At 36.6% G+C, this 63,649-nt stretch overlaps 1 long non-coding RNA gene and 2 pseudogenes across 1 annotated transcript; all 3 read right to left on the bottom strand.

The window, feature by feature from the left end:
• Positions 1 to 2,920: 2,920 nt before the first annotated feature.
• Positions 2,921 to 3,321, bottom strand: LOC115231850. Its single transcript, XR_003883555.1, has 3 exons — positions 3,251 to 3,321; positions 3,002 to 3,061; positions 2,921 to 2,971 (listed from the first exon to the last, which is right to left on the bottom strand). It is a non-coding gene; the product is annotated as an uncharacterized LOC115231850 (long non-coding RNA).
• Positions 3,322 to 7,531: 4,210 nt separating this feature from the next.
• Positions 7,532 to 18,896, bottom strand: LOC115231861 (annotated as a pseudogene).
• Positions 18,897 to 27,711: 8,815 nt separating this feature from the next.
• On the bottom strand, positions 27,712 to 28,475 carry LOC115231860 (annotated as a pseudogene).
• Positions 28,476 to 63,649: the final 35,174 nt, after the last annotated feature.

Genomic DNA, 63,649 nt, shown 5'->3' with positions numbered 1-63,649 from the left:
TACTATCTAAAAACTGATTGCAAAAAAATTATCAAAAAGATAAATTATGAATCATTTAAGGCTCCAATGGATGGATAGACCGGTTCAAGAAAAGCCACGAGTCTGCTATTTAAAACTATAGTGGAGAATAGAAAAGAAGTCATCTGACCTTTATACGGTTTCCAATTTTTTTGCTGATTATGACAACTGTTTGGAAACTGTAGGAAGTGAAATATTTTTAACTGTGATGAAACAGCTTTAACATAAAGCGAACGCCGTCGAAAATCTTTGTTCAATTTAATGACAAATGCAATGGAATTAAAATGAGCAAAGAGAAAGTTACCCTTCTCCTTTGTTGTAATGCACTTGGTGAAAAGTTAAAACCTCTATTAATTGGAAAATTCAAATCTCCTAGGTGTTTAAAAAATTTTAACGCTGAGGATCACGGAGTACTATATGCTGCATCAAAAAATTCGTGGATGACTAGTGATATTTTTGGGAAATGGTTATGGAAAGTAAATCAAGATATGATCAATGAAAAGAGAAAAATTGTCTAATACTGGATAATGCGAGCGCTGTCACAGAAATACAGAATATTCCAATGTTTATTTACTTTTTCTTCCCAAAATACGACCGCTTTAATTCAACCCCTAGATATGGGAATAATAAAATCCTTCAAGTCCCTCTATTTCAATAAACTGATTGATTTTACTCTTATATTTGAAAAAGAACAGCTTTCTGATTTGAATTTGAATAATGTCAATCTTAGACAAGTCATTACAGTTGTCGGGAGGCATGGAAAATGATGTCAGAGACAACGATAATTAATTGCTGGCAGAAAATAAATGAAAACAGATCAAAAATTTCGGATAATGTACAGTTGGACGAAGAATTAATAGATGACGTGATTTCAGATGTTATTTCAATGGATTCGACAGATATTATTGAGGACAAAATTACTTATGATGGATATGAATCTAAAAAATCATCAATTAAAGAAATCATAAACATCGTGAATTCTCTAGAAGATAATATTTTCAGTACATGTCCACCAATTTTGAAATCTACTACGAATTTAGAAAAAACCTATCAGGAGAACTGAAAAAACCAAATTCGGTGAGAAAATTACTGATTACTTTTAATAGTATTTTTTGTTGGATTTATTATAAATTTTTAAATTTATTAAGAAAGACTATGTTAGAATTTTTATTAATATTAAATAATTTAATTTATAGTCTAAAAGCATAAAAAATCTATTGAGGAGAAAATAAAAGCAAAAATCTTTACCCTCGCATTTTGGGGCACCCCCGCTTTTTGGGGCACTATGATAAAAATGCTGCCCCAAACCGGGGTCGTACTGTACTGAACTTGTATGAAATTAATTTTTTGTTCCAAGTAAAATGTACGATGTGAACATTAAAAAAAATTTATCCAACTATCGATGCACATAATCAGAGAGTTGTTTTAGTGAGAAAGTTTAAAGAATAAACTTGTAGAACAACTTTCGAGATTTATTGTTTATTCGATGAATTTTCTTTTGAAAATAAAATTTAGTTCAAAAGAGATATTTTTAGGCGACATTAACTGGACATGTAACTTTGACGTTAAAATCAAAAAGGAAATGCTTCAATTGATTTATTTTTTGTAGATAAACTATCTTTGTTATGCATTGAACTGAAATCGTTGTTTGGGGTCTATTTCGGTAAGTTTAGTCAAGTTAATGATTTCTTAGTTAAGTTTATTGGGGAAGAAAATCTCAAATATTGTTACAAGGGACTATAGGATAGTGGATGGGACTGCTATGTTAATAGAGACGGTTAATAATTGAGTTTATTTTAGACTTCTGGAAGATTTTCGACTCGCGTCGATTCTATCAGTTATCTTTATACAAGTTGCCTCCATAAGAACGAAAATATTATCATGTATAAAAAAATTCAGTAGAGCATGTTTGGACGATAATGAAGAGTAAATTATTTCAAAATCCATTCAAAAATTAAAAAAATTATTTATTCGCAATCTGGAAATCAATACGTAAAAATTATCAGAAAATCTTGTTATGTCCATGAAAAAAAGTTTTGAAGTTTTTGAGGCTCTTGGGTGGATATCAACTTATAAATTTCAATTAATTATGTTTAGGAAAATTAAAATTTTCAAGTAAAATTCAATTTTAAAAATAAAAAAACAATTTTTTTAAGAAATAAGTAGATTTATAACAAATCTTTTTTTTGTCGGGAACTGTAGATAATATAAAAATCGAAAAAGTCGAGACTGTAAATAATTCCTTAAAAATCAACATAGAAATATAGGCTTTATTGGTATCATACACTTTTGAATCATTAAAAAACCGCATAGAAACAAAAACGTAGGGGCACTACTCACCTTATCTAAATTACAAAAAGTATGTTTGACAACCTAAACCCAAGTAAAAAACCAGTGCCTCAATATCGTACAAAAGCAAAACAGAATATATCAAGTGCTCACTAGTCAACGTAATGAACAATAAAAATGGAGATGTCTTAATTACTTTGTATTGATTAAATTGTGATGATAAAACAAATTAAACAAAAGTGGAAACAAAAAGTCCAAAGTGATAAATCAAATTACTCCATAAGTGGCTTCTCTTGGGGAATAACAAACCGGTGGACTTGTGGCATGACCCCTCCCCGGAAATAGTAGCCTTGATGAGAATATCCAACTCCTCGTCCCCCCGAATGGCCAAAAGAAGATGTCTCGGAGTCACCCGTCTGGCCTTCATCTCCTTCGTCGCATTTCCCGCCAACTCCAGTACTTCAGCAGCCAAATACTCGAGCACAGCACACGCATACACAGCGGCAGTGACTCCCACACGAGTTTTCCAGGACATTGTGCCTTCATCATGTTGTGGATCTTCCCAACGGGAACTAAATAGTGGACTAATGGAGGAGTACAATCAGCCGGCTCTCACTGACCGAGAAATTGGCTTGGATTTGGATTTCCCAGACTTTCCGATGCCCTACAAAACAGTCAAACGAGGTGGTATAACCATACAACAAGAATAACGTAATAGTATGCTCAATCAGTTAGTTTTAAATGGTAGACCGACCTGGAATATATTAAAATAATAATATATATATTTAAATAAAGCAAATTCAAATTTGTGGATATTTGACTGTTTATTCATCAAGATGTATAATTACAACATTAAATATTGTTGAAATTAACAAATAATAATTAAATAAAAAACTAAATAATGACTAGAATAAATATAAAATATATTTGTAATTATTCATACCTCTAATCTCCATTAAATTGCATCTCCCTTTGATTTTTTAACAACACCCAACAAGCACACAAGAGTGACCCACAACCAATAATGTATTTAATTATTACTCATTATTTTAAAAAGAACAACTCGTTTAACCCCATCAATTTAACATTTAATATTTCAAACCCCAAAAAACATCAAAAAGTGCATTAAATAGTCAAGGGAGTAAGGAGAAGAATCCGGAGACAGGCTTAGTCTTGTGAAGAAAGTCTTGACTGAAGGTGTCTCTGAGGACATCCCTGACAGCAGCCTTTCTAAAGTCATCTCGAATGCGACAATGGACACGACCTGTTTCGGGGTGATCTGGTCGTACTTGTCAATAAACTCCTACAACATAAGACAGGACACAACTGTGATCTCAATGAACATCATCGACCTGTCCTCCTGCTTTAACAGTCTGAGCATGTCATCCAAAAAGTGGAAAGAAGGGGGAGGGAGGGGACTGTCGGCCAGCCGCCCAAACAACGTCTCCAACTTGTGGACATGGACTACTGCCCTCTTCCAATTGAGTTTGCTGAGGGATGTGAGTGTGTGTGTACAGTGCGTCCACATAGGCCAACAGGAGGTGGTCTCTGAGTCTGTGGAGGAGGGGAGTGGGGTGACAGAGTTTGGAGTAGTGCTGCCAGTAGTCCTCGATGGTGACACAAATGATGTCGGTCACACTGTGGGTGGCCAACTGGCGACATAGTTTGGCCAAATCGAGGACCACTTCGTCGAAGAGTGCCTGTAGACTGTCCATTAGCACAGTGCCTACCACAGACTGGACAGACACTGACAGGCACTCTCAAACACCTGCACGTCCACTCCAGTAATGAGCCTGGTGAGGGCAGAGGACATGTAGAGGAGGTTATTGGAGTTGGCAATCATGTAGTGGGTGAAGAGGGGAGGCACACTCCTGTCCTGCCCGTGTTGTTGGATTACACACGTCAGCTCGTCTACTATATATAGGAGGAGTACGTCTGTAGTGGGGGAGGAAGGAGATGAGGGAGTGGAGGGACACTTCCATTGCCCTTCCCAGGAGAGGATACCCCTCCACTTGCCTTATCACTCTCAATCGTTGTTCGTGCATCCCCACCACTGACATGTACAGACAAGTCAAATATTTATCACTCGAATTGGTCTCGGGCTCTGTCCTCGAATGCCAGTCCGCCCTGTCCTGTTCCAGTCCCTTCCTCATACACCACCCCAATTCCTCCGAGTAGTGGGCCAGGAATCTGCTCATCAGTCCCTCCATCACCTCCTCACTCACCAATGGCCCACACACTCCAAAGTCATACCCCACCTTTATATCCACGAAGAAACACCCACATCTGCTATATATACTCACTCACTCACACTGCCTTGTCCAACCAATTAATCAAGGACAGCATCTGATTGCCCTCTGCCTCACTCACCAAGTACTCCAACTACTCCTCATTCTCAACACATACTCGCTCACTCACCACCCTGTGGTAGCACTCACTGTATTCACTCAACATGTTGTACTCACGGGGAAAACATTCCTCACTGTACGCCTGGTTATCCACTATATATACTCCTATCACAGACAGGTCCGCCTTCGTCACCTCCACCACACTCTCCAGGTATTTTAGGATCCACGTCTCCTCCCCTCTGTCCTCCACTTGACACCCTTCCACTCGTTCCACAATGTTTTCACCAATCAGTGAGAAAAAACGTTTTCTCAGGCATTTTGGGCGTCCTTTTGGTCTAAAGTTTGTCCTTTCGAACAGTTCCTCAAAACTGGCATCAATTCTGCTATTAATATAAACACATACTTGCACTCTCGTTCGATTATGCGGATTGCTGTCACCACAGAAGAGGGAGACCTCCTCAGGTGGAGGACCAGTCTTCGAATCACTACTGTCAGACTTCCAAACAGTTCCTCCACAATATTGTCCAGGTCTTCAAAGAACGTGAGGATCCTCCCATCAAGCTCCCCCTCAGACACCAGATTGAGCCCACATTGCTCCAATTCCATCAATCTAAATAACCACAATAACATTCCAGAACATTCTAGAATGTTCCAGAACGTTCCAGAAAGAATGGAATAATTACATTGCGTGTGCGCTCAGAAAGTTCTCTGCTTTAATAAATTGGCGGGCATTTTCAAACATGGAGGAGGCCTTGTTGATGATTTCTGCATTGGACAGTGCTGACTTTAACTAGGAGGTCGTTGTGGCGAAAAGTGACCTTTTCATACTCAATGTTCTCCTGGGCAAGTTTATCAAAGGCGGGGGATGTGAGGACAGAATCCTTGACTTGTTCCCCAATGGAGTTCATGCTGGTCTTTAGGGAAGGGAGGACAACCAGTCGAGGACTTGGTTATAACTGGACTTTGATGTCTCTAACAAATCAATGGCAGTTCGAATATCACTGACATAACATTCAATAAACTTTCTTAGGTTTGATTCCGCATTTTTCTGCATTATTTATATAAATACAAGATTTTGTGAATTTCTTAGTTTTATTTGGTCCAGTCGGTCTAATTGTTTGGGGTCCTGTGACATGACTCACTAGTTGTACTTGAAACAGGTTTTTGATGGATGCTAGTGCGTTCTGCTGGCCTGTTCACCAATAGTAAAAGACTCGTCTAACATCACCAGAATATTTAATTATTTTATTATATTAAAACCAATTAAAATATTCCTGATTTAAATTAAATTAATCTTATTTAAGTTTAGCCATACACCTGACTCCCTGCTCTCTATACTCCTGTTGGGTGACCCAGGCGGAGTCATTGTTCTGAATGACCCCGGCCAGGACTGCGGCCCCCTGGAAGACCAAGTTCTTCCTATAAGGGGGGTCCTTAATGTTAATGGGGGTCTTCTGCCAATGACAAGACAACTCAACATTGGCAGTGCCCACTTTCTCAGAGTGGAGACGTTTAATTTCCCTTTCTAGGCGAGAGGGGAATCCGGGGAGCATGGTAGTGCCTCCGGATAGGTTGATTTCCTTAAGAAGACTGGTCCTGACGTCGATGTCACATTTCTAGAACATTCGAGAACATTCTGTACATTGATGGACTGGAAGCATAAGGAATGGACTCCGCCCTGTTCAATATCGACGAGTTGAGGATGGAAGAGGATCTCAGGAGCCATAAAGCGTTCCTCCTCGATGGAGATAGTCCTTCCATCAGGCAACTGTGAGTGAGGAGAGAGGCCAACCGTGTAGCTATCTCTGACAAAAGTAGTGTCGGTGGCCAGTTTCTGTTCTTTGGCAATGTCATAGGCGACGTAGCACAACTGTTCCTTCATTTCTCCAACAGTCTGCAAGTCGGCATGACTGTTGAGGTTGTATCCTCTGAGTTGGACGAGCTAGAGTGAGGGGACCCCCCAACCTTGAGGAGACGAGAACTGACATCCCTCCCAGCCAGGTTGAGTCTCATAATGGCACTGGGAATAGAACACCCTTCATAGACAGGACAGACGTGACTCACTCCATCACCTGCGTCCAACACAATCCCAGTAAACAGTCCTGCAATCACACACCTCCTTACCCTGCGCGTACAAAGTGAGCACTGCCTGAATGGCCACATATATACTGTGGAAGTTGTACTTGTCGAACATGAGCTGGGGTGGTCAGCGGGGAGTACCTCCGCCATCTTCTCTCTGTTCTTCAGGGGGTTGCTGGGGGGTTCCGTCAGCATTATCCGTGTGTCCTTGCACTCCAGGTTGAGGCAGTCCACTCCGAATGTGTAGTCATACAGGTGGGTCATGCACTCCCAGTCACGGATTATCCCGTTCTCCATTGGGTACTTCAGAGACAGGTATGCACGGTTGTCCGCTGCCTCCCACCCCACCATCACGTCCTTCACTCACACACACTCTTACTTTTATTCGCACTCTACTGTCCTGCTTCACGTCTGCTCGGATTACTGGGAATCCTACTACTGCTGGGAATACGTGTCGAGGGATGTTCTCCGTGTTGTACCCACATTTTACATACTTTTATATATATCATTCTATACCCCAGTTCCATTGTCACACACCACTGAAACACTCATTTTATTATAATCTTATTTGGAAATTCATATCTATTCCTTAATTGCTTTACCAATTAAGTATTTATTTTATAATTAATTTATAATTTTATTAAATTAAATTTAATCTGCTCTAATATTCGGAAAATTAAGGGCTTCCTCATAAAGCATTCTTTTCAGTTCGTGCCTATCCATAATGTCAGGGTCAGTATCAAAAGTGAAGGGACTGTCAGCCACAGGCTAAATTGACCAGAATATACAACCTCCAACGTCTCGTCGTGATAAAATGACAGATAGGGAAGAGACAGAGCCTCCCCGACCTTAATTCGTTCATCTGGGTTAAAGAGGAGGAGATTACGCAACATTTCAACCCCTCCAGTAAACATTAAGAAATACCCTCCTCGTCCTCCAACATGAAATATTCTCCAAACACAACACGTGGGTATGGCGGGAGATTTAGTACAAATTTTTTAGCCTATTATCATTAATTAAATAAATATGTTTTATTATAATTAATTTAAATAAATAAACCATTTTATTTCCAATATAGCTCAGTTCGTCGACAGTAGGAGTCCCAATGACTTTAAAAATGAGACTCAGCTGGTCGAGATCTACAATGACACAACCAGCAGTACAGTCACGACCAGGGAAGAGTGCCCGGCCTATCAACATCTCTGCAAATATACACCCGACGGACCACAAGTCGACTTTAATAGTATATAATAGTATATACTTGATTTGGAATATGTCCGGGAGTTTAGCATGATTTCAGGGGCTCTGTACCAACGGGTGGCCACATATTCAGTGAGAGACCCCGAATAGTCCTTATCCGGACTGGCCACTCGAGAAAGTCCAAAATCACATATCTATTAAATTAATAACACATATTTAATAATAATTTAAATGTAAATAAAATATTTAATTTACAAAGACGATGTGGTGTAGTACCTTGAGTTCACAATCTGAGTTAATAATAATGTTTGATGGCTTTAAATCCCTGTGGATGACATTTGCGAATGAATATATTTCAATCCACACAAAATTTGATAAAGAAAGTATTTAATATGATCAGGATTAAGTTTGTTTGACTTAATCAGCTTACTTAAGTCAATTTCCATCAATTCCTGAACAATATATCTAAAGAAATGAGAAATGTGAATGACATGCTAAAGTGGTGGCTGTTGTGGGGTCTGATAATGTCCAACATTCGAATAATCTAGCAATATAACAACCCACACACGTTTCTGTGCCTCAGTCGTTTGAGGATCTTGATTTCCCTCAATGTCCGTTGACAGAACACTCTGTGTTGGAAAGGACTGATCTTCTTTATTGCCACCTGCTCGTTTGTGAGGGTGTCCAGGGCAGAACTGGGATTACTCACTATTCTACCAACACCACCACTCCGTAGGCTCCTCGCCCTATTAGCCTCACGTCCACGTAGCGTGGCCCAACTGAGAACTTGTTGAGGGCACTGTCCGCGTCGTCCTTCATTGTGGGTTGTGTTCACTATTTGTGGTTATATTTATTATTTATTTATTATTAATTAATAATTTTAATAATTTGTAGAGATTAGTTTAATTAACACAGAATGATATATTTCTTTTCATTTATGGGGAAATAATTTAGTTCTAAAATTGTTTTAAGTTTGTTTGCATATTCCCACATGAAAGCTAAGAAATGTTTCCTTATAACAGGCGTGGACGAATCGCCTTATGTCTTTTCAACTGATGGAATATGTAATCATTGCCACTGCAATTCTCCTGTTACCAAAATAACTATTATTTAATAAATAAATCACTATAGTGTGACTGTCTCATGTCTCAGGTTGAAAAAACTAGAACTATACAGAAGAAATAACAATCAGTTGATTCCTGTTCTTTTACTTGTTGAAAATGTGCATTCATTGGTTTATGTATTATTATTAATTGCAACTGCCGTAGAACATACTACAGTCCGACCCCAAAATGGGGCAGACCCCAGGGGTGGGGCACCCTCGGATTTTGGGGCACCCCCGCAATTTGGGGCACTTTATTCCAAAAGTACATTTTGGCAGAAAAAAAATAAAAATCGATAAAAAAATTATGGAATTTTTGGGGCACCATAAAATCATTTATAAGGAATTAAAAATAAAATAAAATTATAATAAATTAATTATTTTTTGTTTTATTTTCAATTTATATTTTTATTGTTGTGGTTATGGATTACGAAACTAAATTGAAGATTGCTAAAGAAATTTTGAAGAAAAATTTATCTGAGAGGCAACTAATGAAAAAGTACAACACAAGTAAAGGAACAATATCAAGAATAAAACGAAATATTGTACCTTTCTTGCAACACGGCAATACTATTTCTGAGGAATATGACACATTTAAAGCCGATAAAGATAAATTTGATGATCAAGTCTTTGAAATATTTCAAAGACTACGCGTAGATAAAATTCCGATTTCAGGCCCTATTTTGAAAAAAATTGCCTTAGTTACAGCTTCAAAAATTGGATTTACTTCTTTTAAAGCTTCCAATGGGTGGCTTGATAGATTTAAATTGCGGCATGAACTTCAATTCAAGTCAATATGTGGTGAAAAAGCTTCATGTGATTTATCTTATGTGAAAAATTATTTTGAAAAATATGACCAGAAAGTATTAAAATATGGACCTGAGAATATATTTAATTGTGATGAAACTGCGCTTTTTATAAAAAGAACTCCTCAAAAATCATTTGTTGAACAAGGCGAACCGTGTTTTGGTTATAAACAAGGGAAAGAAAGACTCACTGTTCTTCTATGCTGCAGTTTAATCGGGGAAAAACTTAATCCATTGATTATTGGAAAATATAAAAAACCTCGGTGTCTAAAAAATTTTGATGTTCAAGATTTTGGGTTATTGTATTCATCTTCTCAAAATGCATGGATGACTGGAAAGACTTTTATGAGTTGGCTTACACTTATAAATGAATCGTTTTGCAAAAACAACAGAAAAATATTATTAATACTTGACAATGCGGGATGCCATAAAACTGCCGAATGTTCGAACATCGAATTTTTATTTTTGCCGAAAAATACAACGCCCTATTTACAACCTTTGGATATGGGAATAATCAAGATTTTTAAAGATTATTATTCCTCTTTCTTAATGGAATTTTTATGTTTTCAAGATTTCGAAAACGATTTTACACATTCTATTGGTAAATTAAATTTGCGTCAGGTTATGATGCTAATTTCAAAAGGATGGGAGAAAATAGATGCTAAAAGTATTGTTAATTGTTGGAAGAAAATCGACAGGAACCGTGATTCTTATGCAACAAAAAACTGTCTAACAGATGAACATTTAGATCAAGTTGTTAACGAAACAATTGATGGAGAATGCGAAGACATGAACAATAATGTTTATGATACATATTCAGAAACCGAAAATAGTGAAAATGTCGTAGCAAAAACAAAAGATCTGCTTAACAATTTAGAAGAAAAAATTTCTAATGTTGCACCAAGTATGCTCCGAGATTTTTTTGATTTTCGGCTGAAATTGACGAACAATATCAGACAAAACTCTACAAATAAAAAGAAAATAACTGAATATTTTAGTAAAAATGTTTTTTGATGTTTATTAATGGTTTAATTTTTAAAAAAATAACAAACCCCTGTTTTTGGGGCACCCCCGCATTTTGGGGCACTTGGTGCCCCATTTGGGGGTCGGACTGTAGTTATGTTTCCACACGTGCGGCACTTAAACGATTTTTTCATAATCCTTGTCCACCCTTCCCTGTTGCATGCTAAACTCTTCATTATGTTCAGATTGTCCCCATTTTTGAGCTTGCAGTTGATTGAGTTGAGGTCTGCGTTCAACATCTCTAGTACGCGAACGCCCCCGAAATTTCTTTCCACTTGCAGTAAAGTATTCTTCCATACTCAGATTTGCGGGTGACGTCGGGTTTATACATAGGACATGCTCAAACAGTCTCCAACGGGCCTCCAATGTGCACTGAATATTCTCAGTAAAGTATACCATTGTTGATCCGTGTGGGCCATTGTACCCCACATAGTATACGCAGTTGCTTTTGGTGAAAGGATTTAAGTTTTTTAGTTTTTGAAGGGGAAATCCCCCAACAGAACGAGTTGTATAGTAAGACAGGTTTCACAAATAAATGCATTGTAGAGGCGCACAAAGTGCAATATTTAATTGAGCGATTATTCTCTTCACATTCTATTAAACATTATCTACATGCAATAGAGACAGAATATGATCAAAAAGATAAAAATCAACAGAAATGGCAAATATATTTACTGCTGATTATAAAAGGTATGATGGTCTTATTGCATCATATGATATTGCTTTACTCATCGATAATTCTGGTAAACCCCATACAATTGGGGAAGAATAATTGCTATTTCTTTCACCAATCTGACAAAACTAGAACGTTGTTTTATTTAGCTGACGTTTAATATCTACAAATAGATCCAACTTTATCCCAGTGAATACGATTGTCACGTAAAAAGCCAGAAAAATCAAAAATATCACTAGCCGTTGATCTCGCAGTTAATTCCTAACAAAATAAAGAGTCGTCATGAATAGATTCTATGTCGAAAAAACGAAAATTGCAAAAAAATTGCAAAGTTTTTCGATTGAAAAGTTCCTTGATTCAATTTCACTAAAAACATATGAAAAGAACATCCAGGAAACTGCAAGAGAAGATGAGATCTGCAGAAAATGCCACACGATGAACAAAAGAAAGAGGATGATCAATTGCACGGCCTGCTCGTGTGGCTTGCACATGTCCAGTGCCGGAATGACTAAAAGAGCTCGATATAATAGAATGTTAGATTAGCGAATTGACATGAGAATCTTTTCAAACATATAAATAAAATTCATATTTATTAAAATTATTACACTATGGTTAATCTATTTTTAAAGGTAAGGCCAATAAATTATAACACACTGATACGCATGGTTGGCATAGTTTGTTGGTATTTTATGTGTACTTTGCTACATACTTATTTAATTTGATTGGTAAGGAATAAATCATTATAAACTTTCACTTCCTGATTTCAGAATTTGAAATTTTATCATTTGTATCATTTATTTTGATTTTATTCCTTCAAAGTCAATCTTTTTTATTTTTTTTTTTATTTTTTTTTTTTATTTTTTTTTTCAATCAATTATTTTTTTTTTTTTGGAAAATTAACACCGAAAATAGTTAAGTTCCAGCGGCGAGGACGCAGTGTGCGTTGCCCCGAACAATGGCCAGGCCGATGCGCTGGCGGAACCAGAGGCTCTCTCTCGAGTCCTTGAGCCTTCTCCCGATGGACTGCCCGACCTCTTTGAGGAACGAGTCAGTCTCCTTTCCTGCAACTCCAGCGGTCTCCAGAGCGATTGCCGTAACGCGGTAGCGGTCCGCGAGCGAAGAATATTTATGTATTTTGATCTTTTCGGCGTGGTTTGCAGCCGAACAAGGGTTTGCCGCAGAAGAATGGATCCTCGATTTCGAAAAGGTATCCACAACGGTGACATCCCATACAAGGGCCTTCTCCGACGAGTACGGGAATATTGTCATCCCGTCAGGCCTTTTGCCATCTCCCCGATCGAGTCCGACCGGTTCGAGGAGGCACGAATGGCCCGCCATTTCGAGACCGGCCTTCACGATTTCATTGAGGGCCTTGTGTCTGTGTTCCCTGCCTGCGCTCCTCTTGCAGGAAAGTGGGTGCAGTCCCTTTTCGTCAACGACCTCACCGCATCTGCAGCGGTGTTTTGCACAAACATCCAGCCCGAGACGGTGAGCCACTCCGATGCGTATGGCAGCATCGTCTAGCCACGTCCCGATGCTGGAGAGAGGAAGAGCATTCAGCCAGCTACCAGAGTGAGGGGCGGATGCCGCACGAAGGCATGCCAGGCGGTGTTGATCAAGGGTTGCCGAGAGCACAGACACACGCGCTCGGCATGCGATAGAGTCCCAGGCACGTTGGGAGGAGAAATCTTCGGGCCTCTCAGAAAAGGAGCGATCCCAGGTAGTGAGCCCATCCGAAAAAGCACCATCCAGGCATGATCCGAAAGAGTTGAGTAGGATCTCAGAGGCCAGGTTGTTGCACATCGAAAGGGAGGATAGATATGCCGGAAGTGCCACATCGGATGCAGTGCGGATTCCCGCACCTCCGAATCTCAATGGGAGCGAGCATTGGGCCCATCCAGGACCATCGAGGTGTACATTGAGGACGGATTCGGCAGTCTTTTTCAGGATTACGTCGTATGCGGCGAGTAGGTCCATATGCAGGAAGCAGGGATTGCTCCTGAGGGTGAAAATGAGTTTCGGCATGTGAATGCTGTTCTTCAAGAGGAAAAAGGCAGTGTGCGAGGACAAGATAGAGAGATTTGTAGAAAGTCTTTGGAAGTGTTCAGCTTTGGCGGAAAGCATGGATTGGAGCTTCGTGTAGGACAGGGATCCACCGAGAAAGGTGACATCATCGATTGGGGTAACGTTCGCACAAGGCAGGGTTGCTCTGATCTTTTTTATTATTTTGACATTTTCATATTCGTTTTTGTATACCTTTTGTATTTTTTAAACCATCTTAATTTTGATTCATCTACGATTGGTGCATCTGCAACTGATTTTTGAAGGCCAGACCCTCTAACGAGGCTAGCATCGTCAGAAGTTCACGTTTACGGGTGAACCCAGCATTCGATCGACGCCAGGCAGAGATAATCTCCCCGTCAACGTCTAATGGACCCATTCGTTTTATGAAAAGATCACGGTTGTAAATATGTGTCCTCCCGAGGGTATGATTTGTTTATCCATGGGCTGAACATCATGAAAATGAAATTTTTTTTTATTCCGGCTGTTTTGTAATTAATGAATTCATGGGCTGCTTTTGTAAATGTGTGTCCTCCCGAGGGTATGATTTGTTTATCCATGGGCTGAACATCATGAAAATGAAATTTTTTTTTTATTCCGGCTGTTTTATAATTAATGAATTCATGGGCTCCTTTTGTAAATGTGTGTCCTCCCGAGGGTATGATTTGTTTATCCATGGGCTGAACATCATGAAAATGAAAATTTTTTTTTATTCCGGCTGTTTTATAATTAATGAATTCATGGGCTGCTTTTGTAAATGTGTGTCCTCCCGAGGGTATGATTTGTTTATTCATGGGCTGAACATCATGAAAATGAAATTTTTTTTTTATTCCGGCTGTTTTATAATTAATGAATTCATGGGCTGCTTTTGTAAATGTGTGTCCTCCCGAGGGTATGATTTGTTTATCCATGGGCTGAACATCATGAAAATGGAATTTTTTTTTATTCCGGCTGTTTTATAATTAATGAATTCATGGGCTCCTTTTGTAAATGTGTGTCCTCCCGAGGGTATGATTTGTTTATCCATGGGCTGAACATCATGAAAATGAAAATTTTTTTTTATTCCGGCTGTTTTATAATTAATGAATTCATGGGCTGCTTTTGTAAATGTGTGTCCTCCCGAGGGTATGATTTGTTTATCCATGGGCTGAACATCATGAAAATGAAAATTTTTTTTATTCCGGCTGTTTTATAATTAATGAATTCATGGGCTCCTTTTGTAAATGTGTGTCCTCCCGAGGGTATGATTTGTTTATCCATGGGCTGAACATCATGAAAATGAAAATCTTTTTTATTCCGGCTGTTTTATAATTAATGAATTCATGGGCTCCTTTTGTAAATGTGTGTCCTCCCGAGGGTATGATTTGTTTATCCATGGGCTGAACATCATGAAAATGAAAATTTTTTTTTATTCCGGCTGTTTTATAATTAATGAATTCATGGGTTCCTTTTGTAAATGTGTGTCCTCCCGAGGGTATGATTTGTTTATCCATGGGCTGAACATCATGAAAATGAAAATTTTTTTTATTCCGGCTGTTTTATAATTAATGAATTCATGGGCTCCTTTTGTAAATGTGTGTCCTCCCGAGGGTATGATTTGTTTATCCATGGGCTGAACATCATGAAAATGAAAATTTTTTTTATTCCGGCTGTTTTATAATTAATGAATTCATGGTCTCCTTTTGTAAATGTGTGTCCTCCCGAGGGTATGATTTGTTTATCTTGGGCTGAACATCATGAAAATGAAAATTTTTTTTATTCCGGCTGTTTTATAATTAATGAATTCATGGGCTCCTTTTGTAAATGTGTGTCCTCCCGAGGGTATGATTTGTTTATCCATGGGCTGAACATCATGAAAATGAAAATTTTTTTTTATTCCGGCTGTTTTATAATTAATGAATTCATGGGCTCCTTTTGTAAATGTGTGTCCTCCCGAGGGTATGATTTGTTTATCCATGGGCTGAACATCATGAAAATGAAATTTTTTTTATTCCGGCTGTTTTATAATTAATGAATTCATGGGCTCCTTTTGTAAATGTGTGTCCTCCCGAGGGTATGATTTGTTTATCCATGGGCTGAACATCATGAAAATGAAAATTTTTTTTATTCCGGCTGTTTTATAATTAATGAATTCATGGGCTCCTTTTGTAAATGTGTGTCCTCCCGAGGGTATGATTTGTTTATCCATGGGCTGAACATCATGAAAATGAAAATTTTTTTATTCCGGCTGTTTTATAATTAATGAATTCATGGTCTCCTTTTGTAAATGTGTGTCCTCCCGAGGGTATGATTTGATTATCCATGGGCTGAACATCATGAAAATGAAAATTTTTTTTTATTCCGGCTGTTTTATAATTAATGAATTCATGGGCTGCTTTTGTAAATGTGTGTCCTCCCGAGGGTATGATTTGTTTATCCATGGGCTGAACATCATGAAAATGAAAATTTTTTTTTATTCCGGCTGTTTTATAATTAATGAATTCATGGGCTCCTTTTGTAAATGTGTGTCCTCCCGAGGGTATGATTTGTTTATCTTGGGCTGAACATCATGAAAATGAAAATCTTTTTTATTCCGGCTGTTTTATAATTAATGAATTCATGGGCTCCTTTTGTAAATGTGTGTCCTCCCGAGGGTATGATTTGTTTATCCATGGGCTGAACATCATGAAAATGAAATTTTTTTTTTATTCCGGCTGTTTTATAATTAATGAATTCATGGGCTCCTTTTGTAAATGTGTGTCCTCCCGAGGGTATGATTTGTTTATCCATGGGCTGAACATCATGAAAATGAAAATTTTTTTATTCCGGCTGTTTTATAATTAATGAATTCATGGGCTCCTTTTGTAAATGTGTGTCCTCCCGAGGGTATGATTTGTTTATCCATGGGCTGAACATCATGAAAATGAAAATTTTTTTTTATTCCGGCTGTTTTATAATTAATGAATTCATGGGCTCCTTTTGTAAATGTGTGTCCTCCCGAGGGTATGATTTGTTTATCCATGGGCTGAACATCATGAAAATGAAATTTTTTTTTATTCCGGCTGTTTTATAATTAATGAATTCATGGGCTCCTTTTGTAAATGTGTGTCCTCCCGAGGGTATGATTTGTTTATCCATGGGCTGAACATCATGAAAATGAAAATTTTTTTTATTCCGGCTGTTTTATAATTAATGAATTCATGGGCTCCTTTTGTAAATGTGTGTCCTCCCGAGGGTATGATTTGTTTATCCATGGGCTGAACATCATGAAAATGAAAATTTTTTTTATTCCGGCTGTTTTATAATTAATGAATTCATGGTCTCCTTTTGTAAATGTGTGTCCTCCCGAGGGTATGATTTGATTATCCATGGGCTGAACATCATGAAAATGAAAATTTTTTTTTATTCCGGCTGTTTTATAATTAATGAATTCATGGGCTGCTTTTGTAAATGTGTGTCCTCCCGAGGGTATGATTTGTTTATCCATGGGCTGAACATCATGAAAATGAAAATTTTTTTTTATTCCGGCTGTTTATAATTAATGAATTCATGGGCTCCTTTTGTAAATGTGTGTCCTCCCGAGGGTATGATTTGTTTATCTTGGGCTGAACATCATGAAAATGAAAATCTTTTTTATTCCGGCTGTTTTATAATTAATGAATTCATGGGCTCCTTTTGTAAATGTGTGTCCTCCCGAGGGTATGATTTGTTTATCCATGGGCTGAACATCATGAAAATGAAAATTTTTTTTATTCCGGCTGTTTTATAATTAATGAATTCATGGGCTCCTTTTGTAAATGTGTGTCCTCCCGAGGGTATGATTTGTTTATCCATGGGCTGAACATCATGAAAATGAAATTTTTTTTATTCCGGCTGTTTTATAATTAATGAATTCATGGTCTCCTTTTGTAAATGTGTGTCCTCCCGAGGGTATGATTTGTTTATCCATGGGCTGAACATTCCTTCATATTTCCCTTCACATATGAACTGACAAAATAAATCCTCCTCGAGTAAATATATTAATGTAGAGACTAATTTCTAATTTCCACTTTTATAATTGGTTTTTCTCTATTTATGGCAATATTTACAATGTTCATAATTAGCGTGAAACTGATTTGATGACCTTCATAGAAATAAACTTTGCTCATATTTTTTTCTTGTGTTTAAATCAATAAATGGATTTTTAGTTTTTCTTTTTTGGTTAAATATTTATACAGCCAAATATGAACAGTTAATTTCTTTTAATTGCGGAAAGGAAATAGGAAAAGTACTATTGTTCTAAAAGGGTATGCATTAAACCAAATGAATCAACGTGGATTCCCAGGTGAATTTAAAAATATCCATTAATACATGACGTAATGAAAAATCACACTTTTGGGAATATAACTGTTATACCAACCTAAGGGTTTTTATTCTTTCTTTCAACTAGAGGTGCTGGAAGCCTAGTATGTGGCCTGTTACCTGAAAAGTCCCAGAAGGCTGAAATCTCCATTTTTGGAAAATGTTTTGAAAAATTTTGTTCCCAAATTGGGCGAATACGTACAACCGGAAGGAACCTCCAGTCCCAACCAGGAGAATTCCAAGACAACTGTTGAAAAAGGACATTTTAAATGGAATCAACGCATCAATCAAACAATATATTGGTCCCTGCCAAATCTGAATATCAACGATATTAATGATATTATCAATGCAGAACAGTGCACATTTGAAAGCCTTACCAACAAGACAAGGCCAAATAGTAACTGAGAAGAATCAATGAAAGGGAAAATCGCCAAATTTAACCTACAGCTTGAGCAAGTCCTAACTGCTAACGAAATGATAATGAAGAAGAATCTCACTGACGAACATTGTGCCACCTTGTGCTCATATGGCTTTAAAAAATCAAAAAAAAAGATATCGAGAGGATTCCTTCTTTAGTTTTTCGCAATCGGGTTTCCGTAAATCAAATTGGTCAATTTTTTAACTAATAAAATTATATTATTAAAACAAGGAATTAAAAGTTAGATTAATTAAAATTTTCAATTTACTGTTCCTGGGCCTTCCTGAACAGGGTCACCTTTTGTGATCCTCTTGCTATTATTTTCCTCTTCCTCAGAGTATTCGTTTTCTGTCACCTCATCATGTCTCCTCTTCATCGAGTTAGCTCCACTTTTGAAAAAATTATTATTAAGAAATAAAAATTCAAATTTTCGGCTCCCATATCATTTTTTCTGCATCCAACAAACAATTCAACACAGAAACAACGAAAGACCCAAACGAACTTACCAAGGAGACATCAAGTCAATTTTCAATGCTAAATAAGGTGTCTCATCGCACATTTCAATGAACAGCAACTTGATTGATATTAACAATATTCACATTTTTTCTTTCCTCACTAAAAAGGTGTCAAATTTAACTCATACTACTCCAATGTTCAGTTGTGAAACTCTATTTTAACTTCATTGCTTGTTCTAAGATCTTCTTTGAGTTCATGGTTATCTGACATAATTTTCAGATTACACGAAAATGGACTCCAAATTCTAAAAACTTTGAATCTTCTCACTAGCTTGAAATTGATAACTGCCCTTTGATCTATGAACTATTAAACAAACTGGTTGACCTGGGGATTTCCCAAACCACCGACCCAGGCATCTGGCCTAGGGGGCCATTTTAATGAGTTATTGGTTCAGTATTAGGGGGTTGATTAACTATTGATCTCATTCTTTCGTTGTTTGCACTTAGCATATTTGCGGAATTTATAGGAATTAAACTTCAAAGTGTGAAAAGGTCGCTAATGCTTGGATTTCTTTTCACGTGGTTTGTGTTTGCATTCTTGGAAGATTTTGAGTAGTTTTAAAAAGACTGACGAATAGTCGATGGTCATCTTGCCTGATTTTGACTTTTCAGTGTAGTGATGGTATTTTATTTCAACTTGATTTGGTTTTTAACCATATGATCCAAAATTAACAAAAATCAAGTTTTTCCACTATTGTATAAAGACAAGTAGAACTAGTTCAAAACTTAATAAATGCTCCTGTTTCATTACAACATTATGTAACATAGATCTATTCATCTTTATTTTAGTGCAAAAAAAGTGTTTCCAAACTCTTAGCAGATTGTTTGTCGATATGATTGTTTTCATTTCTCCAGATAAAAATATAAAAAAGTTAACCAAACAATTAACAAAAGTTAGCGATTTAATCTTGTTTGATGTAGGATAATTTACAAAACAACAGCTCTTGCTAATAGACATGTTTTCATAAATCATCTTATTGGCAATAATTAATTATAAGTCATATTACTGTATTTCATTGTGAGACCATATATTTTCAGTTCTCGAGTTGTGCTTGAAAGTCATACCAAACTAAACCAAACATCGATCAATTTTCATGAAATGATTACCGCCTTAACTGGACCTCCTCACTTAAGGGGGTCTAAAAATCATCCAAGTAGAATAATCAAATAAAGATCAGAATCTTATTTAAGGATCCTAACCGATTATCGCTAAGTTATGTATATGAATATATTGGAAATACATCTTATTGGTATCAAATCATAATGATATTTCATTATTTGGGATAAAATAGGTCACGTCAAATTTTCTTGCAGAAGCAGTTGTAAATTGAGGTAAATTTTTTAATGGGAAGTTATTAGGTCCTGGAGACCTTTTTAATCATATCTAGAAAGATTTATCAAAGCCATGCAATAGACTTTAGCCATTAGTGAGTCCAGTAATGTGTTCATCATAATCTTAGTCCTATTGAGTTCATAATCTACTGAGAATAGCCATTAATGAGCTTACGATGAAAATACAAATGTAAAATAAGTATTCAATTAAGATAGCTGGAATAAATGCAATTGCAGGGAGTAGTGTTTTATCTCATTTTCATGACCAATAGTCTTTGGAAGCAAGGACAACTCTCGATATACCCACATAGCTCCTTTAACCTCAACCTGACAATCAGGTCTTTTTGCAAATACAATTAAAACATTATCATATCTAAGCAATATATTGGCATTACAGAGAGTCTTCATTTTCATTCCATAGCAGAACCCTCCTATCAGACAATTTTTCGCAATTCTAGCGATCGCCCGACTCAAAATCTGATAGGCAAGCATTACTAACTAATTTTCACAAAAGTAAGCCAAATACCTCGACAAATATAGATTTTATTGAACGCAGTGGCATAAACTGAGAATTATTAATTACCCAGAAACAGCAATTTAAATTAATCAGGTGATCCTTACCATCCTTGAAAGGAAGGAGTCAAAGGATTATCGTTCTAGGAGATGTTCTGTTTAAATAGTCCTCGCTGTTGTATCAGTAAGCACGAATTTGTGGTATTCGTGGCCGATTTTTCTAATCGATTTAATAATTAGAATTACTTTGATTTAATTTTAAGTACAATATTCAAAAACCGACAAGTGGCTTCAACTCAGTGTTGTGGTTAATCCAGACTATAAAAGAATCTCATTAGTTGATCAATTAACGATTTTAATAGATTACACAGATAAAAAATTAATCTAAATTGATCATTACATTTAAATGCCCAATTGAATTTAAAAAACATCCATCAATACATGACGTAATAAAAATCACACTTTTGGTAATATAACTGTTCTACCTAACCCAATGAAAGAACTAAGAAAATAAATATTCCCGAATATCCCTATAAACTAATTCAATTTCTCACGATTAGAATCAACCAATGCTGATATCTGTGAACATATATAATTGACTACATAGCCTCAAAATGAGTAGATATTTAAATAAAAAACAAAATTAAAAACCATGTAATACTACGACAGTATACGGCAGATTAATAGGTTAAATAATGCATGTTCGCTGACGTAGTCATTCTTCAATATGCCAATTGATGAACTAAAGAAGTTGTACTCCTCATTCGTCCAGAAGACTCAGGAATGGTTCGACAAAGAAGTAATGATTGAGTGCACTTATACTTATTCCCACATTCTAATAATACTTAGCTTAAAGGCTACGACAAACAACTGTGGGAACACACTGTAGAGAAGAGAATTAACGATGTAGTATCATTACTTGTTATACTTAGAAAATAAACAATTTAAACTCAAAGAGAATAGTCGATGATATTATTAAGAATTCAATTCAGAGACAGATGATAGACATTGACTTGATCACAGGTTTGGTTCCCCATTGAAGGCAGGCTCGACTCTCAGTAAAATGAAAACGAGAGTGTCTTTGGTCGGGTCCTTCAGACAAGGCATCTCCAAGTCCTTCCTTCCATTCCTCAACCACAAATGGTGGATTACTCAGATAGGACTGTGTCCCTTCATTGTAGTCCTCATTTTTTATGTCATCAACTGGCTCATAGTCTTCACAACTACTTTCCAGGAGGACGAATTTATTGAGGTTGGCATTTTTATGAACTCAGAATTGGAAATTTGAAACAATTATTCTACTTTTCTCAATTTTTACTATTTTCTCGACAATTCTCTCGCAGATCTTTGACCAAAAGTGACTGGTGGTACTCAACGTTGCAGGGCATTGAAGAAAGACAAGCCCAGGAATTCAGAAGAGACCAAACCAACTGGCAGTACTCGAATAACTCCAAATCGAACTAAAAATAGAAATCAGTCATTTTTAAGAATGTTTGATAAAAATTCATTCGAGTTTTAATTTTATGAGTTTTTTAGGCTAACTGACGATGAGCTTGAATCCCCCAAGGTCAGGGATAATCTAACTCCTGATATCCATGCAAGGAATTCCCTTTCTGTCCCCAAAAAAGTGAGAAACTAAGTTGACTTGTATCATTAGACCAAATCAGGGACCTTAACCAACGAATTGATGGTCTCGGAGATAGAAACAGGGGAATCCGAGTCAGGAAGTCCCTCAGAGGAGTCAGTCCAGGAAGACAGAACTCCTCCTCCAAAGAAGGAAGACTTGGTTGAGTAGTATAACTAATCTATTTATAGCCCGTATTAGAGAGAGGTGATAGTTGTGTGTTATTATAGTCGGATGTATCATCAAGGAGAATGGTATTAGTACTAAGGAATATTTGACTGCCAATGAGATTGGGAGTATCATCGTCCTCAGGGCCAACAGTAGTCCCGAGGACATGACCTACTTTTTCATTGCTTTGATCTCCTCTCTTATCCTGGCCACAATGTGCCCAATCTACTCAGTCATCGGCGAGTCTGTCGGCTCCTTTCATGTCACTTTGATGTGATATCTTTATTTTACTCGTAGGGATAAGTTGTGTTTGCTATATTTTGTGCTACAAAAGTTTTTGCTGAGTCTCTGTGTTACCTTCCTGCTGACAATTGCTGAGAGATCAGGCAGAAAGGTCTCCTGTCTCCATATATTAGCAGAGACTGAAATACTACAAATACTTTGATATGGTCACATCCCTAAGGAGATCTCAGAAGAACGGAGTGCCCTACTTCCGACTGAACTCTCTAAGGAAAGTCAAGTTGTGGCTGTCCCTGAGGTCGTATGTGAAGGTTGTGTGTGGAGTGGGAGTGTGTAGAAGTGTGGACCGGTGAGATCAATCCAGATAATCATAAGTTTTTCATTCTACACGTTTTTGGGACTTTTTTGTGCATTAGGACTACAAGTATGTAATATGTAATCAGGTGTAGATCTACCGACTGAAAGATGACTTTTTCTACTCGAAATATAGCTGGGAAGTGTGTTGTTGGATATTCGTCCTGGGCATATATTTGCTGAGGTTCATCACTGACCAGACACACTACAACAACTCTGCCAAGAATGGGAGTGCTCTGTTAACGGAAAAGGTCCTCAGTTGATATAACATGACAGTTCAACCTCTACCAATCCATCGAACAGAAACCTAACAAGAAGGAAATGTATTTGCTCACAGTTAAGCTCTTGACATTGCATTCCAGATTATTAAAGTAGTGGAGGCATTATGAGGTAGAATGTGGAAAAGTCCTTCAAAATATCTGCAGTGTTTGGCAATCCCATTCTCTTTAGTGTCCTCCACGTCCTCATATTCTCCACTCTCACTGCTCTCCTTAATGAAATGTTGGGATTTAAACTCAAATTCTTTAAAATAAAAATTTAAACGCCCATATTAGTAAATAATATATTGATGATTATCGAGAACAAATTTGTCGATAGCAATATTGAAATGCCCCTCCATTGTTCAACATTGCTATTTCAAAATCAGTTCTGCATTCAAGTGTGACATAACACTCCATTTCACAGTCCACCTAAAATGAATAGGCCACCCATTACTTTCAATCGAACCATACAATTAGGCTCAACCACAAAGGGAAAGTCAATCTCATACAACTCATTCCCAACCAACCCCAGAGTGTCAGATGTGGTTCCTGCAGCAAAGCACAGGGGCACAATCCCAGTACTAATCAAATCAAACCTCACCCATTCGGACATGGAACAGCAATGACACATTTAATCCCCTACACTTGTACTCACTCTATACCATCACTCCTAGTCCTCTGGCTGTCCAATCCCTCGGTGGGCCACTCCCGAAATTATGCCCAGCAATGAGTATGAGTGGCACTCCCTCCTGGCTATACCGGGCACAGGCAGACCAGAGTGGAAGGCACTCGAGGGAGGGGTAGTGCACTACTTGACACCCACAGTAGTCCGCAGTGCTAATAAACTGGCATTTCCCTTTCAATAATCTCTCCAGCTTTGGATTGCAGAACATCCCTCTCACCATAACTTGGTGGGACCCTCGATGTGACCCATACGACCCAAAATCACGGGGGACAAGCCTGAATACACAACAATAACCCAACCCAGTAGAAAGTAAAAAGTGTGAGACAGGACTATTCCTCGGAATACTCCCAGCAGGTGCAATATAACCAGACGTGACATCATCACCAACAATCAATATTGCCCGAGAATTGAATAATGACTTAATTCTATTATTACTGGTGTAGTCCTAATAGTGAGGATTATATATAAGCACAATATAGGATGGAAGGACTGAGGGGGAGCTGGGATTCCACTGGAAGAGGGCATGTCCCACTGAGTCTATTTTATTCCACTCGACTGAGCCAGTCTACCAATCAGCAATGAGATTACTTGTATCTTCTTTTTAGTCTGTTGATATAGAGTGGGGTTGATATCATTAATAATACTCGTCTAATTGGCAATCAACACTAATTAATTAACTTGTATCTGTTGTCTGGTAGGCCATATATCTGATAGAAATAATTGTCTACCACTCTTCCAATGTCGACCTTGCATAATACTAAACACTAACCAATTGACTGTGAGGAAAAGTCAAACGAGACATCCCCCACGAGAGCATATGCAACCACAAACAAAGGAGACACCAGCAAAATATCCTGATGCTTCAAATACTCACAACTCTTTGATGTGACCGCCAATGTTAGCAGACCCTTCTAGAATGTTCTAGAAACTACCACACATTATCAGTCGAGTTGAGTGACTCATAATTACTCACACAATCACTACATCCGTACCCCACCAGCACAAACCTGCATATATCACCATAAACAAACCCGAGAGAGCAAAGGTAGTGATATGTGCCACTCAGAAGTAAGTAGGACACACTCATTGAGTTCCCTGGTAGGAGACTGCACTTCACATTGGGTTTTACAGCAAGACCAGCTTCGACTGCATTTCTGGCCATAATCCCTATACAAATTATTTATAGGACAAAACCAGCAGCCAGGATGACCGAAGAAACAGTATGATTGGTGTAGTGGATTATGGAGGCAGATGATATGTCTGTACTCGTTATTTTCTGCTTAATAAATGAGGGCAGTTCAGGGACAAGACACCTCTCCCCTCTGAAAGTACAAATTGGTTCAATTAAACCAAGATTAATATTTATAATCTACATATGTATATTAAAATTACCTTAGAATATTCCAATCTTTCATCTCCACAACACTCACTTCTAAATAACCCTGCTGATTGGAAGTACTGCTTTATTTTATTACCCACATGACCTCCCTCTGCAAATTAAATAAATAATTAACTAATTGATTCCACGTGTTTAATTAGTATGTCATCTGGCGGGAAAAAGGCAGCAATGGCGGCAAATTCATTGCTCATGTTGGCAATAGTCATTCGTTCATTAACAGAGAGAAGACAAACCCCAGGACCAAAGAACTCGACAAAATTGTCCGATTTGAGTTCATCTTTGAGAGCCTGTGAATGAATGAGTGATTAATGACTCGAATTATTCCCAACACAATGTCAGTGGAGGTGACGTGGGGGCTGAGTCGTCCGTAAACACGACAACCCACCACTTGGAGGAGACTCATGTGGATTGCCAGCCCTAATATAGCACACTCCGACTGGGCAGAGCAAGTGGCTGAGTTAGTGAGACTACCACCAACCAATACTCAGTATTCCCAGTCCATTGAGAATGGAGATGTTACTATCAGTCCCAATCACACTGTCGGGGTACACCTGGCTGTCCTTCTCCATTATAAAACGGGCCATTAACTCGACATTAAAGTGGTGGGGCACTCCCAGACCAGGAGGGACCACAGCAATGTCATCAAACGTCTCACCCGCCCACTAATCAATGACCCACAAAGAGCAATATTAATTAACTAATTGATTACTTTGAGAATTCTATATTGCTCGTAGTGCTTTCTGAATTCGTTCTCTTGGCTGGCATGGTTTGACCTGGGGTTATAAATACTCTCAAACAATAAGCATTCCTTCTTGTGGAATGGACACGTCTCTCCAAACAGTTTGAGGTGGCTCCCTCCACTACTTAATTATATTAATTAATACACTTCTGATTGGATTGAATGGTCAATAAACATGTCTAATTGGCATTGTGGTTTAACATGTGTGACAAGTGGAGTGTGGAGTGACTCACGAATAGTGGCCATGTCACACACTATAGGAATGGCTCTACACTCATTAGATAATTCATTACGTGAAGCCCTTCAGCATTACTCGGGCAGGCTTAAACAAAATGGTAGGACAAGACTGGAGAGTTTGCTTCCAATTTATTATTTTTAATATTTCATTTCTTTTAATCTGTTTTGAATCGTAGTTTCGACAGCACGACTCCAGTACTACTCTTAGTATATAAGGCAGTGACTCTACGATTGGGAATAAGGGAATCACACCATATTTTTGTATATCTCCATCATCGAGGAATGACCTGATGAATGCAACACCCATCAAGCCCACAGACAATTATTTATTTTATTAAATATGCTATATTTAACCATATATAAATTAACTAATAAATAATCTTAATTTATTCATTTAATGACTATTAGTGCGTTAGTTGACCAACTAGTACAACTTCTTATCAAATCTAAAGGGGATTAGAGAGGGGAGCATACGAGTAGAGACCGTGGACAGAGCCCTCACATTGAGCAGACATTGTCCTCACTTCAAACAGTAAATCCCCACTGGCGAGTGCATTACTTGGAATATAAAGACATCACAAACTGTATAACTGGAATGGACAGTCCTCCCATGTCTTGAAGACTCTGCTTTAAACTCTGTGAAAGATATTTGAGGAAGATATGGGCGGATCCCTTGTCGACGACTGTGCCGGACACCCCCTGAGCCACTTGAATGGAGGACCCGTGGCTACGATGAGTAATACCCCAACCATAAATATCGAGCCTGGACATCCTTGGTCAACTCCATGGCATCGAGTGACCCCATTCCGCGATAAGGCCTCACTTTGACGTCGTTGATGAGGGAGGACTCCACGGGGGATTCGGAGGTGGCAGCAAACATGGATCCCATCATGACTAGTGGATGTGGCTGAATGGGTACCTGTGGAGGCTCCCAGGGCAATTGCCTTGGCGATGTGTCCCGGGGACTGGACTCCCCCATCGGCAATGACTGGCACTCCGAATTGTCTGGCCAACTGACTGACGTGGTACACAGCACTGGCCTGTCCTCGACCAACAGCCATGACTGGGGGATTAGTGGGTGACTGACCTTCCTGGGTGATACAAATAGATCCCGACCCCATTCCTACTCGCAGACCATCCACGCCTGCATTGATGAGGTTGATGGCCTGGGAGGCAGTCACCACTGTTCTATTGCCACAATGTTTTACCATTTCCTCCAATTACCTCCACTTGCGGGTAGTTCTGCTTAATGAACTTGACCATTTCTAATTGAAAGACCGAGTTGCCTTGGGAGGAGTCCTTCATTGGTCAAGTAGTCCCACATACCACCACAATTACATCCACTTGTGCCTCCACTAGCAGACCCACTCTTTCACGGTCACACTCACGAGTGCTCACGGCGGCTCCACACATCAATTGATTTCTATTAGTCATATTCAGACTACCTTTGGTCCACCACTGAGTTGGGGAATTCACAGTTTTTTATTATGTCTTTTCTGGTGACCAGTGCAACCAGACAGTCCTCTTTGTCCACGATTGGCAGTTTTCCTTTCTTTACATTTCGGAGAGTCTTGTAGGCGTCTTGGAGGTTGATCCCGTCGTTAGAAGTGACCAATGACTCTCTGGGGGTCATCACCTGCAGTGACAAGTCGAGGGCAACCACTTCCATCCTCGTCTGGTCGGACACACAGCACAAGTCAATGTCCCGTTGAGTCACCAGGCCCAACAACCGTCCATTAGTGTCACCGGGAAGCCAGAAAAGCCATGTTTATTGACCAGGATTTTGTATTCTGCCACAGTAGTGCTGGGGGAGACGACAACTGGGTTCATAATGAAGCCCTGTTTGGAGGATTTGACTAGTCGGACATGACTGGCTTGTTCCTCGGGAGACAGTTGTTGTGGATTATGCCTATGCCCCCCTCCAACTACCAATGTCGGTCAGTCAATACCGCCATGGCGATTGCCATTCGGAACTCTGTCACCGTGTCCATGGGGGATGATACGAATGGGCAATTCAGGACTATTTTTTTGGTTAAATTGGTTTTCAAGTTCTGAAATGACACTTTAGACATACCACTTGGTCTGCCGCAAAGTCGATGTAGCCGGGGAGGATGATCAAGTCACTACTCATTAGGTTAGTTCTCTACTTGTAGGACAGGCTGTACACTGATGAAAATATTTTATCCGCTGTGGACCCATCATCAATAGCGTGCATTTATTGACTGTTAATTGCTTTATTATTCATTTAGAATCAAGCTTTTACTTTATTAGTTTATGATTAAAGTTATTGCTAATATTTTTTAATGTTAAATATTACTTTAAATGTAGATCTGTTGTATCAATTTTATGGCACTGTCAATCATTCGGACAACGAGGACAGTTCTCAGAGGTCCTGGGTTCGAATCCACAAAGGCACATTTTTTTGATTTAGAAAACCTTAATATAAATAATGTTTAATAACATATTGAATATAAAAATAAAGTGTATTGTTGTGATAGTCAAACAGATGACAATATCTGCTATTTATATTCTGGACAACTCAGCAGAAGTAATAAACAACCTAACCTATTATAGCCATTAATATGTCGTCAATACATGCCCAACATATCTGGACAGTGCATCAAATCATTCCCCCTTTTAGTGGAGGAAGGACACAATTCTCCCATCTTGATAGACGAGGACACATATTACTTATATATAAAAAACAATAATTATTACTGTATTGTGCCAATATAACCCTAGTCGTCGTTCTCACCCACACCAACACAAATACAGCAATGTGCTTTGAATTCCTACATCAACTAATATGTGTATTCCAACACTATTTCCGTGATTTTACCGACATTGCGGAAATTGATAACTGCCCTTTGATCTATGAACTATTAGACGAACTGGTCGACTGGGGGATCCCCCAAACCACCGACCCAGGCATCCTTCGAGAGTACTCCCCTCCAACACCCACAGATATATAAAACCAATCTCCAAGTCCTTCATTGTCCGCAAACCTCGCATCACCAAACCACCCACTTCCGTGACGGATTCTGTGTCTTGGAGGACACCAGGCCTACAGTACTCCAACAACACGTGCTATTTGGACGTGGTGGAGAAGAGTAATGTCCTTATCCACTCAAATGGGAATGTTGTCCATAACTACGTCACAGGACTGCTTAAACTCAAAACCAGACTTAGTGGAATGCCTGAACTGAGGCTACTGTTCGCTGATCGAGTCATTTTGCCCAAATATGGAGAACAGAGGCCTCATTCTGGTAGATTGTGTGCCTAATCAGTCATGTTGGAGGACGTCAAGTTCCACCAGTGTGTCTCCTTGGCTGATTTTGAGAGGCAGAATGTGATCCAGTTTATCCCCCCTGATGGAGAGTTTGAGTTAATGACCTATCGAATCACCCTCTCAGTTATATGTGTCACTACTGGCCTAGAATGAGCCTCCTTTCGATGTGAGTGCCAAATATGAGAGAAATGAGTCACAATTTGTGATTCAGGGCAGGGTTGTTGTGTTGTTGTAGTGGATAGGTTAGTAGTAGGATTAATATTGCTGCAAAAATGGTTAAAATACTTCTTCCTGTGCCTTCTGATATTTTTATGCCTCAGATTAAGGTCAGTAGAGGGACGTGTCAGTACGATCCCAACCAGAACTGCCTTGTGTGGACTATTCGCGGACTTTCGGTTACCTTCTTTATTATATTTTTGATTAACCATATAATTAATTAAATTATTTTATATTTAATTAATTATCAAATAATTTTATTTTTGTGTGATTATGATGTTTATATAGAAAGAACGGACATGTACTCTCAGTGCACAAGTCACATTACCCACAACACTAGTGAACAGTAGCACTACCTATCTGTCTATACCAATCATTGTCGAGTTTGAGTTGGTCAACTTTACACTGTCGGGGATCAATGTGAGGTAGTCGTGGGTGTAATAGATCAGGTCGTTGTCGATTACTGATAAGGCATTCTACAAGTCATCTTCATGGGTTCGATATAGTGCACTTAATGGGGAGTATCACATACGTCTTAAATCATGATTATTTATTATATTTAAGGATATTTTTAATTATTTATATTTTAATTAATTAAGTAATAAATTAACGTGTTTAATAATGTCTCTTGTGATGCCGGAATCGGAATCCTTTCAAAATTGCAATGGACAAATACCATCAAAGAAAATAATAAAACTAAATGTATTTAATATTCAAATTTATTAAAGAATCTAAAAACTAAAATATGTTCATATTTACAAGATGAAATATCACATTTAACAATAATTAAAAATGTATCACAAAAAGACTTGGAAATCATTCTAACATTGAACCAAAAAAATATAGTAATTTCATATCACACCACATCAGTTTAAATTCCTCCAAAATTTCGCGCTCATTCCAAAACACGTGCTCCAACCAGTCCATTTTTCCCTCGCCCAATTACTGACACAAATAGTCGTCATTCAGTGGAATAATCTGGTGGGACACACCCTCGTAGGCCTGCCTGTGAACTCATTTCCAGATTATTAACGAATTGTTCAGACTGTATTCCATTCTTTATGATGTGAGGTGTACTCATCTTTGCTACAAAGACGAGGTTGAGTCCTTCCTTAATGAAATACTCTCGGCTGTCCTAATTCCCCCATTGACGACACAGAACAGCAGATTGTGCAGAATATGGCCTGTCTTGCCTCACTAAACTTCCATTTGTTCAGTGATTTGTGTGTTTTTGTTGTCACTACATTGCACACACATCAACATACACAAAAGTTTATTATTAATATTTATTTTAGATATAACTATGGAGATTTATGTTACAATTTAATTAAAGAATTATCAATAATCTACTTTTCTCACGTACAGTCAAACTTTACCGAATTGGTGGATGATTTGGCCTGCTATTTGAGGACTCTGTCTTCTCTAAACCCCGATTTCTTACCAAAAGACGAGCCCTTTCGAAAGGACTTGATAAATATAGTAAAACAAGCAGTAAAGAACATAGAAAAGTACAAAGTTATACTCACATAGTCCAAATACATTAATACTATTCGAGTATTTAAGTAATATTGACTGGGCTATCATCGAGCCATATCTGAGTGTCATTCTCCGGCAGTGTCTCCTCCACCAGAACTCAGTCCTTTTGGACAGGCTGGCAGATTTGGCTGGCCAACTCAGAACAAGTCCCAAATTCATAGAAAGACTGATCGACGTGCTCTACAAGACAGGACTGAGTGTGCCTTCTCCTGCAAAGTAGAATATTCTGATAAAATGTGAGAATTGTGTCGTGTTGTGTGCCCTACCCTTCATTTGTCCCCACTGCTGTGAGGGTGGTCGAATATATACGTATTCGGCTGGAGAAGTGTGTGGGATTGGTTGAGTTTTTGTGTGAATTGTTCAAAAAACATGGACAGGGCAGTCAATCGTTGTGTGTGAGCTGTATTGGTCTGTTTAAATATGTATTGAGGGTATTTGTGAGTGTAGGTTGATGTGGGTGGATATACTGTCTTTCTATCCCTGTTGGAGTGTGTTTCTCCCCTTTTTTGAGTGTGTTTGTACATCCACTCAGTCACTGTTTGACATGTCTGTCTTCTTTGATGAGGAAATGAGTGCAATTGTCAATCAATTTATCGACAATTGTAAATCTACTCACAATATGGTGTATTTGTGCTGTTTATTCTCACTAGTCTTGTCTTATTAGAGTAAAGACTAAAGTACTGGCCACCACTGTCCTCTCCCCTGTCGGGCAGTGTCGAGTGGGTGCTGGTGGTGCATGGAAAAGACGACAAAGTGGAATTGGGGATGACAGAGAACTCCGCCATGCTGTTTTTGAATGTCTGGAATATCTGGAAAAACATGTATTTAATCATATTAATGATAAAGATGGAGTTGGCTGACTATGTTGTGTTTATACTATCGAATAGTAGTATCCTCATCCCCATTATGAACCAACAGATGGTCTCCTCGTTTGCTAAATTAATAATCTCTTCTTTAACCCTTCCAAATATCATCCCCGATATTGATAACTTTCTCAAGTCCCCCAACTTGCTTGAACTGTCCCCCCTCTACACCAATCTCCTCATATCCTCGGCTGACCTTATCAAGACTGTAGAGGGGATAGAGGGGACTGTTGTGGATTATGAAATATTTATTTATGTATTTATTTTGATTATTTAGATTGTGTCTTGTCTGAGGATTGAGTTATTGAGTCATGTGGAAAAGAGGAAGGTCAGTGAGGTCATTTTTTGGGTTGTGAGTTGTGGGGGGAGTTCGGTTAAACAGTCTGAAGAGTTGATTGACTCTCTGCTCAGTCAGCTCATTACTCACTCAGACTGTGTTGAGGCTCTCATTTCATCAGCCCCAAATCAGTTTTTTACAAATATGCTAAAAAATGGCCTTTATTGCCTAAATCTCTCAGCAAACTCAACTTATGCTGTGATTGGACTGTGAATTTAACAGAGACAGTACTTTATATGTTTAAATAGTAGTTATGTCATCAATTGGATGTTTGTGTTGATCAAAGAATGATGTTACAGTTGACTTGTTTTATATTCAGAGTGTCTAAATCGGTTGATTTGTATTGAATGAATTGTGATAGAAAAACATTGTTAGAAAAGTATATGGTTTAATGGATTGTATGTCTATGAATGATTTATTTACGCATGTTGATTTGCTCTCTGTCGCAGTCGCAATTATAAACACTGAGATTGCCAGGGGAAAGTTGTCCTCGATAGCAAAAGCTATAATATCTTTGTACTACAAGGCATTCAAACAACATTTAATTTCTAACGTGAGCATTCTGTCACAGGAAATGAATATTTCTACAATCGAGGGTCTCCTTTCTTGGCTTTTGTCTGTGGGGAGTGGTTAGAACTGATAAATGAGAGTTGTTGTATCTCTGATGAAAACTGGCCTTTATATGTCTCTCAATGCTCTTTCCCCTTATGAGACATGAGCAGTCATTCTCACAGAAATGTTCCAAGTCCCTCTGTGATGTGTTGGTGGCATTTATTCGAGTTCAGAAAATAATATGCATACATTATGTTGTGTCCTTGGCAATCAATTCTATGGTTTGCTGTTATATTCATCCTGTAGAATCATAGTAATGGTGCCTGTGTTGTTCTGGCTGCTCTGTTTGAGTGTAATCTTCCCAAGACTGTCCACAGGAAACTAATAGCAGAGATTCCTTCAGTAAAACACGTTTTTATATTCCTTAGATAATTGAGAGGGTCGTCAAACTTGGCTCTCTGTGGTTAATAAATTTGGATTTCCTGTCTTACTTATTGGGCTAAAATATGGAATTATTGATTATTTAATATTTTAGACTCGGTTGTTGTCTCCTTCTTTGGTAGAATTGTTATTAATGCTTATTGGGGAAAGGAGTGACCAGTTTTGTCTATTTAATGGACACTGCAGTCTGCTGAGTGCTATTATAGTAAAACAACATGCTCAATTCGATAAGTTTAAAGGGTCAATATTCCTCATAATGAACAGTTAGTATAAAATTGGCTAACTTATAGATTTGCTGGAGTGTCTTGTTGAAAGGTCGTCGAATTGTAGTGAAAGTGACCTTTTGGTTGGACCTGCCGAGAAATTTGTGCGAGTGGTGTCACTTGTGGAGAGTTTCCGTGGTAGAATTGGGATAGAGAGTGCAGTGTTGGTGGGGAAATATGTGGAAATGGCGAGTTGTAGGAATATTCCGAGTGTTATAAAGGTGTTTGAGTGTGTGTTATTAAAGGATATCCTGGTGGGAGTGGTATATCAATTAATGCAGATTGCAGGATCCAAGTATATGCAGATTATTAGTGGAGAGCAGTGTCTTCTTAAGGCTATTCATTCGGATTTTGTTCAGTTTCATAAGTTCAGGGGACAAGTCTAGTTTATTTGTGAAGATCCGATTATATTTTGTACTTTTGTTATTTTCCGACAAATTGCGTTTAATCAATTCTTTCTGAGTCATCACAGCACTGTCACCCACTGTCATATTCAAAATGAATGAAATAAGGAATATAAATAACATACTCAGCGAACTAAGACCATTAGATTACATATGGCGGTGACTTGCAGAATGTCAATGACAAACACATCATATCTGGGACGTAGCTGACTCAACATTTCCTACTTAAATTGGAGAGCGTCGTGGCTATTTTGGTCAGCAAAGAGTAAGTCAACTCTCTAGAACGACGATTTGCCCCCTAGGAGTTGAAGACAAAGTCGTCACAAAACGACTAAATAAAGTCATTTTTATTGTGTAGTAGCAAAAAAGGAGAGTTGGAAATGAGACGATCGACGCATTCAAATAAATGACCATTTAAAAGTGATAATTAATGAAAAGTACTATTCTTTTAAAAGGGTGTAGACAAAATTTGCTTTGTGTTTAAAATTCGCTAAAAAATAATTGGGCACTTTTTTCTCTTTATTATTAAGTGACTCCGGGTCTCTTCCGAATTTATTTCTTGAAATTAAAAAATAAAGAAGTATTGTCCTTTAAAGATCGGCGGATATTTTTAGCAATTTTTAAACTCTCAGGTCTTAATGCCATTCATCAAATGTGATAGTTATAAAGGAAGATTGATATTTGTTTATAGTTTGAACAGGTTGACTAAGTTTGAACTGTCAGGTTATTCTCGTCGATGGTTCTTCATAAATTTTCTCAATAAATTTATTATCGTGAGTTTATATCTAAAATTCTAGTAAAGTTTAGTTGTATTATTTGTCTTATTTTGAGTGGCTAACATTGAAATGGCAATAAACTTATAAGTAATTCCTTCAAATGCTGGCCTATATTTTCTTGTCTTTTCTTTTCAGTCATTTCGGGAGATATTTGCGATTTCTCGACCTCGGAGGTGACTAACTGTGATTATGAAAATTCTTTTTCTTCGACACTTACAACTATGATTCTAAAGGGCATGACATCTTTTGAAGACTCTTTTACCAATTTGATATGCACAAAAGTCTCACAGATTTGTAGATAATCTGTTTATTGTTTCTAGAACTTGTGCAACTTCAAATTTGTTTCAACTTGGAGATGCCAGTTTTGGGAATAACGGTAACTTTATCCCACTAGAGACTTTGTGAGTAAATGACTATAATTATGGTAGAAATTTGAAAGACTGCAGTAGTCTCACCTACATCCACGTGAACACTTTGGGAAATCTTGCATCGTTGACAACCGTGTATGATGACACATTTATCTCAAATAGAACTATGCCAAAGGAGAAATACTTCGTTCCATTCTCATATAGTCCAGAATCAATTAATGTTATGTTGTTTTTCTAGTTACATTTGAATCTCTTAGATTTCAAACATCAAATACATTTTGTGCACACACCATCGCGAAGCATAAAGCGTATTGCGTGTGTTGACTTATTATAGTTTGATCCCAGAATCAGATGATTTTTTTACAAGTGTCAGCCAGTATTATTTTTGAAAATGTTCTAGAAATTTTTCTGTAATAAGTTTGCTCAAGACGTATACTTGCACTTTAAAGATGATACTGTAAATCAAATGTGCCGTATATATTGTACGGAACCTACCAATATTCTGTGTAATGTAATTAGATAATAATTAATGAATTACTATTTGGGTTCACTTTCCTGGTTTAATAATAATTTTCTTGTTTAATTTTCATTAATTATCCGGTTCGGGCAAGATTTTTTAGGTTATCATATCATCGAAAATTTTTGGTAAAAAAATGCGAAATTAATGGAATAGAAATTTTAATAGAACAATTGGATATTTTTATCACACGCAGCAAAATCAATATATTTTAACTGGAAATAATGAAGACTACTCACGACCAGACCTCTTTTGAGAATCTAAACTGTTCAAGACACAGAGCAAATTCTTTGAATGTTAAAAAACAGGAACCTCTGTTTCGAAAAAGTAGAACACACTACCCCTCTGATTAACAATATAGTCTAACCCTTTTCTAGAGTTATCTTGGCAGTAAACATTACAATTAAACTATAAAGTGCTTAATCATCGCCTCTGTTATGAAAGAAAAGAAAGATGGGCAAGGTTGGTGAAACTTCAAAGCTGTCGGCCTTGGTGGTAAAGACATTGCTCATCTTTGAATACTGCTCGTTTATCATGTTTTCCACCATTTTATGGTCGTAGCTAAAATCTCTAGATACTAAAATGATTAATGAATATACCTTTGAAATACAATAAAAGGCACATTCTCGGCACATTCTAAGTCCAAAGTCCTGTGCTTGTAAAATTCGGCATTGCTTAGGGGAGAGAGAAATCCTGTTGACTGTTACTTAATCACTACTCAAAGAGATTTGAGACATTCGATTTATTCTTTCATTTATTTGAATGAGTTAGGTGTTCTTCGCGATCTCCCAAAACGGTAATAACCAGCTCGACAAATTTCCAATGGCTTTCCAACGAAAAGTAAAATGATAATTCTGGGGAGAAAGAAAATAATTCCCTCGTGCAAGATAATCAAAACACAAAACAATCAGCCGACTCTGACAGAGGAATGAAGACAGTGCAGTATTGTGTCCTTATTCTGACAATTGCATCCATCAAAAGATCAGGCGATTTCAAATAAGCAGACTTCGGCTTTTGTTGATGATGTCGAAAATTTATCAACAAATCATGATCTCGATTTTAAACATTCTAAATATTGTTTACCAATTTAATGATTTCACCCCTAAAACTCCCCACCGAAAAGTTTTTTTTTAGTTTTTACTGAAAAGATTTTTAATTTGTTTTAATTTCAAGTTTAAAATTATCCTGAATATATCCGAATCAAATCCATTTGTGAATGAAATGTTAGCTCGGAGCAACATGAACAAAAACAATGAAAGACATTAAGAAGATTGACTAAACTTTTTCAAATGGACTCTTCGGCATTCTTGCCTTTTCGGTCCAGCACACACAACGCTCGCCTCTCTACACAACCACAGGTTAGGACTTACCGTCTTACCTGCCACCCAGTCATTATCTTCCTAGGACCTCAGAGAGCCCTTTGAGGGACAATTCCTGGGCGTTGGAGAGCTCATCACGCCATCCTAAGCCATAGGCTCCGGATGGCTCGTCTTCTTACTTCTTTCTTTCCTTAGCGCGTCAACGTACTTTCTCCCTGTCCTCGCAGAAGGTCCAAGCGTGCACGCCATAGGTTAACACGGGTAACACCATGGCGTTGAACACCGGACCAGGCACCTCTCCTCAAGTGGAAAGCACGCAACGCGCCTAATCGCTGCATTGCACGCATTTTAGTACGTGCAATGTGATCATCGAACTTACCTGACTGCTTGAAGACCACGCCCAAGTAAGTTGTCCGATCAACTACAGCGATCGCTGACCCGTCCAGCGATAACCTAGGGATAAAATTAGTGTAACCCCTCGTCCTTTACAGACTTTAAGGACCTGCACTTGTCCCGCACACATCTTTAGACCCTACTCCCACACCAGTTTACAAGTTCATCCACAGCAACCTGTAGCCTACGACACGCACACTCTGTTTCACAATCGACTGATCCCAGAGGATAATGTCGTCTGCATAGATCACCATTCCAGTACGAGCATTGACTGCATAGGTGCAGAGGCCATAAAGATATTAAACAGTGTGGGACTCACACAGAACCCTGAGGGACCCCGCGAAGGACTGTGCGACTTTAGAAAAGACCCCCTGGGTCGCACGACCTGACCGCGAGATTCGAGGACCCCGACAGCCAGCGCCTTAGACACGGAGAACCCCACACGTGGCGAGGGAACTTCGCAGGCCGTCGTGCCACACCGAGTCGAAGGCCTTTTCTATGTCAAGACTAACTAACATACCACACTCCCTTTTCTGGAGGCGTTCTTCATTCGGAAGACACCTTCCACAAGCATCTCCACATGAACGACCCTGCCTGAATCCCCATTGGAACTCCGGGAGGGCGTCAACCACCGTCAGCTCCTCCAGGAGCCTTCGGTGCATGATCCTTTCTAGGATTTTAGATATAGCGGGAAGCAAGGAAATGGGCCTGTATCCCCCGGGACATCATGAGGCTTCCCATAGCCATCATGAGCTTCCCATAGCCCACTACCCCTCTGATTAACAATATTCACATAGGCTACAAGAACATAAACCTGAGCTTCGGAGAGCAAGGTACGGCTTGTAGAAGAGGCTAGTTCCAGTGCCACATGTTGACCCCTGTTTTCCAGGGTATGTGACAGCAGTTGTAGCCATCAACTACGTACCGATCCTGCTTTAACTTTGTTTCGTTGACCACGAATATGTTTATAAATAACGTCAGTAAAACACCTTTTTATATTCCTTAGATAATTGAGAGGGTCGTCAAACTTGGTTCTCTGTGGTTAATACATTTGGATTTCCTGTCTTACTTATTGGGGCTAAAATATGTGAATTGTTGATTATTTAATATATTTAGACTCGGTTGTTGTCTCCTTCTTTGGTAGAATTGTTATTAATGCTTATTGGGGAAAGGAGTGACCAGTTTTGTCTATTTAATGGACACTGCAGTCTGCTGAGTGCTATTATAGTAAAACAACATGCTCAATTCGATAAGTTTAAAGGGTCAATATTCCTCATAATGAACAGTTAGTATAAATTTGGCTAACTTATAGATTTGCTGGAGTGTCTTGTTGAAAGGTCGTCGAATTGTAGTGAAAGTGACCTTTTGGTTGGACCTGCCGAGAAATTTGTGCGAGTGGTGTCACTTGTGGAGAGTTTCCGTGGTAGATTGGGATAGAGAGTGCAGTGTTGGTGGGGAAATATGTGGAAATGGCGAGTTGTAGGAATATTCCGAGTGTTATAAAGGTGTTTGAGTGTGTGTTATTAAAGGATATCCTGGTGGGAGTGGTATATCAATTAATGCAGATTGCAGGATCCAAGTATATGCGGATTATTAGTGGAGAGCAGTTTCTTCTTAAGGCTATTCATTCGGATTTTGTTCAGTTTCATAAGTTCAGGGGACAAGTCTAGTTTATTTGTGATGATCCGATTATATTTTGTATTTTGTTATTTTCCGACAAATTGCGTTTAATCAATTCTTTCTGAGTCATCACAGAACTGTCACCCACTGTCATATTCAAAATGAATGAAATAAGGAATATAAATAACATACTCAGTCCAACTAAGACCAATAATTACACAAGGCGATGACTTGGAGAAATATTATGTGCATAAATGTCAAAGACAAACACATCATATCTGGGATGTAGTGGTGTAGCCGACTCAACATTTCCTACTTAAATTGGAGAGCGTCGTGGCTATTTTGGTCAGCAAAGAGTAAGTCAACTCTCTAGAACGACGATTTGCCCCCTAGGAGTTGAAGACAAAGTCGTCACAAAACGACTAAATAAAGTCATTTTTATTGTGGAATACCAAAAGAGGAGAGTTGGAAATGAGACGATCGACGCATTCAAATAAATGACTATTTAAAAGTGATAATTAATGAAAAGTACTATTCTTTTAAAAGGGTGTAGATAAAATTTGCTTTGTGTTTCAAATTCGCTAAAAAATGATTGGGCACTTTTTTCTCTTTATTATTAAGTGACTCCGGGTCTCTTCCGAATTTATTTCTTGAAATTAAAAAAATAAAGAAGTGATTGCCATTAAAGATCGGCGAATATTTTTAGCAATTTTTCAAACTCTCAGGTCTTAATGCCATTCAGTAAATGTGATGGTTATAAATGAAGGCTGCATGTTTGTTTATAGTCTTGAACAGGTTGACTAAGTTTAATTCAGATTCGTCAAGTTTTTAATTCTCGTCGATGGTTCTTCATAAATTTTCTCAATAAATTTATTATCGTGAGTTTATATCTAAAAATTCTAGTAAAGTTTAGTTGTATTATTTGTCTTATTTTGAGTGGCTAACATTGAAATGGCAATAAACTTATAAGTAATTCCTTCAAATGCTGGCCTATATTTTCTTTGTCTTTTCAGTCATTTCGGGAGATATTTGCGATTTCTCGACCTCGGAGGTGACTAACTGTGATTATGAAAATTCTTTTTCTTCGACACTTACAACTATGATTCTAAAGGGCATGAGATCTTTTGAAGACTCTTTTACCAAATTTGATATGCACAAAAGTCTCACAGATTTGTAGATAATCTGTTTATTGTTTCTAGAACTTGTGCAACTTCAAATTTGTTTCAACTTGGAGATGCCAGTTTTGGGAATAACGGTAACTTTATCCCACTAGAGACTTTGTGAGTAAATGACTATAATTATGGTAGAAATTTGAAAGACTGCAGTAGTCTCACCTACATCCACGTGAACACTTTGGGAAATCTTGCATCGTTGACAACCGTGTATGATGACACATTTATCTCAAATAGAACTATGCCAAAGGAGAAATACTTCGTTCCATTCTCATATAGTCCAGAATCAATTAATGTTATGTTGTTTTTCTAGTTACATTTGAATCTCTTAGATTTCAAACATCAAATACATTTTGTGCACACACCATCGCGAAGCATAAAGCGTATTGCGTGTGTTGACTTATTATAGTTTGATCCCAGAATCAGATGATTTTTTTACAAGTGTCAGCCAGTATTATTTTTGAAAATGTTCTAGAAATTTTTCTGTAATAAAGTTTGCTCAAGACGTATACTTGCACTTTAAAGATGATACTGTAAATCAAATGTGCCGTATATATTGTACGGAACCTACCAATATTCTGTGTAATGTAATTAGATAATAATTAATGAATTACTATTTGGGTTCACTTTCCTGGTTTAATAATAATTTTCTTGTTTAATTTTCATTAATTATCCGGTTCGGGCAAGATTTTTTAGGTTATCATATCATCGAAAAATTTTGGTAAAAAATGCGAAATTAATGGAATAGAAATTTTAATAGAACAATTGGAATATTTTTATCACAGCAGCAAATTAGCTAGATTGAAAAGACCCCGGAAATCATAGCGTAGAATCAATATATTTTAACTGGAAATAATGAAGACTACTCACGACCAGACCTCTTTTGAGAATCTAAACTGTTCAAGACACAGAGCAAAATTCTTTGAATGTTAAAAAACAGGAACCTCTGTTTCGAAAAAGTAGAACACACTACCCCTCTGATTAACAATATAGTCTAACCCCTTTTCTAGAGTTATCTTGGCAGTAAACATTACAATTAAACTATAAAGTGCTTAATCATCGCCTCTGTTATGAAAGAAAAGAAAAGATGGGCAAGGTTGGTGAAAACTTCAAAGCTGTCGGCCTTGGTGGTAAAGACATTGCTCATCTTTGAATACTGCTCGTTTATCATGTTTTCCACCATTTTATGGTCGTAGCTAAAAATCTCTAGATACTAAAAATGATTAATGAATATACCTTTGAAATACAATAAAAGGCACATTCTCGGCACATTCTAAGTCCAAAAGTCCTGTGCTTGTAAAATTCGGCATTGCTTAGGGGAGAGAGAAATCCTGTTGACTGTTACTTAATCACTACTCAAAAGAGATTTGAGACATTCGATTTATTCTTTCATTTATTTGAATGAGTTAGGTGTTCTTCGCGATCTCCCAAAACGGTAATAACCAGCTCGACAAATTTCCAATGGCTTTCCAACGAAAAGTAAAATGATAATTCTGGGGAGAAAGAAAATAATTCCCTCGTGCAAGATAATCAAAACACAAAACAATCAAGCCGACTCTGACAGAGGGAATGAAGACAGTGCAGTATTGTGTCCTTATTCTGACAATTGCATCCATCAAAAGATCAGGCGATTTCAAATAAGCAGACTTCGGCTTTTGTTGATGATGTCGAAAATTTATCAACAAATCATGATCTCGATTTTAAACATTCTAAATATTGTTTACCAATTTAATGATTTCACCCCTAAAACTCCCCACCGAAAAGTTTTTTTTAGTTTTTACTGAAAAGATTTTTAATTTGTTTTAATTTCAAGTTTAAAATTATCCTGAATATATCCGAATCAAATCCATTTGTGAATGAAATGTTAGCTCGGAGCAACATGAACAAAAACAATGAAAGACATTAAGAAGATTGACTAAACTTTTTCAAATGGACTATCAGCATAAAAAAGAACTGCTTCTTAGAAGACTGGACTTCACTATAGATCCATGTTGATCTCCAAGTATAAAAGTTATTACTTTGTTTAAAATTAGACTTGAAAAAATAACGAAATTGATGCTTTTGTTGAGCCACTAAGGACTCTTGTGGAAGAAAAATGTTATAATTCTAAAATTGGAATTCCAGTTTTACTTTCATCAACAAAAAGTAGACTAATCACGTTGTTTTTAGAGTTATTGGTTTATGAAAGGGTCAGTTCTGGGGTGGACAGAGTAACCCCTGAGACTTTTTCTCAACAGCAAAATCAGCTTAAGGAACCAATAAATCAATATAAAAGAGAAGATCACGGGCATCCCCAAAGGAGATATCAACAAGAATATTATCAGCAACAATTTCTTAATTTCCAGAGCCGGGAACCAATTTATGCTAACTTATGGCCTTCTAGGAACCGTAATTCTGATAATTCTGAAGATCCGCGAGACCCTTCATTTGGAAAACAAAGATCTAACAATTAGAAAAGTTGTTTTTAATATTTTTTTAAAGTTTTTTTTATATAGAAGTGACTCTGCAGGTGGTTATGGTGGGTGGTCAGGTCCAAGTCGACGAAGATAGAACCTATTCAATTTCGTGTTAATAATAATTCATTATTTCTCGTTTTAGCAGTTCTTTCACTTTTTAGCTTAAAATTATGATTAAAACTTTGTTGTATTCTGGCTTATTTTATTTCAAAAAATTTGAATTTTGATTGCTGTTTTTGAATGGTGTGTTGTGGTCGCTAAATGCTAGTCTGATTCTGAAGACTACCACCCACTTAACACGAGCTGGACATTCTGGTTAATAGACGCAGATCGCCGCATGGACTACAAAGACCGAATGAAAATCCTCTGCACTTTTGAATCAGTCGAGGAATATTGGATGTTGGCTAACCTGATGACCTGTTAGGGCATTTAACAATTTAAAACTGGTGTCGGAAATGACAGTGGGAAGTGATATTTGTCTCTTTAAGGCAATCTTACCACTCTGACTGGATTAGACGGGGATTCCTCCAATGTGGGAACACAGCGCCAACTCAAAGGGGGGCTTCTGGAGTATAATCGTCAGTAAGGACACCGACAATACAAAGAGTGACAAGCTCTGGGAATTGCTGGTGATTTTACGGTGTGATTTAAGACGATGGAACTTATTCGGGACTCGTTTGACGAACTGACGGACAGCATTAACGGAATCACCATAAATGTCCGACGTCATGCCAACAAATTGACTTTGTGGACAAACTGCCAAAAGTCGGTAGAAATTGTCAAAAATATCGGGTTTTTTATCTAATTTATGTTTAGTCTGCAGCTTAAGGAAATGCTTGGCATTCCACCAGAGATTAAGATATCCTACGAGGTATGATTCTGTGGTTATGGTTAGCCCAATGAGGATGCACTTCAGAGAACGTCCAGTGCCAAACTCTGCAAACTTACTCTTTAGTTGTTTCTTTACTTTCATTTGTTATAAACAATCATTTTATTGATCAAAGACAATATTTATTCTTATAGGGACGTTAAAAATTTTGTCGGTTTTTTGTATTGAGTTGTCTTTTTATTAAGTTGACTGTCATTTTAATTAAAACACTTTCAAGTTGAAATTGTTCTCGATTAAGTAAACTTGGTTTTGGATAGAAACTTCTAAAATCCTTTCCACTAAACGCATATTTCAGAAGAAATTGGTGCCATCTTTGGTTCTAAGTACACCTTGAGAGAATCCAGACATCAAATCTGCAAAATATAACCAAAATAAACCCGAATTCTCAAAAGGGTAGGAAAAACGAATCATATACTTTAGAATTTCGTTTTAATTATGTTTGGGAATATTTCGCGGAGTCGATTACAAGAAATGACAGGAAGAGAGGACCTGAATGGAATCATCCCGAATCCACTTTATGATCATTTCAATGAGGTCCATCGCCAGTTTCCTGTGCTCCATTGACATCTATCAGTTAATTAGGCACACAAAAACATTCTCAGAGGTTCCGATATTAGAAATCACGCCAACAAAGCAAGAAAACAGTCATCCAATCACATGATTGAACAATCTCTGATGTCTGATTATTAATTGTCTTAAATAAACCACGTGCAAATAACAGAACATGAAGAATCTGTCATCCATTATACTCTTCGTGCATAAGTTGTTCGTTCTCTGAGTTTGTTGTCAAATGTTTATAATCATGGAAATCCATTTGACATAAAATAACTAACTTATTTTCTTCTGTCTATATTTATGATTAACTACACAATTTGTGGAGAAATATCGAATATTATTCGACGGTAATCTGCTTCCATTGAAAAGCAATGTCATAATTTTCTCGTCGCTTGTGCCACACCCTGGACAATTTTGTGTTAGACACCTCCAGGCTTTTCTCAAAATTGCGATTTTGACGGCTGTCTAGATCGTCTGCCTCTTCTAGTGACAATCCGCCATGCTTTAGGTCGCTACTTATGACCAGTGGTAGTGTCGTTCCTGGCTTCCCACGACAATGGTCTGAACATTGAAAGTATGTTTCCATAATGTCATTAGCGGGAAGAGAGGGATCCATCCGTAGAATGTGGCCGACGAGTCCTCATCAGGCCGTAGTAATAAATGTCTCTAGGTTTTCTGCACTAGAAACTGAGTATAAGTCTTGGTTCTTGGTATTCATTTGATAGTAATGACCTGAGTTGTTTCCTGTGAAAAGCGCTAAGTATTTCTACACATTTCTGATTCATTCTTTATGTTCCTGAGTTTTATAGTAAGATGGACAGGATGGAAGCAAATGTACAAAAAATTCAAAACGAATCTGCTTCTTAATACATTGTATCCACTGTGAACATTTTCCAATTACTTTGTCATTCTGGGACTTTCTCCAATTGATTTGAGTGCTACACAAATCTCTGAACAGTTGCTCCTAATGGACTGGATGCCATTCTACAAATAAACATACATCAAGGACCTCGCTGATTGAGTCATATAAATCTTGAAAAAATGAATTGTGAAAATATCAAAGCATTCCGAAGACCGGAGAAGAGTGCTAAATGAAAAATATATTTCATCTTCAAGGTGACCGTCAACTCGGATTTTGCCAACTAATTAAGATTGGACCCAACGGAGATTTAAGAACAAAGACAGAAACAAAATTTCCAGTTTCGGTCAACTGGTAGATTAAAGAAAAGCCTATTTTAAAAATCTTTGAGCTCTTTGTGGGAAATGTAAGTAAAAACAAAGACCATTCATTCCATCAGTCCCCTTGGCTGAAGACTAAGCTATGGATAATGGATTTGGACGGTCGTGAGTTCGATTCCGAAGGAGGCCAGTTTTCATCCTGGGGCAAATTCTCGTTATCGTTTCCCTGCCCGTGAGGCAACGAGTACTTCTGGCACGACACAGTTGGAAATGGGGATCTCTTACCTTCCGGGCTTAGCGTGGCGTTACGGGGTCCACCATGTCAGTTGGAAATTCCTCCGGATATGGCAACGCTCAGGAGGCACTTAATGCACACCGAAAATAGACTCTTAGCTTCCCAGACCCTGGGACATTGTCGTCTCAGGCCGATCTTGCGGGAAGGATTGAACCTTTCAGAAGGATCTCCCTCGTTTGGATCGGCGATCACGGGAATAACTATAATTAACTGGCTTTGCCCGTGTTTGGTCTTTAAATAATAATAATAATAATCAGTGACTGTGTTGATAGGTGGCGATTTATTCAGACAGGTTGGCGATGGTTGATTCTTAATATTTGAAAAATTAAAATCTCAAGTTAGAGGTCGATAGTCTTTGAAAAAATAAAGAAAAAAAACCACTTTGTCTTCAATGTGGTAAAATATTTTCGAATGAAGGCAATGAAATTGTTTCGTTTGATTGAACATTTAAAAGCGAAAACATCATAATTGAATTGGGAAAAAAGGCACACAGATTAACCGAACATTGGTCGCACGATAACAAACGCTCCGGTCCAACTCAAACTCGTCACTGGCTGTTTTTGTGGACAGCTGATTTTGAAAGGTAAGTTCAACTTATTAACCATGATTTACTGAAATTTAATCAAAACTAAGAGTTAAGAAGAAAAGGTTCTCGGAAACGTTGTGATTTCTCTGGCCATTCTTTAGTGAAACGCTGCTTCGAGAGTCTGACCAATCGTAGTGTACTGCGAAAAGTTAAATTATTACTTTGTCCCTCTAAGAACCAGTCTAATTGGTGGATGCCTGGTATAAATAATTATTGGAAAAACAATTGTGAACTGCCTGTTGTAGATTAAAGTGAAAAATGGTCAATACTTAACCTTTTATTTGATTCTAATCGATTTTGTAAACAATATGGTCTATTCATGAGACAGCTAACCACTTTAAGATCAAACAGAGGAACAAAAAAGTGATGATTTATGGATTTCAATTAAAACATCAAATTTTGTCTATTTAACCCAACTTAATTGAGAAATGTGAAAATAACCAGAAACAGCATAAAAATAAAGTATCCACTATTCAAAAAAAGGATAATTAAATAAACTACTGACTCTGAAAAAGCATTGAACACAATCTGTCATTCTCTGCTGTCAATCGTTCATTTTCGTCCAAACGACCATTTCAGTCAATTGTTTCTACTCAGTCCATACAAACCAATCCTCACATCAGCCTTTCTACTCCCGTTGGACGTACGTGACTTGAGTTGGGTCTTGATCAAGTCATTTCCGCACGTAGTTGATCAAACTCCATCCTAAGTCTACTGCATCTCCCACAATCGGTCTCCTTCTCCGCATCCTTCACCAAAAACCGCATTTTGTAGGAAACGGAATTCGTGACTGAACATTAGTTGGGACACTACGCTGAAAGCAGGCATCCTCGTCCTGTATTTTATTTATAAACGACATCTTACAAAAAGATTTTTGAAGACTATTTCATTAAGCAACGACACTATAAGAAGAATTGATGAAATTGAACAATCCTTGATTTATTTCTCAGTTTTCAATCCAACTTGACGAATCAGTTGTCGTCAGTTTTAAATGTATAAATATAATCAATGAATGAAAAACCGTATAAATATAATATTTTTTAGAAAAACTAAAAAATTAACAATACTTTATTTAATGTTTTAAATCAATAGAAGTTATTTTTAGATATTGTTTCATAATAAATTCGTGAGAAAATGCTTGTTCAGTTTTTATTTTTGTTTATTCGTGAGGTATTAATTTTTTATAGATATTTCGATGATGATTCTATTTTGCAAGAAAAGTTATTTTTTACAAAATCTTTAGTCAGGGATACTACAGGATTGTCAATATTCAAAATGTTTAAATCTTATTTAGGTTGGAAAATATAGTGGTTTTTTTAGTTTTTTTGTAACAAAAATCACCAATATCCACTTCAATTCATTGTATTTTACATCGGCATCATTTAATTGTATAAAAATTATCTCAAGAATTGAATGCATCAATAAAAATTGTTATTAGTCATCAATAAAATTAAATGAAACATTATTCGTGAATACTCCACTAAACAAAATGAAGATTATTTTTTAGAGTCTAGAAGAACACAGCGAAAAGATCCCAAAACTAAATTGAGGTAAAAGTCATAGCTAGACTCTGGCGAGAGTTCCTATCTCTTCTGGTCTGGTACATCAATTAAATATTCATGCTATTTTGGAAAGTCACATAGAGACTAATGGTTGACATGTGTGCAACGTACTGGAAATGGTGATCGACGTGCTATGACACCAAATAAGCTTTTTATAGTCAAAATTGTCACATTATCAGCCAATTTTCTGTTTAACTCGTTCATTGCAAGACTATTTGTTGACGCTATCTTAGGTCATTATTCCATTCAGTATACCTATTCAATTATTGTTGAAATAACGACACAGCAATTAGTCGGGAAGTCACGCAAGTATTGTATTAAAATTGTGAGGACGACTCGTGTCTCCTCTCCCAGCAGTATTCAAGTATAAGAATGAATTCCTGTCACTGTCCGATGGTTGGAACTTCTACTATATGCATACCACTGCAGTGCAAGTGTATTTTATCATGGGCCATGCGATACATATGGGCAGCCTGTTACATTAACTTTGAACTAGGAATAATTTCAATATATTTCATTTTATTAAAACCACAAAGAAAAAAATTTGGCTAACTATTTTTTTAATCTATGTGTTATTTCTTTATTTTTACATTCGGACCTTTTGTTTGACTGAAGAAATTTGCATAATTAAGTTAGGCGAATCAAATATCTTAAGTTTCGACACACTTCTTTACCAGACTTATTATAGAGTGGCCGTGCAAATGCAAATCTATAAAAAATTAAAAAAACCAACCTAATATAATTGTCAAATGACCGTTTTGAAAATCTTTTCAGATCTATCATGTCTATTTGAAAACGTTCATTTGGACAAGAAGCAAACATATGAAGATTTATATCTCCAATCTACAGTTAAAAAAATCTCGAAATTTTAAAGGACGCGAAAATTTGCGAACTTCACAATTTCGAATGACTTTTTGGATAATCTCATTCTTGACAGTGAAATCACCTTCCAACTAGACCAGACACAAATAAGCTAATCGCACAAAAAGTTTAGTTTGCTCTCATGCCAGTATATGTCGCAGCATAAAGCATTAACAAAATAATTGAACAATAAGAAAATTATTAATAAAATAATGTAAATTTAGTTTAATTTGGTTTAGTTTAAAATTAATTTAAATAATAACAAATAAATTTAAGTGACGAATAAACTAAACAATCGTTCTTTGTGGTGATGTGGCCATACTCCATTCTACCCTCCTTACTCAACATACCCCCCTACGACTCCACCAACCAAGACCTCTGGAAAATTTGAAATACTACCACGTGTTTGGTCTAGTGGTGGCCATATATGCCCTCATAATCGGAGGTGAGTCCCCCAATCTAACTAAACAGGCCTATTCTTCATCATAGCCAATGATCCCCCAGCTATGGGAGTCAGACAGGACAAGAATGGACGGAGAGTGATGGAGACATTCAGCACAGCCAATGGAATACAACATCAATATGTAATTGAAGGGTTAGCCTCCTCATTCATGGTCGTATTCGGGGCAGTTGGATTCCTTTCATTGAATACTGCTTATAGTGGCATGTATAGTTCACAGAGAAAGGCGATTCTCGCTACTTTCGGATTACTTGCTGCCTTCCTGTCCTATGTATCTCTTAAGATTTTTGCGTTTGCCAAAATGGGTCGGTTGTGAGTTGATTTTTGTTTAATTAATAATAAATTGGGTCGTCCTGGGTGGCCTCACAAGTTGTCCAACAAAGAATTTTTTGTCTTTATTATTTTATTAATAATTTATTTGTTAACATTAATTAAATAAATTTAAATTAATTTTTATTTTAGAAATATATAATCATTTTTTATTGAATTATAAATAATTTTTTCTGGTTTAAATCTAACAGTTTTAAAGTACAACAGTTTTTGTATATTATTTAATATCTTTGGAGATTTTTAAATTCTTTTATTAAAAATAACATATTTATAATTAATATTTTAATTAATAAAATTATTTCATTCCTGTCGTTGTGGAGCATGGAGCCGAGATGCTATTTTGATATAAATATTGGTGACCAAGAAGGTTAAATTCAATATAAATATTAAAAATATTAGCCGGAAGAGTAATATTTGAACTTTTTAAATCAATTGTCCCCAAAACCGCCGAAAATTTCCGAGCTCTCTGCACAGGCGAATTGGGAGACAGCAAATCCACAGGAGTTAACCTCCACTACGAAGGGAATCAATTCCACAGAGTGATCCCAAACTTCATGATCCAAGGCGGCGACATAATCACGGGAAACGGAACCAACGGAGAAAGTATTTACGGAAAGAAATTCGACGGTCAGTCTAAAAAAACCTGAATTTATTAGACGAGAATTTTTTAGTAAAACACGACCGTCCTTTCCTGCTTTCCATGGCCAACAAGGGCCCCAACACAAACGCCTCACAATTTTTCATAACGACAGTCCCCTGCCCTCATTTGGACGGGTTTTGAAATATTTTTGTGTATTTTAAGAAAGCACGTGGTTTTTGGACAAGTGATTTCAGGAGATTCCGTGATTAGGCGAATTGAGTCGTTGGAGACGGACAAACACAACCGTCCGTTGACGAGTGTTACGATTGAGGGGTGTGGAGAAATGGTGTGGCAGACCAATGTGAGAAAGAAAGCACGGAAGGCTGAGAAAGAAGCCAAATAAAGCGGAAAGAAGAAAGAAATGCAAGAAGAGAGGCTAAATTGAAGAGGAAAGAAGAAAGGAGATTGTTTAAGGAGAAAATGGCCAGGGCAGCCGAGAAGGGAATGGGAGGAAATGTCAATGCTGAGGAATATGGCTCAATTGTCATCGATCCTGACGAAATCCCCCAAACCCCCGTCAATTTCTTAAAACGGAATCGGAATGGGCCTGTTGTGGTCAAAAAGTATAACTACGGGGAGAATAGAGTTGATCGTTCTGGTCGTGTTATTAAAGGGAGGGGGGCTGAGGTTGTTTGGAGGGGTTATTTTAGAGGTACCGATCGCCTGGGAGAGGAAGGAGTCCGCCCACCCCTCCGCATTGGAAGGAGGCGGATAGTTTGAGTAGGAGATATAAGGAGAGGGTTATTAATGGTAGGATTGTTGGATGTATTGTTAGATGTGTTGGGGAAGTCTGTGGTGGATGATGTGGGGACTGATGATGAGGGTGGACGTATTCAGTCTGTTGTGTCTGGCGTTTGATTTATTTATTTTTATGCTTTCTTAATTTTCTGTTTCTTATTAATTCACCAAAGTATTATAAGGGTAATATCTAGTCAATATTTTCTGTCTTTTTTCTCTGTTGGATAGCAACTCTTTTTAGTAGTAATCGTGATTTCTCTAGCTGTATCAAATCAAGGAAACATCACTTGTTAAGAGGAGAGGCTTCTTTATTTTAGTTACAGACGTTTAAACAAATCATTTCCAATCGAAATTTGAAAATGTGATTACTATTTGTATAGTGAGGTTTCAAATAATCGACGTCAATAGACAACCCCACTTAAAATATTTTCCAAGCTCCAGGGAAGATCCATTTGAGAATTTGGAAAACACTTGCTGTGTGAAATTTATGTAGTTTGATTAAAAATAATCTTTTCTCTAATTCAGAAGATCTAAAAACGATGATTTATCCTTGTATTTATCATTTTCCGTCCAAAACAACTTAGAAGAGCTTATTTTTTAATGAATTAAAATTGCACGACTTTACCGTCGTCCAGTTTTGGTTTTTCAGAATTTTGTTACAAATGTAAAAAATGAGCAATTTGAATAAATAAAATCAATGATTTTGAAAACAACGAGTTTATCCAGATTATAGATTTTGTCAGGTTTTTATGCATTTGAAAATTCGTTAAATTCTGCAAAAAAGGATTCAACGTCGACATATTTATTTGTTTGCATATTCCTGTGTAATTTACGCAATCTGAATCCACGTCTCTTTTTGAATTTATCTAAAAATTCATTAGAATTTTTAAATTACTGAGTTATAACTCATCCACTAAAAATGCTACCTTAGTTGATATTAAAGAATCAGTCACAAAACCATTTATAAATGATTTTTGAGAAAGTATTTTTAGATTCTATTACCTCCGTCCATTTAATCAACTTCTTTCCAAGCTTTGGGATCATCGGTTTATGCCCAGTTTTAAAAGAAAATTAATTTTTTTAATTATATAAAATAGCGTTCTTCTTCACTAAAGGATTATTTATATTTTTTATGTCTGTCACAGGTAAGAGGCGGAATTACGCCGTCGGAATATGCCTGAAAATTTATTAGTTAATCGCTGGCACATAATGTCATCATTATCGTCCGTATAATTAATAATTCAGTTATTTCTTTAAAATTAAGTCGAATATAGTGGCCACGGAAGGAATTGTTATACAAGATCTTAAAAATGATATGAATCATATAGAAATAAAATGAAAACGTAAAACATCTTTCTCGCACTTTTCAGAATGAATAATAATTTTAAATATGTTAATTTAGTAAATTAAAAATTAGATTAATTAAATTTTTCAATTTACTGGTCTTGTGCCTCCCTGAACAGCACCATCATCTTCGTGATCCTCTTGCTATTAATTTGTCCTTCCTCAGAGTATTCGTTTTCTGTCACCTCATCATGTCTCCTCTTCATCGAGTTAGCTCCCCTTTGGTGAGTGTTCCACACTGCATAATCTTTGTTGAGAATCAATGCTTTAGTCATTACGTCTTCGAAACCATGTTTATATTCTACGAACATTCCTTCCAACGTCTTCTTTAATGCAGTCGTTTGGATGTATGCCAGAACACTGTCTTTAATGCCAATCAAATCCATGTATATTTTAAAATACTTGGAGGTGATCGCATCCCAGGTAATGACAATCGGAAGTATTTTGACTTTGGCTTTGTAAATGATTTCTAATTCACTTGCCAGGATATCATATTTATGAAGTTTTTCAACTTCAACTGCTTTTAAATTATCCACACACACGTCACTCAATCTCTATTAGCCATATGTGGTTTAATTTTTTGTCGTATAGGAAAATGTCCGGCTTGTTATATTAAATTTTTGATTCGGTAGGGATAGTAGTGTCAACTCGTAATTCAGCACGATCATTGGTAATTACGCTTTGTTAAATTTATAAATTAATAATTAAGCACGCTTAAATATATAAATTCAAAAAATCAAATAAAAAAAAAAAATATAATTAACAAATTTCCTAACGAATTCGAAGAGGATGATCACGGGAGACTTTATTATTCAAAATGTTGTGTTCCTGTTAAATATGGAAAAAGTTTCAACGTTGAACAACATCGCCAAACATTGAAACACAAAAAGAGATTAGAATCAGGAAAATCTAATGTCCAAATGAAGTTAATTGCGAAAGATGTGATTTTCGAAGAGTCTTTTGCGATTAGTTTAGTCGAAATGATGACCAAACAAATATTCCGCTGTTCAAATTAAGGGATGTCCATTTTCAAACTTTTTTTGAAACTTTGGGATTTAAACTGCCTAGTGAGACACATTCCAGAAATCTTGTTTCCACTATTTTTGTGAAACAGGTTGAAAAACTTAAAGAATATTTCAAAGGGAGTCAAATATTTTTAGTAATAGACGAAACCCAACATTCTTTAAAAAAAATATGTGAACATTATTGCTGAAAAGATTGACAACCCAACCAATATATATTTGATTGACTGTATTTATGTTGAGACGTGTGATGCAAGTTCAATTTGTCAAACAATTGATGATTGCTTACGAAATTACCATATTGAAAGAAAAAACTCGGATCGTTATCTGTTTTTTCTTTAATTAGTACACTAGTAATTTAGTCTGTAATCTCGCAAAATTCATCAATTTAAGCAATAGTTACAATTATTTGATGGTGATGATAAAATATTATTTTAAAAATATTTAATTTTTTATTTTTAAAAATGGTGAGTGATTTAACCAAAAAATTTTCGGAATGATACTTTTTTGCATTACTCGAAAAAATTCGGAATAATGTTGTTTAACTATATAAAACAAAAATAACTCCCCTGAATCGGTTCTAACTGAAATAAAAAAATATGGCTATAACTAAACAAGCTGCTCGAAAATCTACTGGAGCAAAAGTTCCAAGGAAACAAACTGCTCGAATCTGCAAAATCTGCTCGCAAGTTGCCATCATTGAGATATCCCCTCTGGTATTTACACTGTTTATAAGCTACTAGGTAGAATTGTGTTTTAATTAAAATTATCTTAATTTTTAGTTACCCAATTATTAATAGAAAACATAATAAATTGTGACACGTGTGAGCACTCTTTTGACATACCTTGTTGTCCTGTTGCATTATTTGGTCAATCTTTATTTTTTTATTTAATTGGATTAGAAGGAATATTTTGCCATGTAGTTTCTTTTAATTAATAAATTATCTGAAATTTCATCATTTTGTAATATTGCGAGTTCATTCTTTCAATCTGTTTATATCGCTTATTTGAAATCTTTTCATTTATCTTTATTCATTGAATTTTACCTTATTTTTTGATAGAAAGTTTTATTTTGTATATTCTTATGGCAAACTTTTATTTATTTGTTCCCGGATTTGGCGATCTGGTATTTTAGCGCCCTAAAATCTAAAATGATAAATTTCTACCAAATTTTAATCATTATTGTTATATTTTTTTAGACTTTTTTTTAAACAGAACACGAATTTAATTATTGTTATATTATTTTTATAAATTATTATGTCACAAGCCTTGGTGTACCGAGCCTAGGTGGTTATACTTTCGAAAAAAATTCAAAAAAAATATTTGAACTCTATTTCAAAATCTTTTTTGTCAAGATAAATATATATAATATGACAAATATTTTTTATTGTAAAGAACAAGAGACTGGTACAGAAATATTTTTGATGCCTATACAACAAGATGGTTGCTCGAGGGAGTCGAACTGATTTAGCCTGCAGAGCACACGATGTTAGATGTGAAGCAGAGAATGTATCCCAGCAGGTTGCATCCCATACGAGGACTTTTCCGCTCTCAAATGGGAAAAGGGTCATCCCGTCAACCTCAAAAATTTCGGCATGATACTTTTTGGATTACTCAATAAAATTTCGGAATGATACTTTTTTATTATATAAATTTTTCCCCCCGAACTCATGTCTATTGCACATAAATCTTTGGTTCCCAGATAACCAAAAGTAATTCTTTAAAGCATTCACCCCGATGTTCCCATGTGGGAGCCTGATGGAGGCAGAGTCACTGTGCTTCTGGAGCTCATTGGCGAGGGGGTCTTCTGATCGTCCGCCATAATGTAGTAGCGTACTACTAGCATTATTTCTTTGCCGACCGAAAGCAGCCAGGAGGGTGCCGTGAATAACCCTTCCCATCCTGCAGTACACTGGTCACAGCCATCACCAAATCTCGCATACCCACCTCTCTAGTCACGTATTCACCCTGAGCACCTTTGTACCAGAGCCCTGGGAAGCGAGAAACATCTGCCAGGGGTCACTCTCTAACTCCAGCAGGGGCTCCACAGTCGTGTGCATACTTGCCCAGTACTGAGCGAAGCTGCCTGCTTTGTCTGAGATGTCCTGGATCGAGACGCGGATGTCCAAGGATCGAGAGAGTCGCTGAATCAGTTGAATACTGTTTTCAATCAAGCTCACTCTTATATTTCTCTACATTTCCGGCTGTGTACTGGTCAACAGCGTGTAGTGCCTCTTCCTTGGTAGGGGCTAACTGAAGCCCGATTGCGCGCAAGTGTATGTCTGCCAAAACCAGATCCTCATGTTGCAAGATGTAGAAGTTTGATACTTCATGACAAGATGACCATGTGTGTACATGTCACTCACATGGCCTTCTAAGTACAAGTACTCCTCTGGAGCTCTTGTGAAACCTGCGTGTGTAGTGGTCCGACACCTGATATCATTAACAGAGATTTTGGACCACTTCCTGTCGTCTATCATTGGGAGGAGAATGTTCCTTGACTCAACAACGCAAAATTTGCTGTGAGAATCCAGTTGCATGGAAAAGAAAGAAAAAATGGATAATTTCGAAAAGCTTTCGAAAAGAATATTTAAATCATGATCGACAATAAGACAGTACGCTAAAATATATTTCAACAAAAAAGAGATACCTAGTGCAGATTTCTTTGGATATACCTCCACGAATTTCCAAGAGACAGAAACGTACATCAATAAATTATATTGAACTTCCTTTTTAATACTATTTCTGTGAAGGTTAACAAATTAAAAATGTATATTATATTTAAAATATAAATTATTTATTTCAAAATCCTACTAAGATTTTATTTAATAGTTTTGGTGAGGTGGTCACATGCATCGTCTCTTTTCCGTACAACGGTTAAGAAACATTTGTAAAAAGCAGAAGATACAGAGAATATGCTTGCCCTAAAGATTCTTTCGTTCAATGCATGCTGAATATCTAAGTCAAGAAATATTCTTTGTGACGACCTAGAAAGATTTAAAGTTTCTATTGGATGCATACAAGAAACAAAAATTACGCATTACCTCGATGAAAATATGGAAAATATTGACTATTATGCTTACCCAGTTCTAACTTCAGCCTTTGAAAGTTAATTACGGATAGACGTCAGTGCCTTAGCCTTTGAAAGTTAATTACGGATAGATGTCAGTGCCTTAGCTTTTATTGTAGTAGCTATAAATATATTCAAAAACGGTCAAAAAACGTCAAAATTGATATAGATTCATTTTTTAATTAATTTATTTTCTCATTTTCACAGCTGGTCTCCCGTCATAAGACCCACATCACACGATTCCTTAGTTTGAGGTGAACGAAAAATACAGAGGAGGCCGAACTAGTTAATATAGTCAATCATCATGGGATGCAGCTTTCCTGAAAAAATTAGGCTGATTGGTTGCACACAAGCAGAGAACTCGCGTTTTTTTTCGTTGAAATAAAAGTGCATTTTTAGACTTGAATATGAACACTTTTATTTACAGAATTGATTGAGTATGTTAATCGCCACTGCGGTTTGTTTTTTTGATGTATTTCGTCAAATTTAGTAGGATACTTGCGGTTTGATGTATTACAGTAGGGGACTCAAGTGGATCCGAAATTGATCCTCAAGCCCTTAGCACGTGGAGCCACTAGAAAAAATTAAAACAATAATTTATAATTAAATAATAATTTATAACATAATAATTTATAACCAAATTAACAAAAATTAGCCCCTGAGTTTGAAAATTGTGTCAGTTTTTTCCTTGGACCTTCCTAAAGATGTCTAGGACTGATCTTAGAACTCTATCTAGGAAGGTCTGGTGAGATTTCTAAATACAGATATGAATTTTGAATGTCAGGTTTGACATCTTCCACGATCTAATAGTTAGTTAGTTACCCCGACCTCTCTAGCTTGCAGAAGGCCGGCTGTCCTCAGGGGCTCAGCAGCGAGTGCTGGGCGCTTCCATAAGTCCATAATGCCTACCGGAGGAGAGTCGTCTAGCAGTTTATTCCAGGCAAGTTTTCGAATAGCCTTGGTGGAGACATGGTCGTATATCTGCTTTGTTTTCGATTTCTCGGAGGAAGGCCCACTATCTAATAGGATTAGAAACTGTATAATTTTTCAGTCTAATATTATTTCTAATGCCATTCTTTTAATTCAATAACCGATTAGTCCTTCAAAAAAAAGTTATTTTCCGTGTTTTTCTAGGTCGTCGGCCATATTTCATGGCCACGCAGGGAACAAGGCTAATGTACAAAAATAAATAATAAACTTTTTGGAACATTTTTATCCCCATGGCATTCAAACCTGTGAGATCAAAGAAAATCTACTACTTTATAGATAACCTCGGACGAACAATTGCTTCGCGTAGATAATTTTCAAGACAATTTGTCAATTACAAACTTCAAATGTCAATAGTTAATATGTTATTTACATTATTCAAACCAGTCCAAAAGGGATAGGCCGGAATTTTTTACTTAAATACATTACGCAAATCTCGCTCAAAGTCGGGCCAACTTCAGCTGTCTTTACTAAACTAAGCTTCTAGCCACATACATGAGACTGACTCAAAGCACATCCTATTTGCAGCACAAGATTACTACTGGACGAGGAAGGTTCCAGTCATTCGAGGTTCGGTATTGTGACGCGGTGACCTACATCTTTTCACTGGTATATAAATATGCCTCTTATGTGTAATAAATGGGAATCAGTAAAAACCCTATCAGAATAGCTTAAAAATTAAATCAATTACGAAACAGGCACTCCTAAAGCTATTAGGTTAATAAAAGAGTAATTAGTAAAATTCGATCAACAAAATCATTTCTCTGATAGAAAACATGAGGTAAGCCCATCAAACATATAAAATACAGTAGGAATTGAAAATCCAGCAGTTGGAAATCCCACAAAGACGCAAAGAAATCTAACAACTAGTATGAAATAAAGCAAATTGCATCAAGATATTTGTATCCTTCCCTTTGTTGACAAAATCTTCAGCAAGATAGAGACCCGTGTCAATACTAATCAATTCTTCACAAATAGAAGTTCAGGATCTATAGCAGGGTTGTCAAACATGCATGTATAGGTGCGGCCGCGAGCCTTTCAAATAGAAAATATTTTTAATTTTAATTATTTTTTAATAAATCTTGTTTGACAATGTCACGTGTTTCTTCTTGAACTAAAAACAGTGTTTGAAAGATGACAATTGTGTTTCAAAAAATGGGAACTTATCTATAACTATTGATGCAAAAATACATTCTTTGGTGTGTAACCAGTTAATCGCTATACCGAAGGAATACAACTTAAAAAGGCATTACATTTCTAATCATTACGATTATTTTCAAGATACTAAGTTGTTTATTAACTAAAAAGTACAATGCGTGTTTTACAGCTTGATGAATTACAAAATAATTTGACTCGTGACGGGCTCATTTCACAAAAATTACAATCGAAGTACTGCATCAGTTATGAAATCAGCAGAATGCTTGCAATGAAATCATCTTGTGATGGTGATCTCATCAAACAATGTCTCGTGAAAACATCCAAATTATTTGACCTGATAATGCGTATTTGTTTAAAGAGATTTATTTGACTAAAATACAGTTGCTGAACATATCAAAGAAATGTTTCGTAAAGATCGGGTAGAACTCGTAAGATTTCGCTGTGGGCATCACTCTTTACACCTCTACTATCAAAACAAAGTCGATAAGGAAGTCGATCCGTCCTGTCTAATCTGCCATGACGGACGACATACAGTAACACATGTCCTCCTGGATTGCAAAAACTTCACCGGTATAAGAAAATCATATAAGATTCACTCTATCCTTAACTTAATTTCAGGGGAAGGGGAATGGGGTTAAATAAATAAAATGTCTTCGCATTTAAATGAGCGATTAAAATATGATTTTTGAAATTTGAATATTTTTCAACTTCGATCGAGGAAACAGCCGACGTATTGAAATTGCACAATCAGCAATCTTTTTTCGGGCTTGTAACCCAGATTTTAAAATTTATGAAGAATTTCTCAAATTGGTATTATGCACCATACTAATGAAAGTAAAGATATCTTTGTAAAACTACAACAGTACTAGCATAAAAAAGGTTGCTAAACTGATTATCCATATCTATCAACATTTTGCTGAATTGGTGGTAATTAAGTGCATCATCTTTAATATAGTTTATTATTTTGTGACCAAAGTAATAGTATTTTCTATTTGTAAAATTTTTGAGGACACATTTTGCTGATGAATACAATAAAAATTTGCAAATAATAAGCCAGGATTTAATTTTTCTATTTCAATTCGCAATTTACCAGCAACTTCATAGTTAAAGTAAATTTGTTGTAGTTTTACAAAGATATCTTTATCGATTCATAAAGTTGTCAAAAGATTTTATCTGTTAGAACAGGAAATAATTTTATTTATGGAAATGAAAAGTCAAAACACAGACCAGATGAAAAGTGAATCTTGGATCCAAGATTTGAACGACCATAATTTCAAATTGAAAAATATTCAGAAATTTGAATTGTGATAGACAAAGCACCGGCACCTTCACAATTAAAGAAAATGATTGGAGGAGAATTTCGAGATATTAAAATTATAAGATTGGGACCTTACAGTGCACCATTGAATCTAATAGAGGAATGCTGGAGCATGCTTAAGAGTGAACTAAACAGAAAAATGGCTACAACTGATTTGTTAATTACAGAAAATGGACTCACCCAAAAAGAAACCAGACTACGAATTTTAGAAAGTTGCATAGACACTTGTATTTCTGCAATAACACCAAGAATTTGCTCACTAACATGCAATCATGTTCAGAAACATTTTCCAAGTATTATGGAGATGAACGATTTAACTCCCGATGACAATATTTAGAAACTTAACATTAATTTCATTAATAAATATTTTTCAGTAATGTGCAGAAAAAATTAAAGGATATTTATATTTTCGACTGTTGAGATCACAATTCGGATATTTGAAACCACAATAATGACGTTTGACATTACAATTCGGAAATTATGTCAAGGAGCCAAAGAGCAAGCAATAATTAATCAGTCTGTCAATCAACAAAACGGAAATAATTTGGCCTCTGCTTGGATCGATGTTAGAAAAGCTTTTGACACAGTGGACTTTCTCTTTAAGATTCTTGACTCTTCTGGCCTTCCAAATTGGATTAAAGATTTCATCAAAAATTTGGTGAAAAGATGGAAAATTAAATTGATATTTGACAAAAAAGAAATTGAAGAACTTAAATTTCGAAAGGGAATCCTACAAGGAGACTCGTTATCCCTCAGATCTTTGTGCTATTGATGGATCCGTTAAGCAGATTATTAAATGTGAAGTAACAGCTACTAACGTGCAGTGCTTGGCTTCCGAGGCAAAACTACTTGATGGACTTGATAGCTACCGATACCTGGGAGTGCTCGAAGATAAAATGAGTAACATACTGAAATGAGTAACATACTAATAAAAAGTTTTAAAGCTGAGTTTACAGGTTTGAAAATAAACGAAATAATAGATTTTGGGACCGGCCAAAAAATCGGCGGATTCAAGAGATTTTACTATAATATTATTTGAGGAAAGACAAATAATAATTATACGAAAAAAGGAGTTCAGATATTCTGCGAGTAAAAAATAGCACTTATAAACAATCGCAGGATTTCTTATCTCCAAATATGCAACTGTCGGGAAAACCCGTACATTAAATCATTTAAAGATACTAAGAGGAAACATTTGGTTAACCGAATCATTTGTAGATCACTACATTTGGTTATTTTAAATGTAAGAATCAAATGTCTACCTATCTACGTCCCGCATTGTTATCCTAAGGGAATTATAGCCCATAATCTAAGCATTTTACATTCTTTTGGAGGATTGGAATTTGTTTTTTTCAAACATGAAGGTGGATTCGGATGCGTCAATAATATCACCCAAAATGTCGAAATCAGTGTTAATTGATGACAGAAACGATAGTTTAATACAATAAACCTGACATTTTTGTTTATGAAAAAACCAACAAACCGTTTAAAGGCAGTTCAAGTGGAAAATTGCAAAATACTGTATGCTTGCAAATAAATTAAAGCAAAAGTAAAATTATTCAGGTAGTCTTGACATGGCATCGTCTTATTTCAAAGTTCTTCAAAATTCATATGGACAAGTTCCTACAAGTATTTGTGCGGTCGCTTTTCTTATCGGGATAACAATAGATATCCTTCGACTGGAGATTGGCGTTCCAAGCACAAGCAGATCTTTCGGATCTATCGATCTTAGCCTGAAAACCTTTTCAGAAAGGGGTTGCGATGGTGTGATCAAATATAGAATAGTCGGAGATAGCAGAATGAAATTCAACCTGGAACCATTAAATGGATAACCGATTTGGCCAAAGCCTGAAATAACATCAACAACATTGTTACGTCTGAATTTAAATGAACCATTCAGGGTGACATCTTCATTACCACGGACGCTGAGATTAACAAATTTTTCAAAATAAAAGATTTGAGGGACACGCGTAAGATAGATAGAAATTAGATAAAGCGCCAGGCAACGTGAACAACTTCAGGATGTGGTCACCGCGACATCCGTGTTAGTTAAATAGTGGCATCCGAATATTTGATTAGGAAAATGCTCTCTCGATAACACATTTCTTGATATCTAATACCGATATAGGCTATAATTTTTTATGTAAACTAACTTACCATATGTTCACTATTTTTTAATTTCAATACATTTTGATCTAAATTTAAAGCTATTTGCACATTTCTGTTAACATATAAAGTTAGTTGCAAGAATAATTGTTTCTATAAACCCATTGGTTAATATAAATATTGTGTAGTGTTCAAGTATACCAAACAGTGATTAATTTAAATACCTACTTGTTAACTGATTATTAATATTTTAGGACAAAAAATGTATTTATTCAGATTGCACTTTAATTTTAAACCGCTTAGATATGAAAACCCTTTGTATTCACATTTTACTACATTAATTAGTCAAAAATAGTCAAAATCGAAAATATTTCCAATTAGAAAATGTAATAATGCAGGGAGATATCTCGGCTGCTGTTCACTTAATCTCATCCACACCACCCGTTACAGTCCCGTCTCTAATAATCTGTGCAGTGGGTATTCGTCTGCAGAGGTGGATGCACACTCAAAGAAAACCGCTCGCGCAGAGGGTAGAATTAAAGTCTTGCTCCTTGATTCCATATATTAATTAGATAGCATGCTATAATAATTGTGTTTTCTGTGGTGCAGAAAAATAACGATATTAAAGGAGAAAGTAGGTAATTGGGATGATTCATATGTGAAATACGGATTCACCAAATCTTTTGGTATTTCAACATGTTTATATTCTTTCTGTCTACAGTCAGTCTGTTAGGTTCCAGAGAATGAATTCACCGTTCTCCTCCAATTTTACAATTCAATTTACAAATTCATTTGTATAACCTTGACGCAACATTAATGCGTTTAAACAATATATATAAAGTATTTTTGCGTTTAAAATTAAATTAAAAATGGCACAAAATCCAGAAGCCTCCGAAATTCACAAGAAAATGGTACAGAAGACATTTGCATAAACAGACAAGGAAGAGGACATTACGGAAAATATTCAATGGAAAAACGGAAATTGATCATAGACACATACGATAGAGATGGAGATTGGCGCTCTTTATGCAGGTCTTTGGAGTGAAAGAAAGGACCGCATATTATTGGATTAAAAATAAAAAAATTGAATTACTTCCTAAAGGAGGAAAGATTTGGAGTAAAAAAAGTGAAGAAATTATATCTGCTCTATTAACTTGGATTGAATGTGATTGCCAGATCTCACTGGTCGAATGTACTGAAAAAATTCAAGCTCAATTCAATGTTACTGTTTGTGTAAATACAGTAAAAATTGGCTTGATGGACAATTAATTTCATTGAAATCAATTCGGCCAATCACAATAAACATGAATACAGAGGAAAATAAAATAAAAAGAATGGATTATTTAACACGTCTTTTGAATGCGAGATCTAAAGGAAGAACTATAATTTGGATAGATGAGTCAAATTTTAATTTATTTTGTCGTCGTAAAGAAGGACGTTCAAAAATTGGATGTCTGTCTATTGTTCATTCAAAGCTAAAGTAAAGAAAAGAATTCGTGAAAATATGGATCTTTCACTGTGACGTTGTAATGGTGTGTTCCATTTATTGTGTCTAAGAAGAAGGAAAAAAGAAAAGAAAAAAGAAAGGAAAAATCTGAAAAGGACATCCAAGAAACTGCAAGAG

This window comes from Octopus sinensis, unplaced genomic scaffold (assembly GCF_006345805.1).
Source record: "Octopus sinensis unplaced genomic scaffold, ASM634580v1 Contig18911, whole genome shotgun sequence".
NCBI classification, from domain to species: Eukaryota; Metazoa; Mollusca; class Cephalopoda; order Octopoda; family Octopodidae; genus Octopus; species Octopus sinensis.
This window is presented reverse-complemented; position numbering and strand designations above follow the sequence as displayed.